This window comes from Muntiacus reevesi, chromosome 1 (assembly GCF_963930625.1).
Source record: "Muntiacus reevesi chromosome 1, mMunRee1.1, whole genome shotgun sequence".
NCBI classification, from domain to species: Eukaryota; Metazoa; Chordata; class Mammalia; order Artiodactyla; family Cervidae; genus Muntiacus; species Muntiacus reevesi.
The window spans coordinates 186,268,413-186,324,728 of record NC_089249.1 but is presented as its reverse complement, the minus strand read 5'-3'; the positions used below and the strand labels follow the sequence as shown (position 1 = coordinate 186,324,728).

The following is a 56,316-nucleotide window of genomic DNA, read 5'->3' as shown; positions in this document are numbered from 1 at the left end:
GACCTGTGGCCTGTTTTTGTAAGATATATAAGCAAAGAATCAGTTTATATTTTAAAAGAATTGTAAAAGAAGGTGAGGGAGGGGCAGAGGAGTAACTGAATATGGCCTTCAAGCACTAAAATATTTACTATATGGGTCCCTACAGAAAAAATAGGTCAACTCTGTTGTACACTAGCAATGAACAATTGGAAAATGTTTTCAAATGCCATTTTTTCAAGTACCATTAACTGGAAAAACTGGAATACTTAGATATAAAACTGACAAAATATGTGCATGAATTCCAGGATGAAAACTTCAAGATACTGATAAAAGAAATCCAAGAAGACTCAAATTAGTCAAGAGATATACAATATTCCTGGACTGGAAGACTCAATATTGGTAAGATCTTAAGTCTCCTAAAAGTGATCTACAAATTCTGAGAAATCACAGTCGCAGGAGAAATTTTTGTAGAAATAACATGATTATAAAATTTTCATGAAAATGCAAAGGACCTAGAATAGCCAAAATTGTTCTGAAAAAGAAAAATAAAGTTGAAGGATTTATGAGACCCCTTTTGAGACATATTATAAAACAGCAGTAATCATGACTGGGTGATGATGATACTAGCCAGAGACTAGACACATAAATCAATTGAATGGAACAGAGAGTCCATAACTCAAAAAAAAAAAAAAAAAAGCAAGGCAAGTCAAAGCACAGAAGACAGTCTTTTCAATAAGTGGTACTGGAAAAGCTGAACATTCACATGAGAAAAAGTCAACTTATATGTCATACCTTATGTAAAATTCAATTTAATATGAATCATGGAATTAAATAATGTAAAAATATAAAATTTTAGAAGAAAAAACTAGAAAAGAATCTTTGGGGCCATAAGTTAAACAAAGAATTCTTAAATATAGCATCATCAACATAAATTATTAAGAAGAAAGAAATGATAAATTGCACTTTATAAGCATTTAAAAATTTTGCTTTGTGAAAGAAATATAAGATAAAGATCAGGCACACACTTGGAAAAAAAGACATGGAAATAATATATCCGATAAAGGACTTATGTAAAATCCAATAATTGGAAGGTAGAGAATTAAAGAAAAATTAATGGGCAAAAGATTTGAAAAGATGCTTTACCACAGAAGGTATACGGATGGCAAATAGGCATATGAAAAAATGTCCAACATCATTACTTATTGTGTGTGTGTGTGCGCACTCAGTTGTGTCCGACTGTTAGTGACCCCATGGTCTATAGCTCACCAGGCTCCTCTGTCCATGGAATTTTCCAGGCAAGAATACTGGAGTGTGTTGCCATTTTCTACTCAAGGGGATCTTCTTGACCCAGGGGTCGATCCCTTGTGTCTTGCGTCTCCTGCATTGGCAGCCAGATTCACTGTGATATATCATTGCATACCCATAAGAATGACTGGGGAAAAACTGACACCTTCAGGTGACAGTGAGTATGGGGAGCAACCAGAACTCTCAGACATTAATGATGAGAATTTTCAATGACAGGACACCTATGGAAAACAGTAAGGAGGTTCCTCAAAAAGTTAAAAATAAAGCTACCATATAGTCCAGCAAAATTAAAATCAGGATTTCCTAGAGATATCTGCATTCTGATCTACATTGCAGCATTACTCACAATATCAGTGAATGAATGGATAATAAACAATGGAATATAATTTAGCCAGGAGAAAGAAGGAAAATCTGTTTGTGATGACGTGGTTGGAACTTGGCAGCATTATGCTAAGTGAAATAAGTTAGAGAAAGACAAATATAGCTAGCCTTCCATATCTGGGGATTCTGCATCTGCAGATTCAGCCAATCCCAATCCAAGAAGATTCAGGGGGAGAAGAGGAAGTTCAAAAAGTTCCAAAAAGCAAAACTTGAATTTGCTGTGCACCAGCAAATGTTTACATATTGTTTACATTGTGTTGGGCATCAAAAGGACTTCCCTGGTGGCTCAGTGGTAAAGAACCAGGCTACCAATGCTGGAGACACGGATTCAATCCCTGGGTTGGGGAGGTCCCCTGGAGTAGGAAATGGCAATCCACTCCAGTATTCTTGCCTGGAGGATCCCATGGACAGAGAAGCCTGGTGGGCTACTGTCCGTGGGGTCACAAAAGAGTTGGACATGACTCAGAAACTAAACTACAACAACAACAACAAGAACAAGGCATTATAAGTAATCTAGAGATAATTTCAAGTATATAGGAGGATATGTGTAAGTTATATGCAAATACTACACCACTTTACATGAAGGGCTTGAGCATCCGCAGATTTGGGTAGCCACAAGGACTCTTGGAACCAATCCCTCCATTCCCCACCCCTCCAAAGTGCTGAGGGATACCTGTAGTGTATGATAACACTTATATGTGGAGTCTAAAAAAGACAGGCTCAAAGAAACTATGAGTAGAGTAGTGGTTACCAGGAGTTTGATTAATGAAGAGATACTGATCAAAGGATGCAACCTTTCAGTTATAAGTTAGTTTGGGGATATAGTGTATAGTATGGTGACCACATGGTACTGTGTCACAAGCTTGAATGTCCCTGAGAGAGTAGATCTTAAATGTTCTGGTCAGAAAAAAATAAATGTAAGTATGTGATGGGGTAAGTGGTGGTAACTAACATCATGCGGTCATCACTTTCTAAGTTACATATCTATTAAATCAATGTGTTGTACACCTGAAAGTGACAAAATGTTATGTGTCAATTATATCACAATAAGGCTGGGAATTTTAATTAAAAATTTTAAATGGTGCCCTTTGAAATATAGTTTGGCTGTTTCCTCTAATGTTAAACATACACCTATAATATGACCCAGCCATCCCACTCCAAGACCAGTGAACACTTATACACAAATATCCACAGTAGCTTTATTTATAATAGGACAAAATTGAAAACAATCCACATGTTTTTCAACTGCAGAAGAAAATGTGGTTCATCATACTATGCAATATTACTTAGCAATAAAATACCAAAGTACTGAATAATGCAATATGAATGAATCATAAATGCATTGTTAGGTGAAAGATGCCAGTTGATAGGGATCACTGTTTGGCAGGAGTTGGGATGAAAATGTTTTGATTATCAAGGGTGGCTGTGGTAGTGGTGGTTACACCACTCTAGACACTTCAAAACTTAGAACTGTACACCAAATGGAGCAGTCTTTACTTTTTATAAATTTGATAAACTTACATACTTGTTTAAGATGAGGCTGAGGGTATTAAGCACATATATTATCAGCATAAATATACTATGAAATGATATACAAAAAGTAAGAGAGTGAAAGTTGCTCAGATGTGTCCAACTGTCTGTGATCCCATGGACTATGCAGTCCAAGGAATTCTCCAGGCCAGAATACTGGAGTGGGTAGCCTTTCCCTTCTCCATCGGATCTTCCCAACCTAGGGATTGAACTCAGGTCTCCCACATTGAAGGCAGATTCTTTACCAGCTGAGCCACAAGGGAAGCCCCATACAAAAAGTAAAGCATTTACCTAAAGATGAGAAAAACTGGGAAAATGAAGTACATGTGGAGAAGCAATGCTTTTCACTGAGCACGTTATTTTCTACATGAGTGAATGTATTATCTGTCAAAAATATTACATTTAAAAAGTTAAGCATCACTCTTCAAAGAGTCTCATCTACTAAACCTTCAGGGGCTCTCTACTGATCTAATGCACTTGGGGCTGAGATACATCTTGAAAATTATTTCCTTGGGAGATGAGACATGACCTTTGAAACCAAGCTTACCTCCACTCCACCACTCATCAGCTAATTGATCTTGAGCAAGTGAGTTAATCATTCCAATCTGAAAGACTGAGGTGAGGATGAAATCAGGGTTTGGACCAAAAGCATCAAGCTCTGTGGAGTCATCCAGTCTTATGTGTTGTATGAAAAGTGTTTAATACACCCACATCTTACATGAATGCGTGTAAGATACTCCTGATATAGAAATAAAATTTCTGCACCAAAGGTTAGGTGATTAAGAGTAACTCAGTAAGTAACTGATAATGATGTCTCGAGTCGTCAAAGTACATAAAGAGATTATTTTTTGCAAAGTGAAGAGAAACTAAATTGTTTTCTATCATAATATCATTTATGAAAATAAAGAATGCATTGAATACTTAACATTTAAAGATTTTAAAGATCTTCAAAATGATGATTGCACATTGTGGAGGGATGTTCACGATTCATCATTTAATGAAAAATCCAGATTAATGATATATTTATTATTTAAAGAAAAATCCATATTAACAAGAAAAAATAAGATAAAATAGCATTTCTTTGTTGAGGTAAAACACACAAAATAAAATTTATTCACTTATAGGGCTTCCCTGATAGCCCAGTTGGTAAAGAATCTGCCTGCAATGCAGGAGACCCTGGTTCAATTCCTAGGTTGGGAAGATCCACTGGAGAAGGGATACACGACCCACCCCAGGATTCTTGGGCTTCCTTTTGATAGTGCAGTTGGTAAAGAATCAGCCTTTATCAACTGAGAATTCCATGGACAGTATAGTCCATGTGGAATCCATTGTGGAGGGATGTTCATGATACATTGTTCAATGAAAAATCTAATTAACAAGAAAAATGTAAGATAAAATAGCATTTTTTTGTTGAGGTAAAAGTCACATAAAATAAAATTTATTCAATTATAGAATTCATAACATTAAAAAGTGTTTGATTTCATGCATCCAGTACACTCACAGTGTTGTGCAACCACCACCTCTCCTCTATCTAGCTCCAAGATATTTCCATCACCTGAAAAGGAGACCTGTACCCATTAGCAGTCACCCTCTGTTTTGTCCTCCAGCTCCTAGATCCATCTCTATGGATTTGCCTATTCTGCACATTTCATATAAATGGAATCATACAATAAGTGACCTTTTGTGTCCAGTTCCTTTCTTTTATCATAATGTTGCCAAAGTTCATTCATATTGAAGCATGCATCACTGCTTCATTCCTGTTTAAAAAAAAAAAAATTTGACCATGCAACATGGTATGTGGGATCTTAGTTCCTTAACCAGGGATTGAACCTGCACCTCTTGTGTTGGAAGTGCAGAGTCTTAACCACTGGCCGGCAGGGAACTCCCTACTTCATTTTTTTTTATGACCCAATAAAACATTTTGTTCTGCTTCACTGACTATGCTAAAACCTTTGACTGTGTGGATCACAACAAACTGTGGAAAATTCTTAAAGAGGTGGGAGTACCAGGTCACCTCACCTGACTCCTGAGAATTCTGTATGTGGGCTAAGAAGCAACAATTAGAACTGGACATGGAATAATGGACTGGTTCAAAATTGGAGAATTTAAAGTTAAAAAGTCAGAGCAGAGTGGCGCAGCGGAAGCGTGCTGGGCCCATAACCCAGAGGTCGATGGATCGAAACCATCCTCTGCTAAAGATTTTGTAAAGTCTTGAGTACGCGTGGCCTCTGAGAAAGTGTATTTCATAGGCTTCTCTGGTGGCTCAGTCAGTAGAGAATCTGCCTGCGACGTGTGAGATTCAGGTTTGATCCCTGGGTCAGGAAGATCCCTTGGAGAAGGGAATCTTCTACCCACTCCAGTAGTCTTGCTAGGAGAATTCCATGGACAGAGGAGCCTTGTTGGCTACAGTTCATGCAGTCGCAAAGAGCTGGGTGCGACTAATACGTTCACTTTAAAATTTGGCAGTATATGTGAGAGAATATGAAGTGATTACTTTGGCATGTTTAGATTGTGGATATGATGCTTATTTCTTACTTTTTCTTTGCTGTGGTTTTTTTCTATGACAAGGTATAATTTGGGGGAAAGGAAAAGCATTAATAAATATTTACTTATTTATCTGCCTGTCTTGGGTCTTGGTCACAGCCTGCAGAATCTGTATTTACAGGATGCAAACTCTTAGTTGTGGCATGTGGAATATAGTTCATGGACCAGATAGTGAACCTGGGCTACCTGCATTGAGAGCACTGAATCTAAGCTATCAGACCACCAGGGCAGTTCCCCCCAATTTTCTGTTTTGTTTTTAAAGAAAAACATTTTAATGAGAACTCTGAAGGCAAAGAAGAACATGTGCAATTTTCAGCATAGAATACATGAAATATTTACTAATTTCGTGATATAGGATTTATTTCTTATTATTCAACCATTAAGTCTTCTGACCCCAGCTTGTAGAACCCCAAAAGGGTCTGATACTAAGACCATCCCAGGACCCCCTGCCACCTCAGTGGGGCTAGTCTTGGAGCAGCTGCTGTCCTAGGTGCTGAAGGAAGTGGCCCCACTCCTGCCCCCTCCACCTTCTCTCACTATTGAGGACTCTCTTCACCTCCGCTTCCTAGAATATCCTGATGAAAATGAAGTCCTGGGTCATGCTTCTCTGAGGGAAAATTTTTCTTTTTGGTTCCTAGCTTCAGGTCTGTTTCACAGCAGAGCAGCCTGTAACTGTGTAACAGATCTAACTATGGAGAATTTGAATTTGCTGAATCTTCTAACAGCAGGTTTCTTCAACAGCAGGTTTCCGTGTGTCTCCAAACTTCAGTGTAACTTTTATGACTTTAAAGCATTTTAAATGTGAGAACGTGATGCAAAAACAAGTGTGGACATGAACGCACATTCAGTAGGGATGCTTACCAGACACTGAGTCAGTCATTTTGCATAAGCTTTTTATAAATCTCCATATCTCAACAAGATGGCTACTATTATGTAATAAAGGCAGTGAGGCTTAGAGAGAGATTTCCCCCAAGCCAGCCAAATAGCTAAAAATGGCAAACGTTTGTAAGGAGGGAGTGGTGGATCCAGGGTCATCTGAACCTGACTGCATCTAGCTCTCTGCTTCACCTTCCTTAAAAAGTCATGTTGTCCTCATGATCCAAGATAGAGCTCCAGTATCATAACAAAATTTGCCCCCATTCCCCCACCCTCCCCCCGCCTCCTCCGCCAGGTTCACAGCCGCACCCATCTGCCTGGATCTGTTCAGGTCCCAAGGATCCCCTGCTGGCTCTCAGTGAGGCTTGGGACAGACGTGGGCTCCTGGATCAGGATCCCGTGCCCCTTGCAGTGGAAGCACAAAGTCTTAACCACTGCACCGCCAGCGAAGTCCCAGATTTATTCCTGGGAATCTGCAGTGAGGTGTCTGTGATTATGGCGGATCTCAGGCCAGAAGGTGGGTGCGTCATTGCTGGCCTGCGCTCAGCGGCTCCACCCGCAGCCAAAGTCCACCCTCCGCGCGCAGGATCAGCTCTGGCTTTCGGCGAGGCTCCTCCTCATCTGGCAGGACGCGGAAGCGCAGTAGCGTGAGCGCCAGGACCACTTTCATCTCGGTCATGGCGAATGTCTGCCCGATGCAGTTCCTGTGGGCGGGAGCGGGGGCTCTGACTGCACCTGGAACCCTCATCTGGGCTCCGCAGCACCCGGCCCACAACTTACACGCACAGTGGTAGAGAGGAAGCTAACCATGTCAGGAACCCCCGCGTGGGCTTGCATATCCCCAGACCCTTGCCCACACTCCAGTCCTGAACTCAGACCAGAACACAGGGGAACCGGCCTCTCGGCACACTGTGGACCCCTCCTTGTGCCCCCCACCGTTCCCTAGGCCCTTGCCATTATGTCTGGGGGAGGGGAGGGAAACACAGCCTTAAATTTCCCGTCTTCCTGACCCCTACAGTTAAGCCTGGAATCTCAGTCCCAGACCCCCGCCCCCACTACTCCATCCACATCCCAAATGCCCAATGTCCTCACCTGGGGCCCGCTGAGAAGGGGATAAAAGCCAGAGGTGACCTCCCCTTGATGTTTTCTGGCTCGAAGCGGAAGGGGTCATAGACCTGGGGTCAAGACAAGACAGGGTTACTGGGTAGTATCTCCCAGAACGTCCATTCTTAGAGAGCAGATGTGTGTATAATGGGAGGGAGGTGATGTCTGATTGGGCGATCAGAATTCTGTAGTGCCCTTGGGTCCGCCAAAGGGAATGGACAGGGATGATGGCGGTATGGCGTCGCGGAGGCATCACCTCAGGGTCTGGCCACACAGATGGGTTGTGGTGGGTCCCGAAAATACTGATGAGGCAGATAACACCTGTGGGAGAGAAGGGACCAGTCAGAATTAGGTTCAACCTGCCTGATGGGCCCCCTTTCTGACCAGGAGCCTCATCCCACAGTCCAATGAGCACCTTTGGGGATGACCCGGCCGTCTGGAAGCATGATGTCCTGGGTACAGCAGCGAGAGATGACGGTGACTGGGGGGTGCAGCCGCAGACTCTCCTTGATGCACATGGTCAGGAAGGGCAACTGGGCCAGGTCGTCCCTAAGGAACCCCCACGACAATTATCCAGGGAGCAAAAATAGACATGCCAGCCTCCAGCACTCCTACTGCCCTATAAGATCCCTACTGTCTATGACATAATCACAGATGGATCAAATAGTGCCAAACCCATTACGTTGTATACATTAAATATGTACAACTTTTTCTTTGTCCATCACAGCTCAATAAGATGGTTTCTAAAAAGAAAGAAAAATCACAGAAGTACCAGACAAAATTTAGCCACATATTTTCCGAAGCTTTTCTAAGCAAAATATCAAAGAACCAACCAAAAAGAAAGTTTACTAATTTGTTTAAAAATGAAATATTCTTTATGGTAAGACAGAAAAATCAAAAAGCAAATGAGAAAGAAATAAAAAGTCAGATTCAATGTTTACTCTTATTTATAACAGCACTAGGGATACTAGTTAATGAACTTAGAAGGGGGAAAAAGAGAGAAATGCCATTTAAAACATGGGGGTAAATGTGTCATTTTTGGCAGATAGTGGTTTTATACTTAGAAAATGAGAGAATTCACTGGAAAAAGTGAAAGTGAGAGTCATGTCCGACTCTTTGTGACCCCATGGACTATACCGTTCATGGAATTTTCCAGGCCAGAATACCGGAGTGGGTAGCCTTTTCCTTCTCCAGCGGATCTTCCCAACCCAGGGATCGAACCCAGGTCTCCCGCGTTGTAAAGGGATTCTTTACCAGCTGAGCCACAAGGTAAGCCCAAGAATACTAGAGTGGGTAGCCTATCCCTTCTCCGGAGAATTGTCCCAACCCGGGAATCAAACTGGGGTCGCCTGCATTGCAGGCAGAATTCTTTACCAACTGAACTATCAGGGAAGCAACTCACTGGAAAACTGGTACAAATATCGAAGATAAGACCCAGTAATGGGACTGAATTCTTTTCCTTTATCCCCTTAATTTTGTGTGGTGATTTAAATTCTTAATAGCTGATATAGTTAGCTAGTTCCAAATCGGAAAACCACAAAACACCACCCCATGTCTCAGTATCACTCCTTTCCCTTCCTCACAGTTTGACTAGTGGTTATTCTTTATGGATCCTTCCAGGAGTACCTTTTTGCATTAATAATTATGCAGTGTTAAAAAAATTAATTATGCAGTGTCATGCTGTATACAATACACATTGCACTATATCATTTTCATGTAACAGGGTGTCAAGCTCTTCTTGTACATCTCTTGGGACTTGTGCCCAAAATAAGGCCTTTCCTACTCTGGAACTATAAAATAATTTCCCCTGGTTTCCTCTAGAGCCTTTAAGACTCCTTTATTTTATTATTTTCTGAAAAGATTATTTATTTGTTTGGTTGCAGCAGGGCTTAGTTGCATCAGATCTTTGTTGTGTCAGGCGGGATCTTTCACTGGGCCCATGGACTCTGTTTAGCTGCATGTGGGCTTAGCTGCTATTGCACACATGGGATCTTAGTTCCCCGACCAGGGATCAAACCTAAATCTCCTGCATTGCAAGGTGAATTCTTAACCACTGGACCACTAGGGATGTCCCAAGGCTCTTTTATTTTTTATTTTAAATCTTTTATTAGTGTATATGTTATTTTCTTATAAGACATAAGACCATGTTGAATTAACCTTTTTCCATGTAGCTCTCCAGTTGTTACAAGAGTTTTTAGTATAAATGATCTTTCTTTGTTCTGTTGGTATGAAACCATATCTAGCACTTACTATGTTCACTGGGCAAGAAATTTATACCAATAAATTATTAGTTTTTCTTTAGAAATAATATAATAGATGAAAGAAAAGATGGTGATGATATAAAATATCTAGAAGACAAGTGAATGTCTATATTCCAAATGAACTTATAAATGTTTCTCAATCCAGATAGACTATATGATTCAGTATAGGAACAAGAGGTACCTAAGGGTTTGTTTAGCAAAAGCTGCCTAAGATTTCTATGCTAAAATTTTAGACTCTATTAAAAGCCTAAGGATTATGTGAATATCTAAAAATGGATATCCATTCCATACTCTGGAATAGCATGTTAATATTATTAAGTAATCTGTTTTCCACAAGCCTATCACATCAAACCCCAGCCTGGTCCATGCACTCTGGGAGTGTCCTAACCTGGGACTATTCTTCCACCAGGGTGGGAGATCCTGGAAGGCAAAGACTGGGGCTGGTCCTTCCTGAGTCTCCAGGACACACAATGAGGTGGGGAGAATTGGAGATGGCATAGAACTGGGGAGAGGGAGGCAGTTTTGCAGTGTTTCCTAAATGGGTAATAGATGGAAGAAGATGCAGATATTCTTGGAAAGGAGTTGAATGACTTTAGTCCACAGGTGTTCCTTTTAAATCCTGGACTAAATGATATGAGGAATTAGGATATGAGGAAATAGAATGAAGATTTTTGAAAACATGTGACTTCAGAGAGAAAAGTAAAGAAGTGGAGGGAAAGTTCATTTACTGAATAGGTGCTCACTGGTATCACCTGCCTTCACAAATTGTTGCTAGTTAATGCAGGACTTCCTATCCTCCAAACCTGCAAACTTTTCCCAGACCTTGTCTCTGGGATCTTCTCACATTCCCACTAAGAAATAAGGACAGAATCCACAAGAACATTTTCACTCTTCCCAAACCAGGAAGCAGGGGCTCAGAAAAAGGCCACGAAGACTTGCACTCACCATTCAATCTCTTTAGACTCACGGTCCTTCAGGAGCTCTTGCACCTCCTGCCGGCAGCGCTCCTGATATTCTGGGTGTTTTGCAAGGTTGTACAGGACCCAGGAGAGGCCACTGGCTGTGGTGTCATGGCCTGAGGAGCATCCAGAGAGGCTTGGGTCTCTGGCCTACTTCAGCACTAAAATGTGGACAGCACCCTCACCTTAGCCCATGGGGGGATGGGGAGGGATGGCGTGATCCAGGGTCCACTTGCCAAGTTCCTGGGTTGGGGGAGAGACCACCCCCCTGTGTAGTTCCACACTGGGACCCTCACCTTCAAACATGAAGGTGTCAGCTTCAGCTCGGATGTCTTCATCTGATAATCCCTTCCCATCTTCATCCTGGAGAGAAAGCAAGATTCCCAGATTCACACAAGTTCTGAGGGCCACTGAGCCTAAACTGAGACAATCTCTGAAGCTCCATCATCCATCTAGAAACCCAAGGTCAACCTGAAGTCCTAGACCTCCTTTGCTCAGTACCGCCAGATGTCCCACCCACAGACCTCCTCCTTGAACTCTTTGCCTGCTATGGCATTCATGGTAAAAGGAATCAATGATTCATAGATATTTTCATATTCCTACACGATGTAACCTGGGTTACAGGATGACTGATGACAAGTTTACCTTAGAAGTAGAGATTAAAACCCATTCTTAATGCCTCCTGGAGATAAGGAATGGGTTGTACACCTGTAGAACATGCAAACTTTGCCTTCTCAGTGAAGAGGTTCTGTTTAAGTTCCAAAACAACCTCTTCTCATCTCTGCTGTATTCTTGTCTATTCTTCTCTCCTCTCCACTATTTTCCCTTCCCTTCCACTCCCCTCCCTTCCCTTCCCTCCTCTCTCTTTCTCCTTCTCCCTTCCCTCCTCGAACACAGGGAAAAAGGAGAAGTCCTGTGTATGTTCCAAATTTCAAAAACTGGAGGTAAAACCACTACAACATTGTAAAGTAATTAGCCTCCAATTAAAATAAATAAACTGGGGGGGGAGGGCAGTCCTAAGATGGTGGATGAATAGGACAGGGAAACCACTTTCTCCCCCACAAATTCAAGAAAAGATCATCTGAATGCTGAGAAAATTCTAAAACACAGCTTTTGAATGCTGGTGGAGGACACCAGGCACCAGGAAAGGCAGCCCATTTGCTTTGAAAGGAGGTAGGACAAAATATAAAAGACAAAAAGAGAGACAAAAGAGTTAGGGATGGAGACCCATACCAGGGTGGGAGTCATGAAGGAGGAGAAGTTTCTAAACACTAGGAAACCCTCTCACTGGCAGGCCTGTGGGGAGTTTTGGAATCTCAGAGGGCAACATACCAGGAGGAAAAAAAAGCAACCCACAGAATAAACGCCTAATCACAATTCCCAGCAGAGAAGTAGCCCAAATGCTTGTGTCCACCAGTAGCGAGGAGGGCTGAACAGAGAGGCACGGGTTGCATGCTTAGGGTAAGGACGGGGCCTGAATGCCCTGAGGGCAATCTGAGGGAGCTAACGTGAGAAAGCAAACCAAACTATGGGTTAACCAGAGAGAGAGAGAGAGAAAAAAAAAAAGAGAGACAGAGAGAGAGAGAAAGAGAAATTTCCTGCAAAAAGCTCTAACCTAAGGCACAGTCTGGTCCACTCACAGAACAAAGGATTGAGCGAATACCAGAGGAGAGCTAGCTGGTTGCACACCTGCCCCTTCCCCCACCAGAGGCAGAGAGGCAGGCGGGCGACAGCCAGAGCCAGAAGGCAAGGGGCAATCTCGGCTCAAGAGATGCATCCTCCACCAAATTGTGAGCAGGCTCCCAGTTGCTAACCAAGTCTTCCTGGGATCCTGGATGGTGGACATTCGCCAGGAGGGTCACTGCCTGAGATCAACTCCGCAGAAGAGACACACGGCACACCTGAGACAGGGCTCTCACTGAGCACACAGGAAACTGAGCAGCTAAGATTGGGGAGGTGATGAGACGCTCTGCACATCTGGGACAGTGCGCTCACCAAGCACCTGGTTGCCTGAGCTTCTCGGACATGGAAACGGCACAAAAGGCTGGCCCAACCAAGTCTGTGCCTTGGTGGAGTACCCAAGAACCTGAACCTGAGCAGCTTAGACTTGGGAAGTGCATGCAACCCAGGGCCTGCTTTGGACAATTCTGCTGCAGAGCAACCTGGAGCCCGAGCAGTGTAGACTGGGAAAGCACACACGCCGTGAGCGGGGGCAAACCCAGTGTGACCCAGACACAGCGAGCACTCCCCACACACGCCAGTGATATTTGTTTCCAGTGTTCGTCCCTCCCCACAGAGCGACTGAACAAGTGAGCCTACATAAGTGACCACCTTCACCCCCCCTTGTGTCAGGGCGGAAATTAGACACTGAAGAGACTTGCAAACAGAGGAAGCCAAAATAAACAAAGAGGGAGACACGCTGGAAGTGACAGGTGCAACAGAGTAAAACCCTGTAGTTAGCATTGAGTAAGCATTGGAAGGGGCCTATGGACCTTGAGAAGAAGTATAAGCTGGAACAAGGAACTATCTGAAACTGAAATGACCCCACAATGCCCTCAACAGCTCCAGAGAAATTCCTAGATATTTTTCACTATTATCATTTTTTAATTTTTAAGTTTTTTATTACTCCTTTAATTTTCATTTTTATAACCTACTGTTACCTTGCAAAAAAAGACCCTATTTTTAAAGCAAATTTCATATATATATTTTACAATTTTTGTGATTTTTTAATGTTGTATTTTTGAGAGTCTAACTTCTACACTAGATTTTTAATCTTTGCTTTTTGGTATTTGTTAACAATTTTGTACCTTTAAGAGTCTAATCTTCAGTACCCATTTTAACTTAGGAGTGTGATTACTGGCTTGATTGCTCTCTTCCCTTTTGACTCTCCTTTCTCTCCCCCAGGTCACCTCTATCTCCTCTGTCCCCCTTCTCTTCTCTACCTGAATCTGTGAATCTCTGTGGGTGTTCTGGGCCATGGAGAACACTTAGGGAACTGATTACTGGCTAAATCTGTCTCTTTCCTTTTGACTCCCCCTCTTCTCCTCCTGGTCACCACTATATCCTTCTTCCCTCTTCTCTTCTCTATGTAACTGTGAACTTCTCTGAGAGTGCCAGACTGTGGAGAACACATAGGGAATTGACTACTGGCTATATTGCTCTCTCCCCTTTTTAGTCCCCCTCTTCTCCTCCTGGTCACCTCTATCTCCCTTCTCCCTCTTCTCCATGTAACTCTGTGAACCTCTCTGGTGTCCCTCACTGTGGAGAATCTTTTAACCATTAACCTAGATGTTTTATCATTGGTGCTGTTTGGATGGAGAAGTCTTGAGGCTACTGAAGGAATAAGACTGAAAATCAGAGGCAGGAGGCATAAATCCAAAACTTGAGAACACTGGAAAACTCCTGACTCCAGGGAACATTAATTGACAAGAGCGCATCCAAAAGTCTCCATACCTACACTGAAACCAAACTCCACCCAAGAGCCAACAAGTTTCAGGGCAAGACACACCAAGCTAATTCTCTAGCAACGCAGGAACAGAACCCTGAGCATTAAAGTACAGGCTGCCCAAAGTCACATCAAACCCACAGACATCTCAAAACTCACTACTGGACACTTCACTGCACTCCCGAGAGAAGAGATCCAGCTCCACCCACCAGAACACCGACGCAAGCTCCCCTAAGCAGGAAACCTTGACAAGGCACTCGTTCAACCCCACCCACGGGGAGGAACCTCCACAATAAAGAGGATCCACAAACTGCCAGCATACACAAAGGGCACCCCAAACACAGCAATCTAAACAAGATGAAAGGGCAGAGGAATATTCAGCAGGTTAAGGAACATGATAAATGCCCACCAAACCAAACAAAAGAGGAGGAGATAGGGAGTCTACCTGAAAAAACAATTCAGAATAATGACAGTAAAAATGATCCAAAATCTTGAAAACAAAATGGAGTTAATAGATCAATAGTTTGGAGACAAGGATTGAGAAGATGCAAGAAAAGTTTAAAAAGGACCTAGAAGAAATAAAAGAGTCAATCATATAGGGTTATTGTTACCATCTTTCTAAATTCCATATATATGCGTTAGTATACTGTATTGGTCTTTATCTCTCTGGCTTACTTCACTCTGTATAATGGGCTCTAGTTTCATCCATCTCGTTAGAACTGATTCAAATGAATTCTTTTTAATGGCTGAGTAATATTCCACTACAATATTGTAAAGTAATTAGCCTCCAACTAATAAAAATAAATGAAAAGAAAAGAGTCAATCAATCATGAATAATGTAATAACTGAGATCAAAAGCACTCTGGAGGGAAGCAGCAGTAGAATAACTGAGGGAGAAGATAGGAGAAGTGAAGTGGAAGATAGAATGGTGGAAATAAATGAAGCAGAGAGGAAAACAGAAAAAAGAATTTAAGGAAATGAGGACAACCTCAGAGACCTCTGGGACAATGTTAAATGTCCCAACATTCGAATCACAGGAGTCCCAGAAAACAAGACAAAAAGAAAGGCCATGAGAAAATACCTAAGGAGATAATAGTTGAAAACTTCCCTAAAATGGGGAAGGAAACAGTCACCCAAATCCAAGAAACACAGAGGGTCCCAAACAGGATAAACCCAAGTCAAAACACCCCAAGACACATATTAATCAAATTAACAAAGATCAAACACAAAGAACAAATATTAAAAGCAGCAAGGGAAAAGCAGCAAATAACACACAAGGGAATTCCCATAAGGATAACAACTGATCTTTCAATAGAAACTCTTCAGGCCAGAAGGGAATGGCAGGACATACTTAAAGTCATGAAAGAGAAAAACCTACAACCCAGCAAGGATTTCATTCAAATATGAAGGAGAAACCAAAAGTTTTACAGACATGCAAAAGCTGAGAGAATTCAGCACCACCAAACCAGCTCTTCAACAAAAGCTAAAGGATCCTCTCTAGACAGGAAACACAGAAAAGGTATACAAACTGGAACCCAAAACAACAAAGTTAATGGCAAAGGGATCATACTTATCAATAATTACCTTAAATGTAAATGGGTTGAATGCCCCAACCAAAAGACAAAGACTGACTGAATGGATACGAAAACAAGACCCCTATATATGCTGTCTACAAGAGACCCACCTCAAAACAAGGGACACATAGAGACTGGAAATGAAGGGCTGGAAAAAGATATTTCACACAAATGGAGACCAAAAGAAAGCAGGAGTAGCAATACTAATATTAAATAAAATAGACTTTGAAATCAAGGCCATGAAAAGAGACAAAGAAGGCACTACAAAGTGATCAAAGGATCAATTCAAGAAGAATATATAATAATTATAAATATGTATGCACCCAACATAGAAGCACCACAATATGTAAGGCAAATGTTAACGAGTATGAAAGGGGAAATTAACAATAACACAATAATAGTGGAAGATTTTAATAGCCCATTCACACCTATGGATAGATCAACTAAACAGAAAATTAGCAAGGAAACACAAACTTTAATGATACAATGGGCCAGTTAGTCCTAATTGGTATCTATAGGACATTTCACCCCAAAACAATGAATTTCACCTTTTTTTCAAGTGCACACGAAACCTTCTCCAGGACAGATCACATATTGGGCCATAAATCTAGCCTTGGAAAATTCAAAAAAACTGAAATCATTTCAAGCATCTTTTCTGATCACAATGTGTTAAGATTAAATGTCAACTACAGGAAAAAAACTATTAAAAATACAAAAATATGGAGGTGAAAAAACACGCTTCTGAATAACCAACAAATCACAGAAGAAATAAAAAAAGAAATCAAAATATGCATAGAAATGAATGAAAATGAAAACACGACAACCCAAAACCTATGTGATTCAGTAAAAGCAGTGCTAAGCGGAAAGTTCACAGTAATACAAACTTACCTCAAGAAACAAGAGAAAGTAAAATAAACAACCTAACTCTACACCTAAAGCAACTAGAAAAAGAAGAAAGGATAAGGAAGCTGTGGTACATATACACCATGGAATATTACTCAGCCGTTAAAAAGAATTCATTTGAATCAGTTCTAATGAGATGGATGAAACTGGAGCCCATTATACAGAGTGAGGTGAGCCAGAAAGATAAAGAACATTACAGTATACTAACACATATATATGGAATTTAGAAAGATGGTAACGATGGCCCTATATGCAGGGCAGAAGAAGAGACGCAGAATACAGAACAGACTTTTGAACTCTGTGGGAGAAGGGGAGGGTGGGATGTTTCGAAAGAACAGCTTGTATATTATCTGTGGTGAAACAGACCACCAGCCCAGGTGGGAGGCATGAGTCAAGTGCTCAGGGCTGGTGGGCTGGGAAGATCCAGAGGAATCGGGTGGAGAGGGAGGTGGGATGGGGGACCGGGATGGGGAATTCGTGTAACTCTATGGCTGATTCATATCAATGTATGACAAAACCCACTGAAAAATAAAAAATAAAAAAAATAAAAAAAAATAAAATAAAATTAAAAAAAAGAAAAAAAAAAAAGAAGAAATGAAGAACCCCAAGGTTAGTAGAAGGAAAGAAGTCATAAAAATTTGGGCAGAAATAAATGAAAAAGAAACAAAGGAGACTATAGCAAAAAACAACAAAACTAAAAGGTGGTTCTGGGAAAACTGATCAACCCCTTGTAAAAGAGTGAAACTAGAATACTTTCTAACATCACACACAAAAACAAACTCAAAATGGATTAAAGTTCTAAACGTAAGACCAGAAACTATAAAACTCCTAGAGAAAACATAGGCAAAACACTCTCTGACATAAATCACAGCAGGATCCTCTATGACCCACCTCCCAGAGTAATGAAAATAAAAGCAAAAAAAACCAAAAACCAAAAAACAAATGGGGCCTAATTAAACTTAAAAGCTTTTGCACACCGAAGGAAACTATAAACAAGGTGAAAAGACAGCTTTCAGAATGAGAGAAAATAATAGCAAATGAAGCAACTGACAAAGAATTAATTTCAAAAATATACAAGCAGATTCTGCAGCTCAATTCCAGAAAAATAAATGGCCTAATCAAAAAAACAGACCAAAGAACTAAACAGACAATTCTCCAAAGAAGACATACAGATGGCTAACAAACACATGAAAAGATGCTCAACATCACTCATTATTAGAGAAATGCAAATCAAAAACCACAATGAGATACCATCTCAAGCCGGTCAGAATGGCTGCTATCAAAATGTCTACAAACAATAAATGCTGGAGAGGGTGTGGAGAAAAGGGGACCCTCTTAGTCTGTTGGTGGGAATGCAAACTAGTACAACCTCTATAGAGAACAGTGTGGAGATTCCTTAAAAAACTGGAAATAGAACTGCCATATGACCCAGCAACCCCACTTCTGGGCATACACACCAAGGAAACCAGAACTGAAAGAGACACGTATACCGCAATGTTCATCGCAGCACTGTTTATAATAGCCAGGACATGGAAGCAACCTAGATGTCCATCAGCAGACGAATGGCTAAGAAAGCTGTGGTACATATACACAATGGACTATTTACTCAGCCATTAAAAAGAATACATTTGAATAAATTCTAATGAGGTGGATGAAACTGAACCCTATTATACAGAGTGAAGCAAGCCAGAAAGAAAAACACCAATACAGTATACTAATGCATATATATGGAATTTAGAAAGATGGTAATGATGACCCTATATTCGAGACAGCAAAAGAGACACAGATGTATTGAACAGTCTTTGGACTCTGTGGGAGAAGGCGAGGGTGGCATGTTTTGAGAGAATAGCATTGAAACATGTAAATTATCATATGTGAAACAGATCACCAGTCCAGGTTCAATGCATGAGACAGGGTGCTCAGGGCTGGTGCACTGGGATGACTCTGAGGGATGGGATGGGGAGGGAGGTGAGAGGGGGGTTCAGGATGGGGAACACATGTACACCCATAGTGGATTCATGTCAATGTGTGGCAAAACCCACTATAGTATTGTAAAGTAATTAGCCTCCAATCAAAATGAATAAATTAATTAAAAAATAAAAAATAAATTAAAAAAATGGAAGGTATTTGTTCTGTAATGTTAAGCATGGCTACAGTGGAAGATAAAGGGATCGTGGAGCTCTCAGAGGAACTTGGGGAACAGAGACACCATTCTACTCTGGCTACTGTTACTGCCATAAGTAATAAATGGATTCTTATGATCCAGTGTTCTGTATGTATACATGGATATACACAGTCTATTTCTGTAGTAGACTAACTCACTAATTTGGAAGTAGAGTAAAATCTCAGGCCTTTACAGTTTCAGTCCCCTGCAGGCTGCACCCCACGTGTGTGTGTGTTAGTCACTCAGTCCTGTCCGACTCTTTGCAAACCCATGGACTGAACCCCATCAGGCTCTTCTGTCCATGGAATTCTCTAGGCAAGACTACTGGAGTGGGTTGCCACTTCCTACTCCAGGGCATCTTCCTGACCTGGGGATTGAACTTGGGCCTCCTGCACTGGAGGTGGATTCTTTACTGTGTGAGCCACAAGGCAAGCTCTGTGCATTCCCATGGTCATCTCTAAAACTTGCCCCTGACCCAGCCCTTCCTTCAACAAGAATCTCACATGGCTGCCCAGCACCCTCTGCATCCAGTTCAAGCTCTTTGATTAAATCAAGTTCCCAAGGTCTATACCGCTTCTTGAATTCAGATCCCAGAGGAGCCCACCTTGGTCAGCAGGAGGACATCAATAAAGTCCAAAGTCTTGGTCTTCTCCTTTTCCTTGAGGAAGTCCTCAATATCCTCCTTGGGGAGGGTGCGGCGCCGCTCCTGGATGACGGCATCTGTGAAGTCGTGCACCAGGCGGCAGGCCCTGCGGAAGCGCCGCCCATCTGGGGTGAGGTAATACAGGAAGTCCATGTGCAGGAAGAGCTGCTGATACCGTTTTGCCACAAGCGCGCTGAGCTCCAAGATGGCCGCAATATAGTCACTGGGCTTCCTACAGGGTGAGAGCGTGAAAATGCAACAATGTCTGAAATAACCTTTGAACGGAACCCTCTTCTCCTCAAACACCTTCCATGGCTCTCTGGAAAGCTCAGGAGAAACTTCATATCCTCTTTGGTTTCAGAATGTCCTTAAGATATGAAGATGCCCATGCCTCCACCCTTATTTTCAAGATGTCTCCTCACTATTGCACATACCTTGCTCTTCCTAGCCTCCTGGCCTTTATCAAACAGTTCTACCTACCTAAAAGGATGGCTTCTTCTCTTTCCGCTTCTTGTTCCTCAATGTCCAGATCTGACACACCTCCTCCAAGAAGACCTTTCTGATTGTCCTGGTCAACCCTTCCTTACCCATCTACTCCCATGGGTCTGTGGCTCATGATCCCCAGGCCCTTTCGTGAGACTCACTCTTGGCAATTGCTGTCATAACTGAAGACGCATTTCTGCAGACTGTCCAGGGTCATGAGGCTGATGTGTTCAAACATGTCCAGATGGGTATGGCCCTCTTTGATCAGACGCTGCCACTTGGCCTGGACAGAGAAGGGGACACAGCAGAGGCTGAGAACTGCCTCCTTGGTGCCTTTTCCTAACCCCAGATACTGGGATGCACTCCCTGGACTCTTTCTCTTGGTCCCAGGCACCCACCCCCGGGGAGGACCAGGCTCACGGAGGAGTGAAACTGTTATTATTAGGACATGAAGTCTCCATGACCGGGAGTCCAAAGATCTGGGTTCTGTAATCCTGACTCTACCTCCCAACTCTGTGTGCTTGAGTGTGAGCTTGGTTACTCAGTCGTGTCCGACTCTGTGTCTGAACTTTGGACTGTGCCCCCCCCCCCCCCACCTCCTCCGTCCCCACAACAGGCTCCTCTGTCCTTGGGATTTTTCAGGCAGGAATAGTATAGTGGGTTGCCGTTTTCTCATCTAGGGGATGTTCCCAACCCAGGGATCCAACCCACATCTCCTGAGTCTCCAGCATTGTAAGCAGATTCTTTACCTGTTGAGCTCATGCTTTGTGCACTGTTGGTCAACTTTTCATAAAGTAAGTGCTAACAAATGTTAGGTTTCATCATTTTCATTGTTATAAGTTGATTCGGAAAATGATCCCTATGTTGATAGAGATAGTCCTCCATGGGCCCTGAGTACTCCTGCACTTTTTTTTTTTTTTTTTTGGTTTTGCCAAAAAATTGTAAGACCCCTATGTTCTTTACCTGGGCCATTTCTCAGAGCTGTGTTTGTAGCAAACAACCTTGAGAAGTGAGGTAATGTGTCCCCCTGGAAAATATCAAGCTTGCTTCTAACTGCTATAAATGTCACAGAGTTCCTAAACCTAATATTCCCTCCCCTGTGATATATGAATAGACATACATAGAAGCCCACCTGTGTTATTTGCATGAAATTTGGTGACTTGGATGAAGGATGCAAACCCAGAAGAAGCATGTGTTGTTTGCTGGGCTAACCTTTGTCTATGACCCAGGAGTCTCACGTATTCTGGCAGAATCCAGGAAACAGTCACAAGCTCCCTTGTCAGCTTGCAAGTATGAAAAAAAATCGCAGGCACTTCACAAAAACCTGTGCTCCAGTTCTTTGCTTTCCTATGTGTATATCAAAGCCCTCCCTTTGCAATGTAACTTTTCAGTAACTCTACTTGGAGGTGGAGCCTCTTTCACCATACTTTGATTCTGAGCTGGCCTTGGACTTGCTTTGGTCAACAGACTGTGGTGAAAATGATGAGGTGATCACTCCAAACCTAGACCCCAAGGGGGCACTGCAGCTTTCTCCCAGTCTTTTCATACCCTGCCTCTACCATGTGAACCGGCCTGAGATGCCTTTTGAAGGGAGAGAATCACATGAAAGCAAGTCTATTTACCCTTCCCGAGGTCATGCTAGATCAGCTTGTAGCCACCCAAGCTTCAAACCTCTGAGAGAACTGACCCCAGACCAGCAATGCTTACTATCTGTATGGTCAGGCCACCCAAGACAGCTGTCCTCTTGTTCTCTGTACATCCCAGGCTTGACCAGTCCCTGCTTCACCTACACCTTATTCACATTTCCTCTTACTCATGGAGTCTTATCAGTAAATGCTGACATACTAGCTCTCAGCCACAGATACACATGATGGGATATCACTCCAGGACCTTGCTTCAGACACATAAGATCCCCTTATCCATTAAACCACTGATGTACATCTGTGTTATTGACTCCAGCTCTTTCTTCAGTCTTGAGTCTTGCAGTGCTTGCAGGGTGCAGTCCAACACGACCAGACCCACAGCTGACCACTGGCACGTGAGTGGCCCCATCCACATCCAGAGAAACCAGTCAACTGACTCATAGTCTCGCTGTACGTACTAAACCCTTATAGTTTTCAAGTGATTCATTACTCAGAAATAACTACTGCCTGATATTCATTATTATCATCAAATATGTCTTAAGATTCTAAGGCTTCTGTGAAGGTAAAACAGAAGTTAACACCTTCTGAGCATCTACTATGTGCCAGGGACATGGCTCCATTATGATATCTTGAAAGTGAAAGTGTTAGTCATTCAGTCACGTACGACTCTTTGTGACCCCATGGACTGTAGCCTGACAGGCTCCCCCGTCCATGGAATTCTCCAGGCAAGAACACTGGAGAATGGCAACACTGGGTTGCCATTTCCTTCTCCAAGGGATCTTCCTGACGCAGGGATTGAACCTGGGTCTCCTGCATTGCAGGCAGATTCTTTGCCATCTGAGCTACCAGGGAAGCTCAGCTTGCAGGATATCTTGACCACCCTGCAAAGCAGGGATCATATTACACTCTTTATATGGCCAAGGACACTGAGGATGAGAAAGGAAGAATGATGGACTCGAGCCAATCAGAAGAGGGAGAAATCCAGACAAGACGTCTCTGAGTCCCTGTTGTCCCCCAGACTCCAGATGGGACCATGGGTTCAAGAGACTCACATGCATGATGTCTGTGCTCTTGGTGAAAATCTTCATATAGGGCTTCAGGATGTTGAAGTGGAAGGCGGGCGTCAGCATGCGACGGTGCCTGCTCCACTTGTCACCAGCACTCAGCAGGAGCCCATCCCCTAGCAGAGACAGCCACGGGGATTGAGCAAAGAAAGACCTTCCCCTGGGTCCCCAGGGTCATCCCCAACCCCCTTCACAAACAGTTACTCACCCAGCCAGGGCTTCAGAAAGTCGTAGAAGATCACATCCTTGGGTGCAGCGGCAGCTGACATGAATGAGGACCATCAGGGACCAAGGAGAGGGGGAGGGGAGGATCTTTTGGTGGGGAGTGAAGGCTCCCAGCCAGGAGTCTGCATTCCCTCTCCAAGCCCAACATAGCAGAACGGGACCAAGAGTGCAGGAAGCTGGGAGGGGAGAGGAGACCAGACCAGGCCACAGCACAGAACAGAGCAAAGGCAGAGCCCATAGACACAACTCACGGTGCTTAGACACACCCCAGCCTGAGACATGACTGGACATTGCATCTTCTGACCTTACAAAACACCTTTATGGGGACCTAGGACACCACACCTGCCCCAGCACTGGCCCCTCCTGAGACATCTGACATGGTCCTATGTCTTAACAAGTCCTAACAGGCCACACCATGAATGGCACAACATGACATGATGCATAATGCTTTGCCATGGGCCTGAAGACCATTTGACATGACCTCGGTGTGCCCCAGGTGGATCCCAGACAGGACCTGAATACACTGATGACACGGGCCTCAACCAGGCAGAACTCAAACAGAGCCTAAGACCTGCATCAGGCAAGACTCACATAAGTATGTCACTCTGGGCATTTCGCATAGTGACCCTGGAGTCCCAGACCTCAGACAAACACCCATAAGTGACCAGCAGGAGAGCCAGGCAATCTCTAACAGCATCTCAGACAAGAACCAGAGAGGCTCCAAGATGCCTCACATGTCCTTGGCCACAGATGAGCTCTAGACATGACTGAGAACATCTCTGAGCTCAGATTTAAACATATACCAGGTATCACTAGGTATAACACACACCAACTGTAGCCAGAATCCATGTAGAAATGTAAATCTGATCAGATGTGGCCATTCAGCAGACATTGCACAGGCATGACTGGAGATCATGCAGCTGGGATTCTGCAGTGGGAGACAGTGGCATCTTTGCTATGCCCCCTTCTGCCTGCATCCTGGTCACTTGTACAACTAGAGGCAACACAGAGATCATGGCGATGGGCAAGCTATGGCCAGGGAGGTGTCTACCTGGAGCAAAAAGCACAGGCTTGATGCAGGTGGGGTGGAAGATGCGGATGATTGGGTACCAGGGCCCCATCCACCAGCAGCATGCATCCCCATAGGTGCCGGCCAGGCCCTGTGTGTACAGGAGACCTTCCTCTGAGCTCTGAATCTGGAGAGGAACAAATAGAACCCAATTCACACTCTTCTAGGCCGCCAGAGGGAGAGATCCAGAGCTGGGACAATGATCATTTCCAGCAACTGCTCCTCTGTCCTCAGCCTCCTGTCACCTCTCTCCCCTTATCCTCCATACGTGATAATTGGGGTCCCTTGAGTATAAGGATAGGAAGGGTCTTTCCCTGTTTGGATCCCAAACACCGTGTTTCCCTGACTTCTCTTCCATCCCCATATTCCTGATAAGGAGACTGAGGCTCTGAACGATGGAGTCTGTTGCCCACGTTCTCTCAGACAATAAGTGCCCACATCTGTCTGAACCCAGGGTCTGTGTTCTTAACCATCAAATCACTCTGAGCCTCAAGGCAACAGCTTAGAGGACCCTTAAACAACCTCCAAGACTGGATACTCAGAGTTTCAGGGACACAGGAATGGGTCCTATGACACAGGCTAGGGAAATCAAAGGAAATCCTATGTCTTTTCCTGAAAATGTTTTCAATGAGCTCACTTTTCCATGGGGATTGAGCTTGTCAGATTCAGTGTTACCAAGATTATAGGGAAGCCACCACAGAGGAACAGAGAACTAAACAATGAAAACAGATTTCTTATGATATTATATAGACATGGATAGATCTGGGTCTGAAGATACCCCTCCTTGGACTTCACAGTCACTTGATTCCTTTTCTTTCTATAGATCATACAGGGTGGCATTTCCACCACTAACAGCTGAAGGAGACTTCAGCAGCCAGAGAGAGCTGGGGCCCTTCTCATGTTCACTCTGCATTCTTGGGTCTGAACCCAGGTCTCTGTTACACGCTGCCTGTTCCCCTGCTTGCCTGGTCATCTGTCTGCAGATGGGAGGGGCAGGGGACAAGGGAAGAGAGCCAGGGTGGGGTGGAGTCTCCTCAGGGAGATTCTTGGCATCTGAAGAAGGAGGGCACTGATCTAGAAGTGGACCAGCTCCAAGACAGGGGGAAAGAAAGTGACCCACCAGAGAGGTGGATGTCATGTGAACAGCAACTCAGATGTACATCAGCCATAAGCCGTCATTGCTCAGCACCTGGGGACATGTGGGGACTGAGGACAGGTCTGGCAGGGGACCCGGGATGTTATGGATGCCCACGCATCACTCCATACTCTGTTTTTAAAAATTTCTGCTCATCATTCTGGACCCAGTTCCAACTCCTCCTCCAGGAAGCCTTCCAGCATCCCTCAGAAGAGAACCTTGCTTCTTTTCTGGGTTTGCAGAGCTCATTTCCCTCTGGCCAATTCTTGACCACACCAGGTCACAGATCTATTTCTCTGCCTCAATCTGAATCTTCAAGTCCTGTCTTTTACCCAGGACACCAGGGTGGGGTGTAAATGGCAGTGAGAGCAAGGAGGAGGTTGTGAGATTGGGATGATCAATGCATGAAGGAAAGAGGAAGATGGCAAGAGAGGAGGGGAGGGAGTTGGGGTCCTGTACAGGCCACATGGAAGCTTGGCAGGGAAGGGCTGGAAGCCCTGAGGTGTGTCATGGCACCCACCACCACAAGCTCTGCCTGGATACCTGAGGCACTGGCGAAAGTCCGGATGCAGTCAGGGTGGCAGAAAACGACCAGGGGGATGATGGGGCCCATCCACATCAAGTAACCCTGGGGGTAGTTGGTCACCAGCTGAGTTACTTTGCTCAAGCCCTGCTCCGTGGGTGGGACCTGTGAGCAAGGTAAGGGCCATCACTCTGCAGAAGGAGAGTCCACTGCAGTGGACAGAGTGTGGGATCCTGCACAGGTGGAGGGAATCTCTGCTTCCTCCTTCCCTCTGGGGAAGGAAGGGACCTGGAGGCTCTCTAAGTCCTTAGGGTGTATCCCAGGGCACAGGGAGAAGACAGGCTCTCTGCCCGCAGGGAGGCAGATCTTGGCTTGAGAAGACGCATTTTTCTTGTCCTGGGAGTGGTCCCACTGCAAGGGCAATCTGAGATGGAGGTCCTCAGCGGGCAGCTTTGTGGGTAGCAGGGTGACTGGGCTTTGGTCCAACCCCGTCCCATGTTTTTCCTGCTCCACCTGGCTTCTGATTTCTTGCATGGCAAGGGTTCTGCAGACCTCTGACCTTATAGCCCTGGCCATCCCCCAGGGACAGACATGAACTCTGCCTGCTAACCCAAGGGGGAACATGATCTATAACCTTTGCTGCTCAGGCTCCATGCAGAGTGCATCCTGTCTGTTTCTCTGTGAGTTATGGGCATGCCCTTCAATTGTGCCATTTTCAAAAGAAGAAACGGATGCCATATCCCCTCAAAGGGGAAGAAGTGTGGGTTGCCTCCTAGTGAAGCACCCTCTCCCTCACGATGCTCCATTCAAACCTGACAAATATCCCGAGGTACTCTAGGCAGGTGACATAGATCATTTTCACCTTTGTGACTTGCTCCCCTCTCCCAAGGCCCCAAGGTGAGGATTCAAAGCCCAGAGAGGATGAAACTGGAGCCCATTATACAGAGAGAAGCCAGAAAGATAAAGATCATTACAGCATACTAACACATATATATGGAATTTAGAAAGATGGTAATGATAACCCTTTATGCAAAACAGAAAAAGAGACACAGATGTACAGAACAGAATTTTGGACTCTGTGGGAGAAGGCGAGGGTGGGATGTTTCGAGAGAACAGCATCAAAACATGTATATTATCAAGGGTGAAATGGATCACCAGCCCGGATTGGATGCATGAGACAAGTGCTCGGGCCTGGTGCACTGGGAAGACCCAGAGGGATGCGGTGGGGAGGGAGGTGGGAGGGGGGATCGGGATGGGGAACACATGTAAATCCATGGCTGATTCATGTCAGTGTATGACAAAAACCACTACAATATTGTAAAGTAATTAGTCTCCAACTAATAAATATAAATGGAAAAAAAAAAAAAACACCATAAAAAAACAACAACAAAGCCCAGAGAGGGGGCATGGCTCAGTTGAAGTCACACAGAAGAGTGACTGAACGGCCAAGCCCTTGGAGGCAGGGAAGGCCGAACTGGAGAACTTTGTAACATTCCTGCTGCCTCCAGGGCTCGTTGAGACCATCTGAAGATCTGGAACCTCAGCAAATCTTCATGGTGAGCTTTGGACACCCTCCGCTGTCAAAGTTGCCTTAATGAATAGTAATTGCAATCAGTCCTCCCCCAAGTTGTAGTTCTCATCCCAGGCATGAAAGGAAAAGTTGTCTGCGAGATAGGGGGAGCTGAATATAATCCCTCTGACCTTGACTGAGGGAGATGATGGCAAGTTGATCACCTCGGTCATCAAGCATTTGTTTTGAGTGCTTACATCGCTCCAGTCCTGGACTGGGCACCGTAGTGTCTGCTCCCCCAAACCATCATCAAATTGGGAGGTGGTTACTAAGTGATTGGACGATTACCCGTTTCATTAATCCTGAGTGGGGTCAAGTCATAAGTCACAGTCTGGGGCACAAGTTAGGCAGATGTGGAGGTGGGGTAGGTCTAAGAAGGTTTCTGAAAGAGGAAGTGAGTAGCTGACTTTATTTAGATTGGGCAACGGGCCTATTGGAACATCTTTGGGGGAGGGATGAGAGTTAAATTAGAGGAAGGAGTCCTGGACAGGGGAGGGGGTTGGCAGCTGTGCTCCTGTAGGTGGGAATGGGGAGGTGGTAGTTATTTCCATTAGGAAAGCTGTGGCTCAGAGCAAGACACACGGATATGGGTCATGTGTAGAGCAGACGCTGGACGGTGAATCTTATCAGGTGCATAATGTGTGGGAGTCAGGCAGGGAATGGACCCCAAAGCAGGCTAGGACTGGAAGGACAGGATGTGGGGAAGGTCTCGATGGCAGAGTAGAGGGATTAATGAGTGAAGGAAGAGGGGGTTCCTTGGCCTCCCTGTCTTCTCTGCTGTCCTAGACCCCAGCCCAAACCTGAGCCCTATTCCTGACCCCTCAGGAAGTCCATCTACCCTGATTTCCCAGACCCAACCTGCTGCCCACACTCACCAGACCCAGGTGACCAAAGAACCAGTTACGTTTTGGGGGCTGTGGGAAACATCGGAGGCGGCGAGAGTTGTTGTAGGAGGTGAAGGTCCAGGCCAGGACACGGGCCAGGAGCCAGGAGGCCCCGACCAGCAGCAGCAGCAGCCACGGGGAGGCTGCCACCAGCCCGAGTCCCAGTGAGGACAGGCTCAGCTCCAGCATTCTGTGATCAGATGGGATGAAGGGTGAGTCCTGAGGATGAAGGAAGAGGCAGTGATGGTGAGCTGTGAGGCAGAGACAGATAGAGAGAGAGGAGCAAGGGAGTGAGGGGCAGGGATGGGGAGTGCTGGGGACGGGCAAGAAGGGCTCAGAGACAGGCAGACAGGCGCTGGGAGAGGGGAGGGAGAAACAGAAATTCAGAGGAAGAGGGAGAGACAGAGACAGACAGACAGACAGACACACACACACGTATCCACTCATCTCCCGGGTCATCTCATTCCCTGGAGCCACCCTGCCTTGGGCATCTGCCTTCCTCACCTCGGGCCAGGACTCCCAGCCTCTTACCTTCTGTGTGGGCTGGCCTGTCCCACACAACTTCTTCTGCCCTCCTCCTGGGATGGCTGGGTCTAACCCCAGATCTAGAGGAAGCTGCCAGGGGCTGGGCTAAGCCAACCAATCCCCACAGCTTCCTTACTTCCTCCCCACCTGGCAGCTGTCTGGATAAAGGGTGGGGGGAGGGGGAGCACAGTGTTACGGAGAGCTGCCTGTGAATCAGTTCAGGATTCACTCCCCCACCCCCCGTGGACACTGGCTCCTCTGGACTCAGTACCTCCCACGTGAGCAGGTTGTGGTGCAGACAAAGGTGATTCTGGGCCTCCAGTTTCACAGCAACCTCTGCACTTCCAAGGCCAGTGTGTGGCAGGCAAAAGCACACACAGGAGGGCAGGGCAAAGATCTCTGCAACTCCTCTCCACTCATGGGCCAGGAAGCCTTCACGCCCCATTTCCAGGCCTGGAATCAGGAAGCTCAGAACCCTTAAAATTCTGGCTTTTGGGGCGCACACAGCCTGGCAGGAGTTCAGATTGTGTCTCCAAGCAGCCCAGGGTCTGGGGTGAGACGTGACTGTTGCAGAACAGAAATAGAGAAACCTGCCTGACTGGGGATTACCTGCATCAGACTCAGAAGATAAAGGGCCCATTTGGAAGAGGGCTCCGGGAGGCTGTGAGGGGCCTAGAGAGAGCAGGGTCCATACAGGGGAGGGCAGAGCTGGGAGTGTTCTGCCCTGCCCTTGCTCTGATTGTGGGCTATGCGTACCCTCTGTGTGGGCTCAGTCTCCCCATCTGGGAAATGGGATGCTGGATAAGACCCTGAGAGGAGGAGTGAGAAGGGTTCTACAGGAAGATGGTAAGGATCAAGAGCCCTGAAAAAGAGGGAATGGAGGAAAAAGGCTAGCTACTACTACACGTGCTAGTGTATGTTGTGGAGCCCTATGCCAAGGCCACAGGACAAAAAGCTCTGCAAATGACCAAGTCCCTAGCAACCATTGCCATGAACCTCTGGACTGGTTTCCCGACACCACGTTAGGCAAAATACCCACTATAACAACCCACTCCAGCATTCTCGCCTGGGAAATCCATGGACAAGAGAAACCTGGTGGGCTACAGTCCATGGGGTTACAAAGAGTCAGACACAACTGAATGCACGTGTAGCATCCTAACCAATCACCTAATGCCACCACTGCAGTAGGAATTTTCTCTGTTTTGAGGTTGTGACAATTGGCTACTAGCCTGTGAAAGGGTTCGGCTCTCCCTTGAGCCTGCCCACTGTTCTAAAAGCATCTCCTTTCACAGAGTTCAAAAGTCTGTTCTGTACTTCTGCGTCTCTTCTTCTGCCCTGCATATAGGGCCATCGTTACCATCTTTCTAAATTCCGTATATATGTGTTAGTATACTGTAATGTTCTTTATCTTTCTGGCTTACTTCACTCTGTATAATGGGCTCAAGTTTCATCCATCTCATCCCAGCCCAGGTGGGAGGCATGAGTCAAGTGCTCGGGCCTGGTGGGCTGGGAAGACCCAGAGGAATTGGGTGGAGAGGGAGGTGGGATGGGGGACCGGGATGGGGAATACGTATAACTCTATGGCTGATTCATATCAAGGTATGACAAAACCCACTGAAAAAAAAAAAAAGCATCTCCTACTCTAATAAAATACTCTTTTCTCATTCTGCCTCATGTCTGGAAATTCTTTTCCAACTCATACACAGACCACGACATGTGCCAGTAGCCCACATATAGTAAGCCTACTCTGTGCAGACAACTGTATGTAAAGATTGCCTACTCTGTGCTGGGTACCTCAAAAAGCATGCCTACAGGGGGTCAGAAACTCTACATAAAGCATGCCTACTATGTGTCAGAAGCTCTACAAAGCATGCCCACTATGGGCTTGGTCATCTATGTAAAGCACACCTACTGCGTACAGGTTGCTCTACATAAATATGCCTACTGTGTGCCAGATGCCTTACATAAAGCATACCTGCTGTGTGTCAACTGCTTTATGTAAAATAAACCTACTCTGTGCAAAGTACTTACATAAAGCACATTGACTATGTGGCCTCCCCAGGTGGGCCTAGTGGTAAAGAACTCGCCTGCCAATGCAGGAGACTTATGATACATGAGTTCAATCCCTGGATCAGGAAGATCCCCTGGAGGAGGGCATGGCAACCCACTCCAGTATTCTTGCCTGGAGAATCCAATGGACAGAGGAGCCTGGCGGGCTATGGTCCAAAGGGTTGCAAAGAGTCAGACATGACTGAAGCGACTTAGCACAGACACATGCATATTGACTATATGCTAGACATTCTACATAAAGTGTGCTTACTATATGCTGGGTTATTGTTTAGACACCAAGTCATGTCCAACTCTTTTGCGACCCCATGGACTGTAGCCCACCAGGGATTTCAGTCCATGGGATTTCCCAGGCAAGAATACTGGAATGGGTTACCATTTCCTTTCCTGACCCAAGGATCGACCAGCATCTCCTGCATTAGTAGGTGGATTCTTTACCACTGAGTCACTTGGGAAGCTCACTACACACTGGGTACTCTAAAAAAATCCTGTCTATCATATCCAGTGTGTTCTACATAAAGCATGCCTGTTGAATGCACGACATAATACACAAAGAACGTCTACTGCGTGCTAGGTGCTCTAGAAGAATCGTGCCTACTATGTGCCAGGTACTGTATATAAAATATTCGCTCTGTGAGTCAGGTGCTCCACACAAAGTACACCTGCTGTGTGCCAGAAGTTGTGTCAGCAAGATAATACATCACCCTTCCCTCGGTGCTCTGGGCCAGCACCCCGGGATCAGGCAGAGACCCAAGTGATAACAAGACCCAAGTGATGACCCAAGTGATGACAAGTGATGACAAGACCCAAGTACCTATGAACGAAAGAGCAAACAGGCTCAAAGAGGGCAAGCCTCTAGCCTAAGTTGCAGAACTGGAAGGAACCCATGTCTGTCATATCACCAGGCCTAAGCCTTTCCCTTCTGATGCTCCACCCTCATTCACAAGGGACAATGCCCTGTTAATCTAGGAATACCTATAAAGATGTAATCTCGGGCAAAATGGTGACCCCCCAATGGGGAGATACCTTGAGATCATACAGCCATATTCAGGATGCACCACCCAAAGGATCTTCACTGAATGTACCATCTCTTCCTGGCCCTGTGGGGTGGTCTCTGGTGAGAGAGAACTTGAAGGATGGGGCTCCTGGCAGAGCTACTGATCAGGAAAGTAGTGCGGGGAGGAAGGAGTCCTCCTGACACTGACTGGTAGGATGCAGGGGAGACCCTAAACCTCCTCCCCCAACATTGGCCAGGGGAATCAAGTGGAGGATCCTAAAACTGTCAGTGGGGTGGGGTGCACCCTGCCCCCCGAATTTCCTTCCCCTCCGTAGATTTCACCTCCTGACAGCTCTATTCACATCAGGGTTAGGCAGGCAAAGCCAGAATATGATAAACCAAGCAGCATCCTGGGACACACAAGAGAAAGAGACCCCGGTGCTCAGAGGAGTCAGCTCACTGCAGACCTACTGTGTGCTGGGAATAGGCAGGCAGCCTAGAGTAGCACCAGCATTTTCCAACATAAGCGACTGAAGCTGTTTAAAGCCCCTTCCCTGGGTAGGGAAGATCCCCTGGAGAAGGGACTGGCTGCCCACTCCAGTATCCTTGCATGGAGAATTCCATGGACAGAGGATCCTGGTGGTCTACAATCCATAGTGTTGTAAAGAGTCAGACACAACTGAGCGACTAACACACACACAAGTATATTAACTTTTTCCATTTTATATAGTTGAGGAAACTGAGATGAGAAAATCATGTGAGTGACTCACACAAAGCCATACCGCTGGTGGGACCATGCTCTGCCCCAGGCGTCACACTGGGTACCCTGAGCCTCTAAGCTCTGCCTCTTCCATATCTGTAGGTGGGCATTTCATTAGCACCACTTTCCAAGATGGTGGAAATCACTGAAAGAGGCAGCACATGTAAAACACATAGGATGGAGGAGGGGCTCAATAAAGGAAGTCATTACTGCTGTTGTCACGGTTTCTGTCGTAATCATTTGACAGCCCTGCAAGATCCAATTCACTGCCTGTTTTTACAGAAGAGGAGATTTCAGAGGGGTGAAGCAACTTGCTCCAGCCACCAGCAATTTAGGTAAATGTGGCAGGATGGGTGACATCAAAGCCTGGCACACAGCACCTACTCATTAAATATCTGGGGAAGAAATGCTTTTGAACTATGGTAGGTTGAATCAGTGAATGCAGAATCCACAGATATAGAAGGTTCCCGGTATTTGTCTTTCCTTAACATTTAGTTTAGCATAATGCCCTCACATTCCATCCATATTGTCACAAAGGAGCAAGCTTTCATCTTTCTCATGACTGAATAGTATTCTGATGTATACCATATTTTCTTCATCCACTGATGGACAGTTAGGCTGTTTCCATATCTTGTCTGTTGTGAATAATGCTGCAGTGAGGATGGGAGTGCAGATATATCTAATAGATACTGATTTCAGTTTTATTGGCTCATATGGTAATTTTTTTTAAGTTTTTAAAGAATCTCCATACTGTTTTTCATAGGCGTACATGTAATTTACAATATCTGTCGCTTAAGTACAAGATTTCCAGTTTCCCCCCCACACTCACTGGCACCTGGTACTGTCACACAGCTTTTCCCCAGCCATTATCACGGGCGTGCAATGATACATTCCTGTGATCTTAGCTTGCATTTCCTAATGACTAATGATGTTGAACAGCTTTTCATGTGCCTATTGGTCATCCATATATCTTCTGTGCTAAAGTGCCTATTCAAATCTTTTGCCCATTTTTAGTTTTAAAGTTTTTTAATTAAATTTTTTATTGGTGTATAGTTGATTTACAACAGTGTGTTTAGTTACAAATGCACACCAAAATGAATCAGTTGTACATATATCCACTCTTTTGTATATTCTTTGCCCAGATAGGCCATTACAGGGTATTGAGTAGAATTCGCTATGCTTGCCCATTAATTTTGGGTCATTTACTTTCTGATTATTGTATTTTCCATAAAGGTTCTTCATGACATATGCAATTTGTAAATCTTTATTCTTAGTGTATGGCTTGTCCTGACATTATCTTAAGTTTCTTTCACAGAGAAACATTCAGAAATTTTATAATGTTCAATTTTTTTCTTTTTATGATTATACTTGTGCTGTGCTGTGCTTAGTTGCTCAGTCATATCCAACTCTTCGCAACCCCGTGGACTGCAGCCTGCCTTCCATGGGGATTGTCCAGGCAAGAGTACTGGGTGGGTTACTGTACCCTCCTCCAGATATGATTATGCTTATGGTATTGAATATAAGAACACTTTGTCTAACCTGAGGCCACAAAGATGCCCTTATATATTTTCTTCTGAAAGTTATACAATTTTATGTCATTTAGTTCTGTTTGTTTTGTATGAGGTGTGAGGTATGTATTGACATTTTTATTTTACATGTGGATGTCCAATTTTTCTAGTAACATTTATTGAAAAGACTATCATTTGCACATTGACTTGCCCTGCATGTTTTTTTTTTTTAATTTCTGGACTCTATATTTAGTTGCATTGATTTATGTGTCTAGTCTTTGATCAGTATTACACTGTCATGATTGCTGTTGTTTTATTGTATATCTTGAAAGGGGTCTTATAAATCCTTCAACTATTTTACATTGCTCTTTTTCAGAAATATGTTGGCTATTCTAAGTTCCTTGCATTTTCATGTAGATTTTGTGATCAGCTTATCTATTTCTACAAAAAGTCTTTCTAGGATTGGGATTACTTAGAATTTGTAGATCAGTTTGAGGAGACTTAACATCTTAATGGGGCTTCCTTGATGGTTCAGTAGGTAAAGAATCTGCCTGCAATACAGGAGATGTGGGTTCCATCCCTGGGTCGGGAAGATTCCCTGGAGAAGGAAATGGCAACCCACTCCAGTATTCTTGCCTGGAGAATCCCATGGACAGAGGACAGAGGAGCCTGGTGGGCTACAGTCCATGCGATCATAAAGAGTCAGATACCACTTAGCAACTAACCCACCACCACCCAACATCTTAATGACATTGAATCTTATGCTCTATGAACATTGTTTTAATCTTTCCACTCACTTGGGTACTTATGGATTTCATCTGTGGCTTGAAGTTTTCATCTTGGAATTCATGAACATATTTTGTTAGATTTATACCTGAATATCCCACTTCTTCCAGTGAATGATTCTTGAAAAATGATGTGTGAAAACATTTCCCAATTGTTTGCTGCTAGTGTATAGCAGGATTGGCTAATTTTTTTTATAAACACCCATATAGTAAATATTTTAGTGCTTGCAAGTCATGTTCAGGAACTCCTCCTTCTCTTCTTCCCCCTCTTTTATAATCCTTGAAAAATACAGAATTACTTTCTTGCATATCTTTCAAAGATAGGCCATAGGCCAGGTTTAGTCCATAGACCACAGTTTGATAACTCCTGGAATACAGAAATAGAATTAATTTTTGTATATAGAACGTGTATCCTGAAGTCTATTGGATCATTCCTAATGGAATACACATGATGTTTTTACTTCAATCTTAAAAAAAAAAAAAAAAAAAAACCCAAAACCAACACTTTCAATTGACCCTGTAAGAAGTAAAAAACTTTAAGTGGTCCATTTTTAAGAACAGCTAGCTTTGAGTGACAGCTTGCTGATGTAACAGCTGATAGCCATAAGACTTACAAAACTGGAAAGTCCGGGCAAACAAAGGGAGGGCGGGATGCCTAGAATGTTCGGAAGGGTTCATTCTGTTGGTGAATTCAAAACACAGGAACGGGAATAGCTGCGCAGGAAAGAAGGAAATCAGACGTCAGGGAGGGGCCAGCCCATAAAGAGGGCGGGAACAAACCGAGGAGACGTCTGGGAAGATTGTTCACGCCATAGTATTCAGCCAGGGAGGAACTGGGGGAGGGACTTGCATGCTAGGATTACTTTCTCTGTGCAGTGACTCCGGGTGTGCCTGCCCACCAGACACCCGATCTTGCAAGACCATCATCAAAGCCTTGCTTCCCGCTGCCTCTCATGTCTCCAAGTCCATTCTTTTGAGTTTGGGCTGGTGAGCGTCTTTCTCACAACCCCATTTTCCCATCAGTTAATACACTATGTTTTTCCCCAACTGTGGAGCTAACCCCTTCGAAGAGTTATGTATACTTGGGTGTCAAATGTCTCCCCTTTCACTAGACAAAGGCTTTGACTTGCCACTGAAGGCTGTGATGGTGAATGAATGAGACAGAGGGAGGAGGAGAGGTGTGGTCCCTGTGGGGCCCCAGATGGCGCTGCACCTGTGGATTTAATTCTCAGCACACACCCAGCCCTGGTCCTGCCACTGGCTGCTATGAGGGTGTCCATTCCGCTCCTGAGTGTTTTGGAGGCTCCTTCTGCTGGAAGATTTGGAAACAACAAGCTCGAAGACATTTGGTCTCCAAGTCACGCTTTCTTTTATTAAGCATTTTAAATTTTGTATTAACAAGTTTGTGATAGTTTCAAGTGAACAGCAGAGGGACTCAGCCATACATATTTGTTGTTGTTCAGTCATCAAGTCGAGTCCTACTCTTTGTGATCCCATGAACTGCACCACGCCAGGCTCCTCTGTCCTCTACTACATGTATCCATTCTCCCCCAAACTCCCCTCCCATCCAGGTTGCCAGTAATATTGAGCAGAGTTCCCTGAGTTATACTATAGGACCTTGTTGGTTATCTATTTAAAATATAGCAATGTGTTCATGTCCATTCCAAATTCCCTAACTATTCCTTCCCCCAGCCCTTCCCCATGCAACCATACGTTCTATTATTTTATTTTTTAAATCTGTGAGTCTGTTTCTGCTTTGTAAGTAAGTTAATTTGTTTCATTTCTTTTTAGATTCCACTTATAAGGAATGTCATATGCTATTTCTCCTTTTCTGTCTAAAGTCATGTTTTCTGGTCCTAACAGCTCTTCTCTTAATTATCAGCCTGTTGTATAGTGAGGAGTATGAGCTTGGAATCAGTAACATTGTTGTAGCCCATTTTATCATCCTGGGTCAGTGGTCCACATGCCCTTGCAGACAGGAGTTTACTCACCTGCTGTATACCTGGCCAGTGCCTTTGCCCATTAATTAAGCACACACATGAATTAGGATAAAAATTCTGTCTCTCTCCCTGCAGGCGCCCTCCCCTCCCTTTGAGTGATGGAGAAGGGAACGGCAACCCACTCCAGTATTCTTGCCTGGAGAATTCCATGGAGAGAAGAGCTTCGTGGGCTACAGTCCATAGGGTCACAAAGAGTCGGATATGACAGAGCAACAAACACTACTGTTGCAGCTTACTCACACTCATTTTTTTTGGGGGGGGGGGAGTGGTGAGAAACACCCTTCCTCCTCCACAGGGATGTACTATATTAATCCCTTCTCCAATCCTCCCACTTTTGGGTGGTGGGGGTAGTCAGGCTATTTTCCAGAACTGGTATCAACAAAAAATCCCATCCTGGGCAAATTGAAGCTGACTCTCATGTCTTCAGGACTTTCCTGAAATGTTCCTTGTTGTCTTATTTGTTTTTTTAAACCAGCTTATTTGCTCTCCTGGTACCTGTGCCAAGAAGTTGGCAATACCAGCTTACAGATCTGCCCTGGCTCAGTGTGCCTTCAGGGTCTGGTTAAATTTCCTGATCTTTATTACGGTAGGTGAAATATAGCAATGGTTTCCTGCTTGAGTGTCTGGTCAGACTTCACCGTCAGTGTGAGTCTCCAATATAATTAGTTCTTACTTCACCCTTGGTTAGACTTGGAGGGAAATTGCCTCACTTTCTCCATTTATCTCAGCACACATGAGGAAGGAAGCAAGAATGACACTTTTAAAGTTCATTTGATTGCTCCATCTTGTGCTGGGTCCTTTCAGGGCTGGCCAGGCTTGCGGGAATGTGTGTGGGGTTGATCTTTATTCACTTCCCACTTCTCCATGTCATTTAGGTTTTGCTCAAAGGTCCTAACAGAGAAGAACAAACCTGATTCTATACTGTATCCATTCCTTTACCTTTAACCTCTGTGCTCTGTTGTCTGTGCTTAGTCCAAAATACACGGTCGTAGCCCATTCTCAAGGCTCTGTCTTCCAGGCTTGACATTTAAAGGTATAAAACTTTTCATTCATATAGGATAGAAAGTTGTGGCATAAAGAATAACATTTGTGTTACTGGAGGTTTACAGGAACATTGTAACCGGACCTTTGTTGATAACTGCAAGAACAAAGTGTTCTAGCATCAAGAAGCTTGCAACAACCAGTTACACCCCAACCCTCCTTTGAGAATAAAAGAAGCTTGAATTCTAACTTCAGTAAGATGGTTCTCAGCTTAATTGATGGCTCAGTGGGTAAAGAATATGCCTGCAATGCAGGAAACATAGGAGACTCGAGTTCAGTCCCTGGGTAGGGAAGATCCCCTGGAAGAGGAAATGGCAACCCACTCCAGTATTTTTGCCTGCAAAATCCCATGGACAGAGGAGCCTCCCAAGCTACAGCCCAGTCACAAAGAGTCAGATGTGGCTGCGTACAAGCACAAAATAGTCCTCTGTGACATCAGTCCACCACCTCCTTGGTCTTCTAGCTTTCCGAATAAAGTCATCATACCTTGCCCCAAACCTCTTCCCTTGATTTAATAGCCTGGCCTAGCAGTGAGGCAGGCTATTAAAGCTTGGACTCTGTAACAAGGTTACCTCCTCAGGGAGGCTCTCTTTGATTGCTCCATTCAGAAGAGCCTCCTCGGACACGTTCCAGCAGGCCACACGATTACTTTTCATCATCACTACCACCTTCTTACTTGGTCCTATTTCCCATTTGCTTCCCCCATAAGACATGAGCACACAATCCGGAGACCTTGTCTGTCTTGTTCATCCTGTGTTTGGGCCCCAGCACTGTGCATGGTACAGAGTGAGTGGTCAGGTTCAGTTTGTTGTTGAGCAGTGAGCTACGTGGGAGGTATAAACCCACCTCTCTATTTACAGGAGAGGACATGAAGATTAGAGAGGACAATCGATGGGCCCAAGGTCACACAGCCAGCAAGTGGTAGAGCTTGGATTTGAACTCGGTTCTGCTGAACCTAGTGCTTGCTCCTTCGCTGCAGCTGAGGAAAGGAGAGACAAAGTGCCAGCCAGCAGGCATTCTTCATGCTTGTTCTGGAGAGACCCCTGGCTGATTCCTGGGAGGTGTGTCTTTATGGTGACACAAAATAAGAACTGCTCACCTGCTGGACTCCAAAATCACTGCAGACAGTGACTGCAGCCATGAAAATTAAAAGACACTTGCTCCTTGGGAGAAAAATCTATGACAAAACCTAGACAGTGTATTAAAAAGCAGAAATATCACTCTGGTCCATATAGTCAAAGCTATGGTTTTTCCAGTAGTCATGTCTCACGGATGTGAGAGTTGGACCAAGAGGAAGTCTTGAACTATGAAAAATTGATGCTTTTGAATGGTGCTGGTGAAGACTCTTGAGAGTCACTTGGACAGCCAGGAGATCAAACCAGTCAATCCTAAAGGAAATCAACTCTGAATATTCATTGGAAAAACTGATGCTGAAGCTCCAACACTTTAGTTACTTGATGCAAAGAGCCAACTCATTGGAAAAGACCCTGATGCTGGGAAAGACTGAGGGCAAGAGGAGAAGGGAGCTACAGAGGATGAGATGGTTGGATGGCATCACTGACTCAATGGACATGATTTTGAGCAAACTACAGGAGACAGTGAAGGACTGGGAAGCCTGGTGTGTTGCAGTCCATGGGATTGCAAAGAGTCGGACAAGACTTAGCAACTGAACAACAACAACAATTGTACCCCTCACTGCGCCAAATACTTATTTCTTTTTAAGATTGTGTTTTAGTGGTAGAAATTCTAGCAGCTCAAGGTGGCTGAAAAATGCACTAGAGACTTCAATTCTACTTCCTCCAATTCCACCATGATGTGCAGATTCTTCTGGATTTTTTCAGTGCATATACAAACATGTTCCCCCCCACACAAATTCACAAGTTTTATAGATAGAACCTTTATTCACATATCATTTTGAAACATACTTTCCTCTGCTGTTTCTGCCTGTGTCTAATGGGATGCTTGCAACTCTCTGTGAGGTATTATCAGGTCCATTTTAGATGTGAACAGTGAGGTTCAAATGGTTGATGTTCTGTCCCCAAGCTGGTGACTCACAGTGACTGTCCCCACTTGTCTGACACAGGCTTGCCCTCTGCCTGACTCTGGGTTGGGGTGGAAGGACCCATGAAGATGGGACAGGAGGCAAATGGGTCCTCTCTTTCCAACGCTGGCTGAGGAATATTTCATAAGTCAAGCTTGTGTGATTTGGCAGCTGAGATGCTTCTTGTTTGATGAAAGCCCTTTGACAATGACCCAGAACTTCCCTGTTGATGAACAGAATGTCCCCACCTGTGGCTTCCTGCCACCTGTTCTGGTTCCTTTCCCCTTGTACTGAAACCACACACTTCGTCTCAGGACTTATTGAAGCTCAATTTCTTTTATCTTGGTGCAGAAGAATTCTGTGAGAGGCAAAGTAATAGATAAAGAGTGAATTTATTAGCATAGGATGCTTGTGAGAGATAAAAGGGGGCAGGCAGAGGGTCTTAGAAGTGAGTAGGCTTTAGTTCTACAAATGAAAGAAAAGTGGAGAAGATCCCCTTCTTACTCATTTTTTGAGTAAATGTCAAGTTTTCATCATTAATTCCTCCTACAAGTCTTGTGGGGGAGTTTTTGACCCTATATGGCCCAACCGGGAGTGTCATGGTGCTCTGTAAAAGCACATTCATGGTGAGTCATCTTAGATTTCAGTATGATGTAACCTTCCCCTAGTTCCTCTCACCTTTTCCCTATATTCCTATGGAAGCCATGTACAAGAAAACAGTTTTTCAGAGTCCATTATCTTATAGACCTCATCAGGACAAATGCAGATCTCATATCCATTGTTCTGTGGTATGCCTTATTCCTGATCATATAGACTAGTGGTCTAAGTAAGTCTGTTTAGTTTTAAAATATTCTGATTGTTGTTTAGCTGTCAGATGTTCTGGGCGTCTCCTGTATGGTGTTTAGTTTTTGGTGTTCTCCAGGAGTTCCTCTCTTTCTTCCCCAAGTGGGTTTTCTAAACTAGCTGTGCAGCTATCCTATTCTGTCCCTTTCACTACCACCTGATCTAGGAAATCAGAGGAGCCAGGTGATAGACAAGGAAGTCCAACACTCATTTATTGCTTCCATATGGGGCCAGAATTTGCTACCCATGTTGGCCTTCCCAAGTGTCAATTACATGATGTTAAATGTTAGACCAAGTGTCAAAAGAATAAAACCCACTTGCTTTTTTGTGTGGTCAGGTTTTCCACCTTGTTCTGTTCTTGGAGGCTCTCCTTCCTCATTCAGGTCTCTGCTCGCCCTGGCTCCTGGACTACGGTAGGACCCCTCCTCAGGCACATCACTCATCACTGTCTGACACATCCTTGGTCATTCATTCCATCAAAGCCCATCTCCCCACAAGATGTGAGCCTCTTGACAGCAGGGATGACATCTGCAGTCCTCACTGCTTCAAGTGACCAAAATAGTGTCCAGCTCATAATGTTGTTGCTGCTGTTGTTTAGTTGCCCAGTCATGACTGACTCTTTTGTGATCCCATGGACGGTAGCCCTCTGTTCATGGATTTCTCCAAGCAAGAACACTGGAGTGGGTTGCCATTCCCTTTTCCAGGAGATCATCCTGACACAGGGATTGAACCCAGGTCTCCCACATTGTAGGCAGATTCTTTACCATCTGAGCCACCAGGGAAGCCCATCTATGGGTCATGTCCTTCTGGCCCACAAAGAGTCCAGGAGATGTTTCCCCTGCTCACCTGGCACCTGAACGTTTATGCTTTTGCCTGCTCTACCCTGAGCTTGGAAGGGCAGGGGCAGCTGTAAACTTGAGATTCAGAGTCATCCTTTTCCACTCCCCAACTTGTTATCATGGCAGGTACTGAGTCCTGCAGATCCAATTTTCACACTATGGTACTCTGAGCTGATTTGCAGACCTCTCTCAGTAACACTCTAGCCCCTCTTACTCCAAAGTCTATTTGGGCAGCTGCCAGGTGTGGGATGGGGGAGGTAAAGAAGCTGTGGGGATTGACTGACTGGGCTGCCAAGCCCAGCTTCCCCTCGATTAGAGGTCAGGCCAGGGAGAGAGACCTTCTAGGAGGAGGGGACAGGAAGCCGTTGATAGCAAGCCGCTCCTGGAAGAAAGTGCTAGGTTGGGACACAAGAGCTGGGCGGGGGGGTGGGTGGGGGTGGTGCCATAGCTAGGGGTGGGGAAAGCTGCCCTCGGCCGTGGTTCCAGGTAATAAAGTGGCCTGCGAAATGAATAGATACCAGTGGGCAACTAATACACTATCTGTGCGTATATCTTTCTGTCTCTCTGTCTTTGTCTCTCTGTCTTTCTCTCTGTCTCTCCTCTGAATTTATCTGTTTCTCCCTTTCCTCTCCCAGCCCCTGTCTGCCTGTCTCTGAGCCCTTCTTGCCCGTCCCCAGCACTCCCCATCCCTGCCCCTCACTCCCTTGCTCCTCTCTCTCTATCCGTCTCTGCCTCACAGCTCACCATTGCTGTCTCTTCCTTAATCCTCAGGTTTCACCCTCCAACCCATCTGACCACAGGATGCTGGAGCTGAGCCTGTCCTGGCTGGGACTCGGGCCAGTGGCAGCCTCCCCATGGCTGCTGCTGCTGCTGGTCGGGGCCTCCTTGCTCCTGGCCTGCATCCTGGTCTGGACCTACACCTTCTACAACAACTGTCGCCGCCTCCAATGTTTCCCGCAGCCCCCAAAACGCAACTGGTTCTTGGGTCACATGGGCCAGGTGAGTGTGAGCAGCAGGAAAGGTCTGGGGGATCAGGGTGAATGGACTTCCTGAGGGTCATGAATAGGCCTCAGGGTCTAGGACAGCAAAGAAGCCAGGGAGGCCGGGAGCCCCCTCTTCCCTCCCTCACTCATTCCTCTGCTCTGCCATCGAGACCTTCCCCACATTCTGTCTTTCCAGACCTAGCCTGCTTTGGGGTCCCTTTCCTGCCGGCCTTGCACACTTATGCACCTCTGAGGCCGGGCTGCACAGAACCTGGTCCCTTGGCCTCTCCAGTCTGCATGGTGACCTTGAGACCTCCTAGGGGGTGTTATGCAGGGTCTGCTCTGCATGTGGCCACTTTCCTGTGTCTTTTCATTCTGGGTTACAGCTTCCTCCCAGGAAACAGCTATCACCTCCCCATCCCCACCTATGGGATAGAGTTACCCACCCCCTCCCCTTCCAGGGACCCCTTCCTCTTCTCTTACTCCCTCCACAGCCAAGAGTTCCCACTGGTTCCCTCACCCCATCTGGATAAAGTTGGACAATCATTTTCTTTTTCAGAAGCCTTTTTAGGCCTTCCCCTCCTCCAAGTCTGCTCACCTTGTGCCCCAGACCTTGAACTTTCATTGGCCTTTCTCATGATAATTGAACAGTGAATTGTCCAATTACTTATTAACCATCTGCCAGTTTGATGATAGTTTTGGTGAGCAGACACTACAGTGCCAAGTGCAGGGCTGGCATATACTGTAAGCATGCAAAATAAATGCTTAAGGACTTAGGTAATGAACTTTCCATCACCTCCCTCGGTCAAAGTCAAAATGAATGGGTATCCAGCACCTTCTGCCTAGCAGCCCAGCTAAGAGGTGAACGCAACTTTTCTTTCCTGCCTGGGATGAGAACTACAACTTGGGGGAGGACTTACTGCAATTTTACTGTTCATTATGGCAACATTCAGAAGGGAAATAGATTCTAAAGCCTACAGGGAAGATTTCCTGAGATTCTGGGTCTTGAAATGGTCTCGGCAAAGCCTGGGGGAAGTAGGAATGTTACAAAGTCACTGCAGTTCTGCCGTCCCCTCTAGCAGCTTGGTGATGGGGTCTGGTCTTGGTCACTCTTTCTTTCTCTACCCCCTCTTGCTGTGTGACCTCAGATAAGTGACTGTTCCTCTCTGGACCAATCTCAAGTGCTTTGAGTGACTTATGTTCACTTGCCAAGAGCATCTGGGGGGTATTTGTCAGACTTGAATGGGGCACCCGGATGGGGAGGACTCTGAGGGTTTCACCAGGAGACAACCCTCCCTTCTTCCCCCTTTGGGGAAGATGGCCTCTGTTCCTGCTGTGTAAATGGTATGCCCATAGATTAGACAGGATGAAGAGCCCGGCCAGCAGAGATTAGAGCCGCTCTCCTGATGGATAAGCAGAGTTCATGTAAGGACAGCCCTTGCCGTAGATCAGGACTGAAAGGTCCTAGGTCTGCAGACCCTTCAGCATGCAAGGGACTGGAGGCTATGTAGATGGAACAGAATATGAAATGGAGAACAAACCCAGGGAGGAGTCCTGAGGCCACCCTGCTATCCACAAACCTCCCCAGTGGGCATCTCCTTCTGTGGCCACCCCTTGGGGCTGAAATCACTCCCAGGACAAAAAAAATTTGCCTTCTCAAGCCAAGGTCATCCTCCCTGTGGGCAGAGAGCCTGTCTTTTTCCTATGCTCTGGGGTATATCTTTGGGACTTGGAGATGCTCCAGGGCCGTCTCTCCCCCAGAGGGAAGGAGGAAGCAGAAGTTCCCTCCATCTGTGCAGAATCCCGCACAATGTCCACTGTGGTGGCTTCTTTAGGAGAGTGATGGCACTTACCTTGGTTGTAGTATCCCTCCACGGAGAAGGGCATGCAGGACTTCACCCAGCTGGTAGCCAACTACCCTCAGGGATTTAGGATCTGCTTTGGCCCTGCCATTCCCATCATCATTTTCTGCCACCCTGACATGATCCGGACCGTCGCCAATGCCTCAGGTACCCATGCAGAGCTTGTGGTGGTGGGTGCCATGACACCCCTCTGGGCTTCCAACTCCTCCCCGCCAAGCTTCTATGTGGCCCCTACCGACCCCACTCCACCTCCCCTCCTCTCTCTCAGCTGTCTTTCTCTTTCCTTCAAATATTCACCAATACCGTTCTCACTGCCTCTTCTCTCCTCCCAAGGCTGTCTCTACCCCACCCTGGTGTTCTGGGTGAAGGACGCCCTTAGTCTTGAGGTCACATATCTGGTGTGGTAGGTCAGGACCTGGCTCCTGGAATGCCGTCAACCACATCTTCCACCCACCTGCATCAAACCTGTGCTGTTTGCTCCAGGTAGACGCCTCCCTGGCCACAGCTTGCTGGTTGTCATGGCCAGAGTGTTGCTTTCAGCTGTGTGGGTGACCAGGGTGCAGGCAGAGGGGGTCGTGGCAGAGATGCCAATGCCTCCCTCTCACCTGGACCCCTCATCTGCCCAACCTCCAGACATGCCTACTCACGCCTAGGGCATGTCTGTGTGATGTGGGCTGCATGGCCGCGTCTGGTCAGGTTTATGTTTCTACCTGAACTCTGGTTACAGCTGGCATACGGTATACTGATGACACCTGATATATGTTTACACCTGAGCTCAGAGATTCATATCTGAGGCTCAGCTGTGGCCAAAGATATCTGAGGGATGTTAGGGCCTGACTGGTTCTTCTCTGAGATTGTCTGATTCTCCTCCTGGTCATGTTTGGGCCACATTTGGGGTCTGTCTGAGGCCTGGGGCTCAGGGTCCCTCTGAGACCTTATGTGAGTCTTGTCTGATGCAGGTTTTAGGGTACGCTTGGGTCACCTGGATCAGGTCTGGTTCAGGTCATCAGTGTGTTAAGTCCTGTCTGGAGCCTGCCTGGGGCAAACTGAGGTCAGGTCAGATGGTCTTCAGGTCCGTGGCAGAGCTGTTGTGTCATTCATGTTGGGGCCTTGTCAGGACATATTAACACATGGGGCCATGTCAGATGTCTCAGGAGAGGTCAATGCTGGGGCAGATGTGGGGTCCTTGGTCCCCATAATGTTGTTTTGTAGAGTGCTGGGCTATGCTTGTGTCTTCATAACGTGTTGGACCATGTAGGAGCCATGTAAAGGAATGTTGGGGCATGTTGTATCATGTTGGAGTGTGTCTAAGCACACAGAGTTGTGTCTATGGACTCTGCTTTGCTCTTCTCTGTACTGCAGCTTGGTCTGGTCCCTGCCTCCCGTCACCTCTCCACCTAGCTTCTGGCTTCCTATGCTCTGGATCCCATTCCTGCTACACAGGGCTCAGAGCGGGAATGCTGGGATTCTTGGCTGGGATCCTCTATCCCACACAAAAGACCCTCCCCTCTCCCTCTCCCTGGCCCCTGATGGTTCTTATTTATGGCAGCTGTTGCTGCACCCAAGGATGTGATCTTCTATGACTTCCTGAAGCCCTGGCTGGGTGAGTAACTGTTTGCGAAGGGGCTTGGGGATGACCTTGGGGACCCAGGGGAAATTTCTGCCCTTTGCTTACTCCCTGTGGCTGTCTCTGCTAGGGGATGGGCTCCTGCTGAGTGCTGGTGACAAGTGGAACAGGCACCGTCGCATGCTGACACCCGCCTTCCACTTCAACATTCTGAAGGCCTATATGAAGATTTTCACCAAAAGCACAGACATCATGCATGTGAGTCTCTTGAACCCAGGGTCCCAGCTGGAGTCTTGGGGACTCAGAGACATCGTTTTGGAATTCTGGCTCTTCTGGGCAGCTTGAGTCCATTGTTCTTTCTTTCTGAGCCTCAGTTTCTTCAGCTGTTAAAATGAGTATGTTGTGATCCCTGCTTTGCAGGGGGTTGAGATGACATATGAAGCCATGTCTCTGGCTCATAGTAAGTTTTAGTTTCTCTGTTTCCATTAGGGAAGCCTTGAAATCTTGAGACACTTTTGGTGATAATGATGCATACTGTGTAGTGGTTATTCCTGAGTAACACTTTGAAACAATAAGAGTTTAGTATTGACAACAGGACTGTGAGTCAGTTGGCCGGTCCTTATGGAGGTGGATGGGGCCGCCCATGTATCTGTGATCAGCTGTGGGTCAGATAGGAAACTTTACTGAGCTGAGGTTCTGTGCTCTGTCACATTGGGGACTTGGCTGACTGCAGTTTGACCTAGGATGACCTCATCTGGGGCAAATGGACTTCATTTCATGTGACTGTCTTTCTTTAGAAGGTATCTGAGGCTTGTTCACATGACAGAAGCAGGGTTCCATCAGATTGAGGGGAACTGCAATGTCCCTTGGGATCGAGGTTTGGGATGAGCATCTCATCATTTTCAGCATGGTCTACTGGCCAAAGTAAGTCCAGGAGTAGGTCATAAATGAAAGATGGCAAAATAGGCTCCATCTCATAATAGAAGCTTCTGAAAATTTACATTGCAAAGGCTTGGGATATAATCATAGGGAAATGAAGGGTCAGAAGGCAGGCTTCTGTGAAGCACCTGGGATTTTTCATACATACAAGCTTCAAGTGAGCTTGCCTCTGTTTCGTGGGTTCTGTCAGAATACATGAGATCCTGGGTCAGAGACAAAGAACAGTTTCTTACTCTTGGCGCAGCAAACAGCATGCTCTTCCAGTTGGTTGCATTGTCCCTCCATGTCACCAAATCCCACGCAGAGGACACAGGTGGACTTCGATTGGTGCCTGCTCATGTAGCATGTTGTATTACTGGGGGTAGGAGTATAAGTTTAGGGACTCTATGACTTTTATAGAATTAGAAGCAAGCTTGATATTTGTCCATGGGGAGACATAACCTCACCCCTCAAGGTTGTTACCTATAAATACAAGTCTACAAAATGGTTAAGGTAAAGAATGTAATGGTCTTACATTTTTTTTTTTTTTTTTTTGCATACCCAGCATTAAAGGGCAGGGGCACTCAGGGCTCATGTAAGACTACTTCTCTCAACATAGGGGACATTTTCCTAATCAATTTATAAAAATAAACAGGAAGAAAGCTAACATTTTTTGTGCATCTGCTGCTGCTGCTGCTAAGTCGCTTCAGTCATGTCTGACTCTGTATGACCCCGTAGATGGCAGCCCACCAGGCTTCTCGTCCCTGGGATTCTCCAGGCAAGAACACTGGAGTGGTTGCCATTTCCTTCTCCATGATGTGCACCTACTTTATGCATTAATGTTACCACTGGATACAAAGATGGAGGAAGCAGAGGCAGGATTTAAAAAACCCAGATCTCCTGACTCCTGGGCATGGGGACTTCATGTCCTAACAGTAACAACTTTTGCTCTCACCCAAGCCTGGTTCTTCCTGGAGAGGGGAGCCCAGGCCCAGTATGCAGGATCTGGGGGGAGTCCATTCAAGTGGTTCAGACTGAGGAGAGGCTCAGAGGAACCAGTTTTCAGCCCTAATCCTGTCCCCTTCTCTGTCCAGGCCAAGTGGCAGCGTCTGATCAAAGAGGGCCACATCCATCTGGACATGTTTGAACACATCAGTCTCATGACCCTGGACAGTCTGCAGAAATGCGTCTTCAGTTACGACAGCAATTGCCAAGAGTGAGTCTTGGCCAAGGGCCTGGGAACATGAGGCATAGACCCAAAGGAGTAGATGAGGGAGGAAAGACTGCCTTGGACAATCAGAAGGGACTTCCTGGAGAAGGTGGGTCAGAGCTGGACACTGAACAACAGGAAGGGAAAAGAGAAGGAGGCATCCTTTTAGGTAAGTAGAATTGTTTGATTAAAAACTAGCAGGCTAAAATGAGCAAAGTGTGTGCAATAGTGAGGAGACACCTTGGAAATAAGTTTGGAGGAGTGGGCAGGGTTTTATCTTAAGACCTTTTGAAACCAACAAAAAGGATAGGAACTTTATTCTGAGGTTTCCAGAGAGCCAAGGAAGATGTTTGAGCACATGAGGGTCATGGTCAAAGTTGAGCTTGGAAGATGTCCAAGAGATAACTTATCAGATGACTCAAGACCAACTGTGATAGGCACAACACCATTCAACTGTGTTGATGCTGGAAGTAAGGGGAGTAGGGAAGATGTTATCCCCATTGTTCAGCTGGGAGAGGATAAGGTCTGAGCTGAGTGGACAGTATGGGGAAGGAAACTGGGTGAGAGAGAAAGGAGAGAAACCTGATGTCTAAGCTGTGCGCTGGGTGCCTGGGGCATGGAGGCAGCTCATGGAGATGGGATGTGGGTTGAGAAGAGTCTGAAGAGTCACATCTCCTGGCTCATCCCCACACTGTATCTGTGAGCCATCTGTTCTTGGAGCCTCAGTTCTTGAAGGGAGGTAGCCCCTGGCTTCTGGGCTTCAAGTGTTTTAAGCGGTGGCTTCCCTTCATGCTCTCATCCTTCAGGAAGCCCAGTGAATACATCACCGCCATCTTGGAGCTCAGCGCGCTTGCGGTAAAGCGGAACCAGCAGCTCTTCCTACACAAGGACTTCCTGTACTATCTCACCCCGGATGGGCGGCGCTTCCGCAGGGCCTGCCGCCTGGTGCACGACTTCACAGATGCAGTCGTTCAGGAGCGGCGCCGCACCCTTCCCGGTGAGGGTATTGATGACTTCCTCAAGGCCAAGGCGAAGACCAAGACTTTAGACTTCATCGATGTGCTTCTGTTGACCAAGGTGGGTTCCTCTGGGATCCGAGTTTAAGAGGTAGAAGGGACTTTGATCTGATCAGAGAACTTAAAGGTGCTTGAGGACGTGAAGTATGGGTCAGAGAAAAGTTTTAGAGATGATTGTGTGGAATACTGTCTGCAGGGACTGCTAACTCTGAAACTGTCAAGGACCTGAGATTTTAGTCTATTTTCAAGTTGATAAGTTAGTCTCTGTCTGTGTGTGTTGTATGTATGCAGAATCTTGGAGCAGAGCAGAGCATTAATTTCAGTAGTCAGAGTAGAATTGGTTCTGCTTCTCCATTTGAGAACACCATGATGCTTTTACCCTTACATGCAGCCATGCTAGCATCACAGCAGAATTACCTCCAGATTTTGAAATTTGGAACCCATATAGGACAGCTAATACTTCTACCCCTTCTTCCCTAATGTGAATAGGGGAATGTATATGGATAGGCATAGGAAGACAGAGAGGGAGAGGGAGAAAGGAGAGAAGAAAAGAGAGAGATTGTTTGGAGCTTAAATAAATCATCTTTGGTGAGAAAGCAGTTTATGATTCTATAGGTTTAATACCCATTCCCTATCTCCAGGATAAAAGGATCTTTGTATTTACTCACCAAGCCTGTGAGCAGATGTCTTTGGGGACAATGCTGAATCTCTAGCTTCCAAAACAAGATGCTAGTTGTTCATCCTATAACCCAGGTGGACAGTAACTTTTTTTCTCCAAAATCCCTCATCATAAAAATACTAATGGATCATTGATTCCTATCATCAGGCACAACATAGGAGGCAAAGAAATAGAGACCTCTGGAATGGGCATAAGAGGTCTAGGAGTTCAGTGTGAGCTTGGGTTTCTGGATGGATGATGGAGATTCAGAAGTTGTTGCAGTTTGGGCTCAGGGTCTATAAGCTAGTGTGATTCTGGGGATCTTGCTTTCTCTCCAGGATGAAGATGGGAAGGGATTATCAGATGAAGATATCCGGGCTGAAGCTGACACCTTCATGTTTGCGGGTGAGGGTCCCAGTGTGGGACTACTTAGAAGGCTGGGTCTCTCTATCCCAGGATATTGCCAAGGGGACCTTGAACCACTCAACCCCTCCCCATCCTCCCAATGGGAGGGTACTGTCCACCCTCTGGTGCTGAAGTAGCCCAGAGATGCATACCTTTCTGGATACTCCTCAGGCCATGACACCACAGCCAGCGGCCTCTCCTGGGTCCTGTACAACCTTGCAAAGCACCCAAAATACCAGGAGCGCTGCCGGCAGGAGGTGGAAGAGCTCCTGAGAGACCGCGAGCCTAAAGAGATTGAATGGTGAGTGCAAGAACTCATGGTGTGCTCCTGAACCCCTCTCATTGACTCTGCTTCCTGGCTGGGGATAAGAGAAATTTTGTGTGGATTTTGTCATTATTACTTAGTGGGAATAGTAGCAAAGCTCAGAAGCTGGATCTGTTACTCAGTATGGATAGCAGGGCCAAGTTTTCTGGCTTTGGGGACAGAAACTTGGCTTTTGAGGTAACTGGTGACAATGTGGGAGGGCAGATGCTGCTACTTAGCACATATTCAGTATGTGAACTTCCTCTCCACTCTGTGACCTTTCTCTCCAAAAGTCACATGTTTTCAAACATCTTCACTCCATGAGTGTTTGCTGATCTCCTGCCCCCTATATCCTCATATTATTTAGTCCAGGATTCACATGGAACTCTTAGGGACTAAAGCCATTCACCACCTGTCCAGGAATACCTGCATCTTTCTCCATCCAGTCCCCATTCAACAAACACTGGTACACCGCCTCCCTCTTCTCAGTTCTGTGACATCTGCAATTCTTCTCAGTCCCATTCTGTGTCCTGGAGACTCAGGAGGGACCAGACCCAGTCTTGCCTTCCAGGAGCTCTCAGCCTGCTGAGGAATAGTCCCGGGTCAGAACACTCCCAGTGCAGATGGCCAGGGCGGAGTTTAGATTTAGAGAGGAAAGTCGAGGTTGGACAAAATGGCCTCAACTTAGATCTTCCAAGATGAGCAGTAGATATTTTGAGGTGCATTGAGGTGCTCTATAGTCAAGAAATAGCTGGGCCAAAATGAAGAGATGGAGAGTAAGAAGGTGTAGGGGAGAAGAGGACTGAGAGGCAGGAAGGAGGGGTTCAATTTGTACATGTAACTGACTGTGTAAGGTAGATTAATTCATAATATTAACACAGACTACTACAGAGTATGCAATGGATAACCAATTTTGGATATTAATATAGTTTAAATATAGTCTGACATTTTAGTGTGGCGATCATATGCACATTTGTTAAATTAACCCTTGAATACTCTCGTTGCTGTGGTGAATTATATATTCTACCTGGATAGAGAAACACCTATATGTTCATGTGGCATACAGACACTAACATTTCTTGCTAAATTTAAACCAGGTAGTTGATATCATCATCATCATCTTTTTTCATCATCTTTTCTATTATTTCTCATAGGAAAGCTAATAATGTGTGGATATAAATTTCTTGCCAAGTGAACATGGTAACACTAAATATGGAGTGTCATTATCAATAGGAAAAATAAAGCCTATTTAATAAAAGCTCTTGTAACTACTGGAGAGCTAGATAGAAAAAATGAATCCAACCTCTTTCTCAAGTCTTATATGAACATAACATCGACATGAATCAAAGACATAAAATATAAAATAAATGAATCTTAAAGGCTCTAGAGGGCTTCCCAGGTGGCACAGTGGTAAAGAATCCAGCTGCCAATGCAAGAGATGCAGGAGACCTGGGTTCTATCTCTGGGCTGGGAAGATCCCCTGGAGCAGAAAATGGCAACTCGCTCTAGTATTCCTGTCTGGAGAATGCCATGGACAGAGGAACCTGGCGGGCTACAGTCCATGGGGTCACAAAGAGTCAGACACGACTGAATGACTGAGCACACACAGGCACAAAGGCTCCAGAGGAAGCCATGTGAAATTATTTGTAGTTCCACAGCAGAGAAGACCCTATTCTTGACACAAGTCCAGGAGCTTTACAAAAAGACACTGATATACTGTTACATGAAAAAGATACAGACCAGGGTGTACATTATACAGTATGCTATTAACACTATATAACTTTTTAATGCAATACAGTGTCCCTGGAAGGATACATACAGTTACCTAGGGAAACAGTGAGGAGGGGAAATGAGTGTTGGGCCATAGGAGTGTGTAGTTTTCTAATTTTGAACTAGTTGACTGTACCATTTATTAAGAATTTAAGTCACCACACAAAATGAAGAGGATTAGGAAAAAAACTCAGTCCCCTTACTGGATCTTATCTTCAAAGTTTAGAGAAGTTTTCTAGTGAATTCTCTTGTTTTCTAAGTATAAAATCACTATCTACCAAAAGTGACACATATACCCCCACATTCAAATGGTATTTCTCTCCTCCCCCCTTCTAATTGCATTAACTAGTGTCTGTAGTGCAGTATTAAATAAGAGTAAATATGGAATCTGTTTCTTACTCATCTGCCTTTTAATTTTGTTCTTGCTGTAAAGAATAATATATTTTTATACAAATTTTTGAATATTTTTATGGCTGGATTTTGGGTATGTTGCTCAGAAAAGCTTCTGAAAACATCAGACTAAATTTTGTCTGGTTCTTCTGTGCTACTGCTTTTCTTTCTGTCTTTTTAAAGGCCATTTAATTGAGGTACGAGGGACAAAGAAAAAGCCGTATCATTTATGTATATGACTTAATGAGTTTGGAAATATTTGATCCATCTGTGATTTTGTTCTAGGCAGAGAGGATCTTATGGGGCACAAGGAGGGCTGGTGGTGTGTCTCTGTATTTGCTCCCTGGACAGTTGTCGTGGGGTTTCCTTAGGGACGACCTGGCCCAGTTGCCCTTCCTGACCATGTGCCTCAAGGAGAGTCTGCGGCTGCACCCCCCAGTCACCGTCATCTCTCGACGCTACACCCAGGACACTTTGCTTCCAGACGGCCGGGTCATACCCAAAGGTACTCACAATGACTAGGGGAGGAGTTTCCTGGTGAGAAAGAGGAGTCAATAAGGTAGTGAGGACCTAGTCCTGCCGCCCTCTCTTGTTCCACAGGTGTTATCTGCTTCATCAATATTGCCGGGACCCACCACAACCCATCTGTGTGGCCAGACCCTGAGGTGATGCCTCCCCCACACCATACCTCCATCACCCATGTCCATTCCCCTTAGGAGGCCCCGGGGAGACTACAGAATTCTGACTGGCAAATCAGACATCGCCTCCTTCCCATTATACACACATCTGCCTCCCCAATGATGAATGTCCTGGGAGATCCCACCCAGTAACCCTGTCTTGTCTTGACCCCAGGTCTATGACCCCTTCCGCTTCGAGCCAGAAAACAACAAGGGGAGGTCACCTCTGGCTTTTATTCCCTTCTCAGTGGGTCCCAGGTGAGGGTAGTGGGCATCTGAGGTAGGGCTGGGTGGTGTGTTGGGTGTTCTGGGACTGAGATTCCGGACATGAGTCTCTGGCAGGGGAGTGGGAAAAATGAAGATGGTCAGAGTTTGGGCTCTCCTTCCCTCCCCTCCCCTCCCCTGGAAGTTATAGGAAAGTGTTTGGGGAATGACAGTGGGTCCAAGCAGGGGTCTCCCTGCCTGTTGCTGTGTTCCTGGCTGGGTCTTCGGCCAGGCTCAGATATTCAAGCCTGTCTGGGGGTCCCAGGCCAGGTTCGCGTTCTCTATCACTGTGGGTGGGGGTGGGAGTTGTGAGCTAGATTCTAGGAGCGATGGGGCCTGGATGAAGGTTCCCAGCACAGTCAGAGCCCCCGCTCCCGCCCACAGGAACTGCATCGGGCAGACATTTGCCATGACGGAGATGAAGGTGGTCCTGGCGCTCACGCTACTGCGCTTCCGCGTCCTGCCGGGTGACGAGCCTCGCCGGAAGCCAGAACTGATCCTGCGCGCCGAGGGCGGACTTTGGCTGCGGGTGGAGCCGCTGAGCGCAGGCCAGCAATGACCTAGCAGCCCCTTCTCTCCTGGAATCATCTAGCCACCTCCCTGAAAATTCCCAGGAATAAAAACTATGTGGTCTTACTTCACTCTGTATAATGGGCTCCAGTTTCACCCATCTCATTAGAACTGATTCAAATGTATTCTTTTTAATGGCTGATTCATGTCAATGTATGGCAAAACCCACAATATTGTCAAGTAATTAGCCTCCAACTAATAAACAAACAAAAAAACTAGTCACTTCCGCGCCAGTGTCATCAAGAGCCGGCAGGGGGCGCTTGGTACTTTCTAGGTTCAACAGGACCCGAGTGGCTGTGAACTTGGGGGATAGGAGGAATGTGTGTGGGAGGGAACGCTGATGTGGTAGCTGGCGCTCCAGCCTGAGTCATGAGGGCAAGACTACTCATTAGGGAAGGTTGACCAGAGAGCTTGATGTAGCCAGGGTCAGATTCACTCCCTGCTTTTGTATTACCAATCCCAGTCTGCCATTTACTAACTGTTTTGTTTGGGGAAATCGTTTCTCTCTCAAAGCCTCATTTTATATTGCATAATAGTAGCCACGTCATTGCGCTGTTGCGGTAACTGAATAAACAAGCATGTGTAAAGTGACTGACTCAATATTTGGTAAGCATCAGTACTCAATAAGTGTTTACTTCCTCCTTTCTTTATGCATCACTTTCTCAAATTTAAAATGTTTTAAAGTCATACAAGTTATATTTAAGTTTTGAGACGCGTGGAAACCTGCTGTTGAAGAAATCTATCAGTAGAAGAGTCAGTAAATCAAAAAAATCCCCATAGTTACATCTATTACACAGTTGCCAAGGGCTTTAATGTGAAGCTGACCTGAATTTAGGTACTGAAATAAACAACTTTTTCCCTTCACAGAGGCATGACCCAGGATTTCATTTTTGTCTCGCTATTCTAGGGAGTGGAGGTTAAGCAGGCTCATATTAGTCAGAGAAGATGAGGTGGCAGGAGTGGGACCACTTCTTTCAGCACCTGGGACAGTAGCTGCCCCAGGACTAGGTCCCCCTTGCCCCACGACTCAGGCCGCAGGGCCTCCTGGGGCAGAGTCCCAGTCTCAGACTGTTTCAGGAATCAAGTTGGGGAGGCAGAAGACTTAATGGCTGACTAATAAGAAAGAAGCCCTGTAACATAAAAAGAGGAAGTATTTAATATATGTCGAGCTGAAAATCACGTGTTCTTCTTTGCCTTCAGAGTTTTTATATAAAATGTTTATCTTGTACTCTAAATGATACCTTATCATAGAAGAAAATATGAATAAAAAAATAAGAAGTAAAAATCATGTCCATAGCCCAAACATGTCAAAGTAATCACTGTTCATATGCTTTCACACATATTGCCATATTTTAAATGTATCCTTATGCCAGTAAAAATTTGGCTTTGCATCTGAATGCATTATAATTACATCATGCAATCTCCTTTAAAAATGCTGTTTTACTGACTACCAAGCACATGAAAGGATGCTCAACATCAGTAGAGTTTATTGAAATGCAAATCAATGCCAGAATGTGATACAATTTCACACCCACTAGGATCACAAGAATATGAAACAATGGAAAATGAAAAGTTTTGGTGAGGATGTGAGGTAATTGAAATCCTTATACACTGCTGTTGGGAATGTAAAATGGTGCAGCCGCTGTGGAAAATAGTTAATAAATTGAACCTCAGATTATTATATGATCCAGCCAACTCATGCTTAGATATGTACCCAAAAGAATTGAAAACAGATACTTGTACATGACTCTTTGTCCATAATTGCCAGAAGTTGAATATTTGGGAAACAATCCAAATATCTATTAACAGATGAATGGGTAAATAAAATGAGGTATCATAATAAGGAATATATACTCCAGCATGAATGAACTTTGAAAACATGCTAAATGAAGGGAGCCGGACACAAAACATCCATATTATGTATTTTCATTTATATGAAATGTGCAGAATATGTAAATCCATAGAGATGACTCACGAGATGGAGGGTGGGGTGGGAAATAGAGAGTGACTGCTATTGGGTACCTTACTTCAGATGATGAAAATATTTTGAAA

General features: G+C 45.3%; 2 protein-coding genes and 1 non-coding gene across 6 annotated transcripts; 2 read left to right on the top strand and 1 right to left on the bottom strand.

The window, feature by feature from the left end:
- Window positions 1-2,869: 2,869 nt before the first annotated feature.
- LOC136155616 (cytochrome P450 4F3) lies at window positions 2,870-29,123 on the bottom strand. 3 transcript variants are annotated; one of them, XM_065917541.1, is made up of 14 exons: window positions 29,061-29,123; window positions 28,796-28,947; window positions 28,256-28,483; window positions 25,831-25,975; window positions 23,067-23,120; window positions 22,847-22,974; window positions 20,313-20,434; window positions 19,630-19,900; window positions 11,236-11,302; window positions 10,926-11,055; window positions 8,135-8,268; window positions 7,976-8,040; window positions 7,708-7,790; window positions 2,870-7,319 (listed from the first exon to the last, which is right to left on the bottom strand). In XM_065917541.1, exons 3-14 carry the CDS (start codon window positions 28,451-28,453, stop codon window positions 7,142-7,144), a joined length of 1,575 nt encoding a protein of 524 aa, XP_065773613.1. In that variant the 5' UTR covers window positions 28,454-28,483; window positions 28,796-28,947; window positions 29,061-29,123; the 3' UTR covers window positions 2,870-7,141. The 3 variants fall into 3 exon arrangements, with proteins under 3 accessions (XP_065773613.1, XP_065773612.1, XP_065773614.1); XM_065917540.1 differs by lacking the exon at window positions 25,831-25,975 and adding an exon at window positions 24,135-24,279 and having other exon boundaries at window positions 2,871-7,319; window positions 29,061-29,119; XM_065917542.1 differs by lacking the exons at window positions 25,831-25,975; window positions 28,796-28,947; window positions 29,061-29,123 and adding exons at window positions 24,135-24,279; window positions 28,698-28,789 and having other exon boundaries at window positions 2,871-7,319.
- Window positions 5,319-5,390, top strand: TRNAM-CAU (transfer RNA methionine (anticodon CAU)). Its single transcript has one exon. It is a non-coding gene; the product is annotated as a tRNA-Met (tRNA).
- A 13,055-nt stretch (window positions 29,124-42,178) lies between the features above and the next one.
- Window positions 42,179-54,454, top strand: LOC136155614 (cytochrome P450 4F2-like). Of its 2 annotated transcripts, XM_065917537.1 has the most exons (13): window positions 42,185-42,212; window positions 42,442-42,669; window positions 44,518-44,662; window positions 46,065-46,118; window positions 46,213-46,340; window positions 48,095-48,216; window positions 49,017-49,287; window positions 50,223-50,289; window positions 50,461-50,590; window positions 53,125-53,258; window positions 53,354-53,418; window positions 53,606-53,688; window positions 54,079-54,454. In XM_065917537.1, the coding sequence occupies exons 2-13, from the start codon at window positions 42,472-42,474 to the stop codon at window positions 54,251-54,253; spliced, it is 1,572 nt and encodes a 523-aa protein (XP_065773609.1). In that variant the 5' UTR covers window positions 42,185-42,212; window positions 42,442-42,471; the 3' UTR covers window positions 54,254-54,454. The 2 variants fall into 2 exon arrangements, with proteins under 2 accessions (XP_065773610.1, XP_065773609.1); XM_065917538.1 differs by lacking the exon at window positions 44,518-44,662 and having other exon boundaries at window positions 42,179-42,212.
- Window positions 54,455-56,316: the final 1,862 nt, after the last annotated feature.

Coding starts and splice junctions, on each gene's coding strand:
- LOC136155614 (XM_065917537.1), top strand. CDS start 42,472: ATGCTGGAGCTGAGCCTGTCCTGGCTGGGACTCGGGCCAGTGGCAGCC. Junction 42,670..44,517: donor TCTTGGGTCACATGGGCCAG/GTGAGTGTGAGC, acceptor CCTTGGTTGTAG/TATCCCTCCACGGAGAAGGG. Junction 53,689..54,078: donor CCCTTCTCAGTGGGTCCCAG/GTGAGGGTAGTG, acceptor TCCCGCCCACAG/GAACTGCATCGGGCAGACAT.
- LOC136155616 (XM_065917541.1), bottom strand. CDS start 28,453: ATGCTGGAGCTGAGCCTGTCCTCACTGGGACTCGGGCTGGTGGCAGCC. Junction 23,121..25,830: donor GACTTTCGCCAGTGCCTCAG/GTATCCAGGCAG, acceptor CATTCATGTCAG/CTGCCGCTGCACCCAAGGAT. Junction 7,791..7,975: donor CTGTGTGGCCAGACCCTGAG/GTGATGCCTCCG, acceptor TCTTGACCCCAG/GTCTATGACCCCTTCCGCTT.